The 72,089-nt window shown below is 47.0% G+C and overlaps 1 protein-coding gene and 3 long non-coding RNA genes across 6 annotated transcripts; all 4 read left to right on the top strand.

Moving 5' to 3' along the window:
* The first annotated feature begins 19,372 nt into the window (after positions 1-19,372).
* On the top strand, positions 19,373-25,133 carry LOC123141445 (uncharacterized). Of its 3 annotated transcripts, none has more exons than XM_044560585.1 (7): positions 19,373-19,709; positions 20,767-20,847; positions 21,066-23,299; positions 23,381-23,701; positions 23,774-23,879; positions 23,945-24,630; positions 24,740-25,133. In XM_044560585.1, the coding sequence occupies exon 3, from the start codon at positions 21,516-21,518 to the stop codon at positions 22,944-22,946; it is 1,431 nt and encodes a 476-aa protein (XP_044416520.1). In that variant the 5' UTR covers positions 19,373-19,709; positions 20,767-20,847; positions 21,066-21,515; the 3' UTR covers positions 22,947-23,299; positions 23,381-23,701; positions 23,774-23,879; positions 23,945-24,630; positions 24,740-25,133. The 3 variants fall into 2 exon arrangements, with proteins under 3 accessions (XP_044416519.1, XP_044416520.1, XP_044416521.1); XM_044560584.1 differs by having other exon boundaries at positions 21,066-22,018.
* Positions 25,134-28,450: 3,317 nt separating this feature from the next.
* On the top strand, positions 28,451-29,857 carry LOC123141444 (uncharacterized). The gene is made up of 3 exons (XR_006470294.1): positions 28,451-28,710; positions 28,799-29,371; positions 29,452-29,857. It is a non-coding gene; the product is annotated as an uncharacterized lncRNA (long non-coding RNA).
* A 277-nt stretch (positions 29,858-30,134) lies between these two features.
* LOC123141443 (uncharacterized) lies at positions 30,135-31,020 on the top strand. The gene is made up of 3 exons (XR_006470293.1): positions 30,135-30,202; positions 30,328-30,393; positions 30,971-31,020. It is a non-coding gene; the product is annotated as an uncharacterized lncRNA (long non-coding RNA).
* Positions 31,021-31,593: 573 nt separating this feature from the next.
* LOC123142948 (uncharacterized) lies at positions 31,594-32,327 on the top strand. Its single transcript, XR_006470647.1, has 3 exons — positions 31,594-31,870; positions 31,967-32,014; positions 32,099-32,327. It is a non-coding gene; the product is annotated as an uncharacterized lncRNA (long non-coding RNA).
* Positions 32,328-72,089: the final 39,762 nt, after the last annotated feature.

The following is a 72,089-nucleotide window of genomic DNA, read 5'->3' as shown; positions in this document are numbered from 1 at the left end:
GCCACTCCTTGTTCCAAAATCCATCAAATCTTTACCCAAAAACTTGAAAACTTCACAACTGTCGGTGTACAAAAATAGCGGCACGCTTTTGTACCCCTTTACATGTGCACAGGCAGTCGGAGCCGCGCCCACGACCACACCAGGAAGAACAGGGGAGGTGAGCCAAGGTGAGACCGAAGCCCAAGACAATCAAAGCAACGCCAAGGCCAAGACCACAAAGAGCAGAGGGACGAAGCAGGTTCCCCCGGGAAGACCCTTGCCGGGCGGCCTCAGTGGCCCTGGCAAGACCCTTGCCGGGACAGCTTGCCCCACACCAACAGAGCGAGCCACCCTTGAGCCCACGGCCCCCAACGCCATCATCAACATGGGGCCAGGGCTCGGGAAGGCACCTCTGTGGTGGCATGCAGATCTTTATGAAGACATATCCAAGATCAGATGAGGATCAGAAGACGACGATTCTCGGCAAGATCCCTGCCGAGGAAGGCCACCAGACCCCCGGCAAGGTCCTTGCCGGGGACGACAGCACGCCACGGCAAGACCCTTGCCGGGCCACCCGGCAAGGCCCTCGCCAAGGACACCAGCGGGACCACCGCCAAACTTGCGCTGAACAAGCTTCCACCACCGTTCACATGCAGCTGCCAGCCCAACCAGCTAGGCAGGCACCTGCGTGGCAACATGCAGCTCCCAGGCCAACTCATCGCACGCCTGCGTGGCGGCATGCAGATCTTCGTGAAGGCTCCGCCACCGCGCCACCTCAGCTGCCTGACTGCCTACATGGCACCACGCACCTCACTGGCCAGGGCGCATGTCAAGGTGAGGAGGAGCGGCGACGGACGGGACGGGCCTCACCCCCGTCCCCAATAAAGCAAGGGGACACCTAAGCTATGCATTAAATGCGTCTTGTCCTGTAATACGAGCGATAAGCTCAGGGCACTGTACGCCTTTCCACCTCCTGTGTGTCACTGTGGCAGCCCCTTTCAACTATAAAAGGAGGCCCATGGCATACTGGAGGGGGATTCGGCTCTTTCGAACCACACGCTGACCACAGCTAGTTCGAGAGCTCAAGAACTCTCGGAAATACAGCCACCAAAGCAGGACTAGGGTTTTACGCATCCTCGCGGCCCGAACCTGGGTAAACGATCCTTGTGCTGTCTACTAGCCCTGCTCTCCTCGCAACCCTGCGCCCCGGCAACCGTAGTAGGGATTCTTGTGATCCCATAGGTGTCGTTCCACACCGACATCTTTGGCGCGCCAGGTAGGGGGGGCGCAATTGTGAGAATCTGGTCTGGTAGTTAGCCTAGCAGTTCTTCGTCGCCATGGCCCCTAAGAAGAAGACGGCCACGGGGGTCGGCTCGTTGGGAGCCGAACGGCCCGTGCCGGTGCGGACGAGCAGCGGACCAGTCGCAGACAGGACCCGGGCCGCGGCCCGCGAGCACCAGCATCGCCCAGGCAGTCGGAGCCTGGCGAGTAGCATCGTTCGCGCGCCAGACGACCGGCTACACGTCGCTGGATCCAAGGACGGAGCTGGGCCCCCCGCAGGTGGCGGGGGCCCTCCAGGGGCGTCGTTGTGCCGACTCCGGGCGGCGCGGCGACCTCCAGGACGCCTAGACCGGCGACCACCGCGCGTTCTTCCCATGGTGTGCACGCCGGGCAGCGTCACCACGTTGGTGACCCTGGGCACCGTCGTGGGAAGAGCCCTGTGCGTTATCGGCAAGATAAAGGGGTTCAGCATGCTCGCCGAAGCGCTGGTGGAAATGGCACGTAGCCGCTGGGTCATGACGGAGCTCCTTCTAACATAGTTAGAAGTCGAAGCGCGCGGCGATCCACGCAGCTGTCGCCGCCGCCCACACCAGCGGAAGCTTTGGCGCGCGCGCAGCTGTTCCTCGATTTCCCTCCTACTGCTGAGAAGCTCGACGAGTGGAGGGCCACCATCCGGAGCCTCGTCACCGTCGCCAACAAAGACGATCCGCGACCAGCGTGGCCCTCGGGTCGGCGCCCCATCGAGCCACCACATGCTGGCGCTGGGAGGACCGAGGAAGTTGCGGCCACGGTGCACTCTCCTCCTCCTCGCCAACCGCCGCGGGCGTCGGCCTGTCGTGACGATGCTTGTGATAACATCTCCATAGCGTCGTCCGACCCGCGGACCCTCCGCGACCAGCGCCAGGTCCTTCGGGAACGAGCTCACGAAGACGCTCGAACCACCGTCGAGCATCGGCGCGAAACGCGCCGCCAGTCGGACAAGCGGGCAGGACCCGCTATGGACCGCCCGGCACCGGGGGGCTCCGGCAGCCTACCTTACGAGGTGGGCTGCCCGGCCTTTATCCGTGAGCTGTGGCAGTTCCAGTGGCCGTCCCACCGCACGTTCAAGCCCGACGTCGGCGAGAAGTACACTGGCAAAACCCATCCGCCCGAGTTCCTCAGCATCTACACCATCGCGATGTAGGCTACTGGGGCTCGCGATGACAAGGTGCTTGCCAACTATTTCCCGCTGGCGCTCAAGCCCAATGTGATGTCTTGGTTGATGCACTTGCCGGTGGATTCCATTTCTTCTTGGTCGGATCTGTGCCATGAGTTCGTTGGCGCCTTTACAGGAGGCCACCAAGCTCATGGCCAGGCCAGTGATCTGCACATCATTCCCCAGAAGGAAGGGGAGACCCTGCGCAAGTACAACCAGAGGTTCAGCCGGGTGCAGTACAACATCCCCGACGTTCATCCCGCCGCTGTGATTAGCGTGTTCCACCAGAACGTGCGCAATCGCAAGATGCGCGAAGAGCTGGCGATGACCAAAGTTAAGGATGTGGTCAAGCTCTACGTTCTGGCCGATAGGTGAGCCCGTGCTGAAGAGGGAAGGAAGTACCCCGGCGAAGACGCCGGCACGGAAACCGACTCTACCGATGAAGACGCCGCTACCTCGATGAGGAAGGGTTGACGTCGCAACAGGAAACGCAAATGCAAGGCCGTGCTTGCCGTTGAGGGATCTGACGAAACCGGTGCCGGCAAGAAGGTCAAAGCAGACGCCCCCGGCAAGGAGATTGCCGGGTGCGCCGCCTGCCGGGCCTTGGCGGCTACCGACAAGCCAGGAAGCTCCGGCAAGCAATACTGCAAGATCCACCGCACCAAGGGCCATGACCTCCAGAACTGCCAGCAAGTCGAGCTGCTTGCTGAGAAGCAAAAGGCTGAGTACAAGAGGCGGGACAAGGAGAAGGACCAGGACGGTGCGGAGGGGTCCGACAAGAAGCGTGGCGGCCAAGGAGGCCGCCCCGGCAAGGACAACCAGCAAGAGAGGCCCGCCCGGGGCCGCGACAAGAAACAAGAAGACGATGATCACGACGAGGACGACGAGTCTGGTGAGCAAGGGTTCCAGAAGGCTACGGAGGCCATGTGCGTCGATGACGGCGCCTCGCTGCATACCTCTCATCGCCAGCTCAAGCAGTGGGCGCGTGAGATTACAACAGCAGAGCCGTCGTTCGATGCCCAGAAGCCGCTGAAGTGGTCCAGCACGCCCCTCATCTTTGACGCCGAGGACCACCCTGACCACACTACCGCGGTCGGGTGTTTGCCATTGTTGGTCTCACCAACGATACGCAACCTCAGAGTGAACAAGATGTTGGTTGACGGCGGGGCTGAACCTGATCTCGCCCGTCGTGATCAAAAAGTTGCAAATCCCCGATGGAGACCTCGAGGAAACGGGCACGTTTCAAGGGGTCAATCCGGGGAGGAGCCAGCCGAAGGGAAAGGTCACACTGCCCGTGACGTTTGGAGGAGAGTTGAACTACAGGACGGAGAGGATCGTCTTCGACGTAGCCGAGATCCCCTTGCCCTGCAACGGGATCCTCGGCCGCCCAGCACTAGCCAAGTTCATGGCAGCGTCACACTACGCCTACAACATGCTAAAGATGCCTGGGCCGTTGACCATCATCTCCGTCCCCTCCGACAAGAAGGACGCGTTGATCTGCGCCGACCAGCTCTACCGAGAAGCAGTTGCAGCGGCTGCCGCCAAGGCACTTGCTCCTGCCGCTGAAGCCCCGGGAGGGAAGAAGAAGCCCGGCGAGACCTCTCGCACCCACTCTGGCAAGCGCACCTCCTCGGAGTGTTGTGCTACCGTCGAGGACGTGCCAGAGAACTCTATCAACAAGAGCAAGAGACCCAGGGCCGAGCCGCCGCAGACCAAGAAGGTGCCCGTCAGGGAGGATGGCATGGGAGGGGCCTTCACCATAGGCTCCACCCTCGACAGCAAAAGGAAGGCGCGCTCGTCACCTTCCTGCAGGCGAATGTCGACGTGTTTGCATGGCAAGCATCCGACATCCCCGGTGTTCCCAGGGAGGTGATTGAGCACCACCTACCTGTCTGCCCCCACGCGCGGCCCGTCAAGCAGAAGGTCAAAAAGCAGGCTCTGGAGAGGCAGGAGTTCATCACAGAGGAGATCAGGAAATTGGAAGCGGCAGGTTTGGTGAGAGGAGTGCTCCACCCGACGTGGTTGGCCAATCCGGTAGTGGTGCGCAAGGCGAATGGGAAGTGGAGACTATGTATTGATTACACAGATATCAATAAGGCTTGCCCTAAGGACCCCTTCCCGTTGCCGCGCATCGACCAGATTGTTGACTCCACGGCCGGGTGCGATCTACTATCATTCCTCGATGCCTACTCAGGCTACCACCAGATCTTCATGACGAAAGAGGATGAAGAGAAGACATCACTCATCACCCCATGTGGTACGTATTGCTTTTTACGGATGCCTTTCGGGTTGAAGAGTGCTGGCTCAACGTTCGCAAGAGCAGTCCAAATTGGTTTTGAACCTCAGCTCCATAGAAATAGGGAGGCCTACATGGATGACATAGTGGTCAAAACCAAGGACGGTCCAACTCTTGTGCAAGATCTGGAAGAGACATGTGCTAACCTGCGCAAGATCAACCTCAACCTGAACCCTGAGAAGTGTGTCTTCGGCGTTTCGTCCGCCAAGCTTCTTGGGTTCTTTGTGTCACAGCGCGGGATCGAGGCAAACCCGGACAAGATCAAGGCTATTGAGCAGATCGAGGCACCCAAGCGGATCAAGGATGTGCGTCGGCTCACCGGCTGTGTTGCCGCCATGAGCCGATTCATCTCCAAGTCCGCCGAGCGCGCCCTTTCCTTCTTCAAAATCTTGAAGAAGGCATGCCCAATAGAGTGGACCCCAGAAGCCGAGGCAGCACTGCAGGATCTGAAGAAATACCTTTCCTCCACGCCAATACTGGTTGCGCCTAAACCACAAGAGCCGTTGTTGCTCTATCTGGCAGCGACGAATCAAGTGGTTAGCGCCGCACTTGTGGCACAAAGGGAGGTCGACGAGGAGGCAGCAATGGCGGCAGAACCAGCGGATGGCAAGCCAAAGATTCCCCCGGCAGGGCCTGGTGCCGACGAGGCGTGGCCCCCGGCAGAGTCTGATGCCACCAAGGCAGTGCTCGCGCAGTCGAGTGAGGTGGTGCCGAAGAAGAAGATGATGCAGCACCCGGTTTACTTTGTCAGCTCCCTCTTGCAGGGGGCTAGGTCGAGGTATTTCGGCGTGCAAAAATTGCTCTTCGGCCTCCTATGGCCTCGAGGAAGCTGCGTCACTACTTCCAAGCCCACGAGATCACTGTCGTCACCCGCCTCCCGTTGCAACGGATACTGCACAACCCAGACGCAACCAGAAGGAATGTGGAATGGGCCTTGGAGCTGTCAAGCTTCGGTTTAAAGTTTGAAAGTACCTCGACAATTTAGAGCAGAGTCTTGGCGGAGTTCATCGCAGAATGGACCTCGACGCCTGACGAAGAAATCCAGGAGACCACTCTCCCCGGCAAGGAAGCAGACCACGACTGGATCATGTACTTTGATGGGGCTTTCTCGCTGCAAGGCGCCGGTGCCGGTGTGCTGCTCGTCGCACCCACCGGAGAACACCTCAAGTACGTGATCCAGATGCACTTCCCCAGGGAGATGTCCACCAACAACACTGCTGAGTACGAGGGATTGCTTGCCGGTCTCAGGATCGCGGCAGACCTCGGGGTTAAGAAGCTCATCGTCAGGGGTGACTCGCAGCTCGTTGTCAGGCAGGTCAACAAGGATTATCAGAGCCCATTGATGGAAGCTTACGTAGATGAGGTGAGGAAGCTGGAGGAACACTTTGACGGTATCCAGGCGGAGCACGTCCCCCGAGCGGAGAACGACATCGCCGATTACCTGTCAAAGCGTGCCGCATTCAAGCTACCTGTGGAACCAGGTACCTTTTTGCTCCTGTTAACTCAACCATCCGTCGAACCATCAGCAGGGTAGAACAAGCGGAGGAAATCAGGTCCCGGCAAGTACTTTCCTACCGAGCCCTCTAGGGCTGCCGGCAAGGGTGCTGCCGCGGACGCTGAGCCTGCCCAAGAGCAACTGGCTCCGGCAGGGCATCAAGCCCTGGCTGTAGAGACAGCCGCTCCCATGGCGGAAGAGATGCCTTTGGTCCTTGCCGTCGAGCCCTAGGCTCCGGCATGTGCGCAGCATACTGTCCAATTCCTCCAAACAGGGGAGCTTCCTAAGGAGCAGGAAGAAGCGGAGAAAGTAGCCCGTCGGTCCGCCCTATACCAGTTCATCGATGACGTCCTGTACCAGAGAAGGCCGAACGGTGTGAAACTCAAGTGCATCCCCTGGGAGGAAGGGCTGGAGCTGTTGGCAGAGATACATGGAGGCATATGTGGCTCCCACATAGGGTCGAGGGCCCATCTCTGGTGAGAGAACTCCCCTCAGATAGCGAAGGGTTGGGGAGGTCGCGAGCAGGGCTGAAAGACACACAATGTAATATGTTATATTAAAAACATAGAGGACCAAAGACATATAATAAATCCTTTGATACTTACGATTCGGCCTGGGGCTTCACCCTGGGAAGCCTCTTGGGGATGGGTTCGGCCTTCGAATCCGAAACATCCGAGAGGGCCATCTTCCCCCTCTTGGGCTCCTCCTCCTCCGGGTCTGTGGATGCTACCCTCTTCTTCTTCCCCTCCCTAAGAGGGGAGTCGCTTTCCGCTTCCTCCTCCTCTTCTTCCTCATCTCCCTTGTGGGAGGAGGGGACTTCGGTCTCTCTAGACACTGCGTCCTAAGTACCCTTGTGACGGAGGCCGCCCTTGGCCTCCTTGTTGTTCTTCTTCTTCTTGGCCTTCTTCTCCGGCGCCTGATAGGGCGCCGGGACCTGCATCTTTGTTAGCTGGGGCATGGCCGAATCTTCAGGCAGCGGTGCCGGACACTTAATCCGCTCTTCCTTTGCTATCCAGCCCTGTACAAAGGATAATAAATTCATTATGTCTAAGAAACTTATTGGTCGAATACATATTCGGGAAAATCATACTTACCGGTGTGGCTGGATTCTTGCTGTCAAGACCAATGTCTTCGGTCTTCTTCGGCCATGCTTTTTAGGCCTTGAACAACAGCTTCCAGATGTCTTCGTGCGTTATGCCAAAGATGTGCTTCAGGGTCCGTGGATCTTCCGGATTGAACTCCCACATGTGAGAGGGCCAAAGTTGGTAGGGAAGAATCCGGCGGAAGAGCATCACCTGAATCATGTTAGTGAGACTTGTGTTCTTGTCTATCATGTTTGTGATGCCCTTTTGCAGCATCAACGCTTCCGCTGTGGATCCCCAGTCCAGACCCTTAGTGGTCCATGAGGTGAGCCGCATAGGGGGTCCGGATCTGAACTCAGGAGTGGCCACCCACTGGGCGTCACGGGGTTCGATGATGTAGAACCACTCCTGCAGCCACACCTTGACAGTCTCCACGAAGGCCCCCTTTGGCCAAACAGCGTTTGGGAGCTTGCTCACCATGGCGGCGCCGCAGTCCGCATGCTTCCCGTTGACCACCTTCAGCTTCAGATTGAAGACCTTGAGCCATAGGCCGAAGTGTGGGGGGATGTGGAGCAGCGCCTCATACACGAGGATGGACGCCGAGATGTGGAGGAAAGAATTCAGAGCTAGATCATGGAAATCTAGCCCATAGTAGAACATAAGGCCCCGGACGATGGGGTGGAGGGGAAACCCTAGCCCACGGAGGAAGTGGGGATGAAGACAACCCTTTCGTCGGGCTCCGGAGTGGGGATGACTTGATCCTTGGCAGGGAGCCTGTGCCAGATGTCCGCAGACAGGTATCCCACCTCCCGGAGCTCCTTGACGTCCTTCTCGGTGACAGAGGAGGCCTCCCACTTGCCCTTTGAACCAGATCCTGACATGGCTGGGGAGGCTGGTGGCAGTGGGAAAGATTGAAGTTTGGGCGCTGGAGCTTGAAGATGGGAAAGCAGGAGAAAGAAGAAGGCGTGGGGGAAAACAGGGATCTTTATCCTCTTATATAGGCAGTGAATATCAAACCCCCCTCAAGCCTTAAAACTCGCCTATTCCCAAGGGGTCGTGCGAATGGCACAGGTGGATTACCCAAAACCATATTGATGAGGATCCCGTAATGGGCGGACATGATCTCTGTTTTGACAAGACGTGCCAATAGAGGCCGTGCCTCCAAACGAGAAGCAAGGGGCGTAAAAACAGTTCGAAATGTTAAGAGGCCAGATGTGACGTTTCACCGGAAAAAGTTGTCAGTTGACAGACACTATTTTGATTGATATCTTGCCTTCATAGCTAAGGGTTGCAACAATTATACAGAGCCGGATACAATTCTTTTATTCAGAAGATTGCTTTGAAGTATTCAGGAGGAGGAACCCGCCTTGCAATGCCGAAGACAATCCGCGTGCCGAACATATCGTCATTGAAGACTGGTTCAGGAGCTACTGAGGGAGTCCTGGATTCAGGGGTCCTTGGGTGTCCGGGCTATTTGGTATGGGCCGGACTGATGGGCCGTGAAGATATAAAGCGAAAGACTTTCCCCCGTGTCTGGGTAGGACTCCCCATGCGTGGATGGCAAGATTGGTGTCCGGATATGTAATTTCCTTCCTCTGCAAACCGACTCTGTACAACCCTAGGCCCCTCCGGTGTGTATATAAACCGGAGGGTTTAGTCCGTAGAGGCCATCAGAATTCATAGAGGCTAGACAACTAAGGTTTAGCCATTATGATCTCGAGGTAGATCAACTCTTGTAACCCCTACACTCATCAAATACAATCAAGCAGGACGTAGGGTTTTACCTCCATTAAGAGGGCCCGAACCTAGGTAAACATCGTGTTCCCTTTGTCCCCTGTTACCTTCGATCGTCAAACGCACAGTTCGGGACCCCCTACCCGAGATCGGCCGGTTTTGACACCGACACACGCCGCGTCCACGTGCAAGACGAGCGTGACGTGACATCGAGCAGTGTTGTTGTGCTCCACAGCAGCGCCCGCACGGCAAGACGCCTGTTGACCAGGTCTAGGATCTCTAGGCATGACTGCCACCTCGTGAACCTGCTGCCGCTCTCACAGTTCGGTGACAAGGTCGTAACAACGCTCCTGTTGGCTCTACCAGGAGTCGAGCGATGTCACATTCTTCGCGCTCCATCATGCCCCCTACAACAATAGAATCGATGGCGCGAGCTCAGATGCTGTTGTACTTCCCTCTAGTAGCTGACAAGATGGACGAGTGGAGAGCCACTACCCGGAGCTTGATCGAGTTTGCCGACGCAAATAGATCCCAGTTGGCGGAACCCTCACGGCACCCACCAACTGCACCCATAGCTCAAACTAATGGCCGTGTGGAAAGCGGTGCTCTAACAGTGAAATCACCTCCACGACAACAAACCCAGCAGCAACACAGGCAATCACAGCGATCTCAACGAGATGCATAGCTCGACGACGTGTTGATGGCCTCCTCAGATCCTCGGATGCAGCACGATCAACGGCAAGTGCTCCTGGAGAGGCCGGTGGAAGATGCTCGCACCACCATTCAACGACGCTGGGAGGCGCGCCGTCAATCAAACAAGCGCAATGGCCCAACCATCGATGAGCCAGCACCCCTTGTTGGCGGGTACCTGCCTTACAAGGATGGGTGATGTGCCTTCACACGTGAGCTGCAACAAGTCTGTTGGTCGTCCATCCGCATTCAAGCCCGAAGTACCGGAAAAGTATGACGACAAGTTGAACCCAGCAGAAATCTTGGGCATTTACACAATCATTGTCCATGCTGTCAGGGGAAGGGATAAAATGATTTTAGCCAACTACTTCCCATTGGTACTCAAGCCCAATGTGCAAGCTTGGCTGATGAACTTGCCGGAGAACTGCATTTCCTCGTGGTCAGATCTTTGCAACGAATTTGTTGACGCTTTTACCGGAGGCTAGAAGGGCCCCGGGTTGCCCAGTGACTTGTAAGTTATCCGACAGAAGGAAGGGGAATATCTACATAGATATATTGAGAGGTTTAGTCGTGTACACCGCAGCATCCCGGATGTGCACCCCGCAGCTGTGATTGCTGCACTCCACACGAACGTGCACAATCGTAAGATGCGGGAGAAAATGCACGTACGGTTGCCAAAGACCATCAACGAGCTTTATACGTTGGCGGACAAGTGTACGCGGGCTGAGGTAGGTAGAAGAATTCCCAGGGAGGATGCTGGCGTTGAAGTTGACTTTGACGACGACGCCGCCGCCACCCCGGGGAAGAAAGGTCGAAGGCGCAACAGAAAGCGCAAAGGAAAAACAGTTATGGCTGTAGAAGGATCCGACAACTCCAGCCCCGCCAAGAAAACCAAGGCGGAAGGCACTGGCAAGGAAGCAGCTGCATGCGCTGATTGTCAGGTTGTTGCGGCAAGAGAGAAGACCGGCAAATCTGATGGGCCGTACTGAAAGATTCACCGTACCAAGGGTCACGACCTCTAGGAGTGCCATCAAGTTGAACAGCTAGTTGAGAAACAGAAGGCTGAGTATGAGAAGCGGGACAAGGAGAAGGGCCAGGATGGTGCAAGTGGATCCGGTAAGAAGGGTCGTGGCGGTCGAGATGGACGCCGCGACAATGCTAACCAGAAGAAAGAGAAGCCCGCCAGGAGCAGAGAGAAGAGAGAAGAGGAGGAGAGAATGAGGATTAGGATGATGACGAGTCAAGTGAACCTGAATTCCAGAAGGCAAATGAAGCCATGTGCATTAACGGGGGTGCATCTTTGCACTCCTCTCACCGCCAGCTTAAGCAGTGGGCGCGTGAGGTTAACGCGAAGGAACCGACAGCGGAGGCACAAAGGCCCCTCAAGTGGTCTCACACACCTATTATTTTCGATGCTGAGGACCAGCCTGACTGCACAACGGCAGTCGGGTGTTTGCCGTTGTTGGTCTCACCGACAATACACAACCTCAAAGTCACGAAAATACTAGTTGACGGTGGGGCTAACTTGAACTTGATCTCCCCCTAGGTGATCGAGAGGCTGCAAATTCCATAGGAAGAGCTCAGAAAGACCAGGACATTTCAGGGAATCAACCCAGGAAGGAGCCAGCTGAAGGGAAAGATCATGCTACCGATGACGTTTGGCGGGGAGCTGAATTACAGGACCGAGAAGATTGTTTTCGATGTTGTCAAGATCCCCTTGCCATTCAATGGAATTCTTGGTCGCCCAGCCTTGGCCTAATCCATGGTGGCATCAAACTATGCCTACAATACCCTGAAGATGCCAGGGCCCATGGGTGTCATCACCATCAACTCCGAAAAGAAAGATGCAGTTATATGTGTGGACAAGCTCTACAGAGAAGTGGTGGCAGCAGAGTCCGTCAAGACCAGAGCTCCCGCCAAGGAAAGGAAAAGCCAAAAACCCGGCAAGACATCCAGCAAGAATTTCGGGAAGCGCACCTCCAAGGAGTGCCGCACACCCATTGAGGACTTGCCGGAAAGCTCTACCAGCAAGAAGCCCAAGGCCACTCCACCTATGACGAAGTGTATCACCCAAGATGCGACCCTATCCTATAGGAACTCGAAGGTCCCACCAAGGATAGAAGCGCATATTGGAGACGCTTTTGCAAGGTGGATATCATTACATCATACCATTACATAATAGTTGGGGATACATACAAGGCATACAAATGCCACATGAATACATCAAACATCGTACATGAGAACAACATCCGACTACGGATGGATCACAAACAGAAACTCAAACAACATCCACCCTGCTAGCCCAGGTTGCCGACCAGGATCCTAACCCAAGGACGACGAAGAAGAAGAACTCCAAAACAAGTAAACATCGCTCTCACGTCGGATCATCGCATAACCTGTACCTGCAGCTGTTGTTGTAGTAATCTGTGAGCCACGAGGACTCAACAATCCCATTACCATGGGTATCAAGACTAGCAAAGCTTAATGAGTAAGGATTGGATAAGCGGCGAGGTTGCAGCAGCGGCTAAGCAATGTATGGTGGCTAACTTACGAGTACAAGAGTAAGATGAGAAACTACGCAACCGGTCGGAAACTAGTAATGATCAATAAGTGATCTTGAACTACTTACGTTCAAACATACCACAACCATGTTCTCCTGTCGAACTTCCCCGAAAAGAGACAATCATGGTTACGCACGCAGTTGGTGTATTTTAATTGAGTTTACTTCAAGTTCACTACAACCGGATATTAACAAATTCTCATGTGCCACATAACCGCGGGCACGTCTCTCGAAAGTGTAAACCCTGCAGGGTTGTTCCAACTTAGCCCATCACAAGCTCACAATCCGCGGAGACAATCCTCCATCACGGGACCCTCCGACTAGACTCGGAATCCCGGTGCACAAGACATTTCGACAATGGTAAAATAAGTCGAGCAAGACCTCCCGGCGTGCCGACACCCTGATAGTAGCTGCGCGAATCTCGTCTCAGGCCACGACTGGATAAGCTAAGCGTACAGGATCCAGATACCACAAGTTTCCTAGGCGCGGTCCCGCACGATGCTCTAGTTTGGGACCAACACCATCAGCACTGGCCCCCCTGTATGTAGAAAAGAATCCTCGGGTTCATGACGCCCTATGCCGATTAATTATTTAGTTCAGTATTATTATGACAAATGTTAAAACCAATGTTGGACCTTACTGGAAGAGTTTTATTCAAAGCAAACTGTCAAGAGGGGCCCATAAACCCTCAGGGTGTTAGGGACGCAAAATCAAGGAACATAACACCGGTATGACGGAAACTAGGGCGGTAGGAGTGGAACAAAACACCAGGCAAAAGGCCGAGCCTTCCACCCTTTACCAAGTATATAGATGCATTAATTAAATATGAGATATTGTGATATCCCATGATATCCATGATATCCATGTCCCAACATGGACCAACCTGCAACTAGCAACGCTACAAGAGGGGCTGAGCAAAGCGGTAACATAGCCAAATAACAGTTTGCAAGGATGGTGGAAACGGTTAGAGGCTATCATGGCAATTTGGGAGGCTTGATAAACAAGTGGTAGGTAGCGCGACATAGCGATAGCATCGAGACTACTACCATAGCAATGATAGTAGTGAGATCCAAGGTGATGGTCATCTTGCCTGAGATCCCGGTAGGAAGAAGAGCGAGTCCATGAAGAAGACGAAGCCACGTAGACGAACCAAGCGTAGTCGAACGAATCCTCACGATCGCAACGAAACAGGAACTAACGAGAAGAAGCACAACCGAAAAAAGCAAACAACATGGTAAACACAGAACACATAAACATGACATGATGCTCAACCAAGTATATGCATTTCAAGTCTAAATGATGCTACTCATGGCAATAAATGATGCATACAAGAACAACACATCAAAACAAGTTTAAATGAGGCAGAAAACAACACATAACAATTCCGAAAAGTCCCCATATGCAAATTTCGAAATTGGTAATGATCTGAATAAACATTAAGTTAGAGTTGTTAAACAGTAAGTTAAAGTGCACCAAGGTGATCTACGCGTCTTTCTAGTCAAGTTACATATAAAGTTCATTTAATTCGGAGGTACGACCTAGAAGATATGAGCAAAACAAGTTAAACATGGCATTGATGCAAATGCAAGCAAAACAACATCACAAACACTCCAAAACAAGGATGCAACAAGGTAACATGAAACTACATGCAAAACGAAACAAGTTTCATGTATATCATGCTCCAAACGGAGCCACGGTTCAACACATACACTCAATACAAGTTTCAAACATAATCTGCCCAAAACAGCAACTAAGCACTTTGCAATCAAGGAAACAACATGCTACAAGAATCATATGGACACAAACTTGCTATTCACTCAAAGGACAGATTACATGCTTCCAATATCATTAAGGTTCAGGTTCATAGGCATCGAGATTAATCCAACATGATCAAAACAAAAGGCAACTTAATAACACAAATTATGACAGTGAAAAACAGGGCATACATGTGAGCAGAAATAACATGTTGACATGTTTGAGGCATGAAACAATGATGCTACAGTGCAAGATCAAGGTAAACAAAAGCATGGCATTAAAGTAAAGATTAAACACAGCAAAACATGGTTACTAAAAATCTCCATATAACATCTAGATCAATGGCAATCATCAAGACAAGATTGCAAGTCATAATAGATTCTCAGACAGTGAAAAGCAGAGCAAGGCTGAATGCAGATTCATGATGCATACTTTGAGACAACAAAAGTATATGCTACAGCAATATTTCATGGCATCAAAGGCCATGGAAAGGATGTACAGGTAGAGCACTACAAATCATGATCACTAATCTACTGCTAGAAAGCAATAGCACATGCTCAAAACATCATGGCAAGAATGCAAATGATAACAGATTCACAGGCTTGGTGAAATAAACTGAACATAGTAGAAACAACGACAAGTAGACATGTTTGCAAGCTTGGAACAGAGGTCATATGAAGTCCAAATTATAAACTTTGCATGTGGACAAATTAATCATAGCATACTTCAATTCATGTAATTGGCGCATCTCCAAAAGAGGCATAGATTAATTAATAACAAGCTCACAACATGGCATCACGAAGTTAACAAAAAGCTGGAACATCATTTAGGCATGTTCAGGGCAATTAAAACATATGTTACATGATATATATATGAGACATCAAATGGCACGGTATGATAGAGCATAACATGAGCATCAAAACATGTCAAGTAGGCATCTCCAGATTACGCATGGATACGATGGTAGCATCAAGTTAACATGGCAACATAATTTAACAGTTACAGACAACATATTTTACAAGCAAACATCAAGTGGCACACTTTGCAAGCTTGATGCACTCACCACAAGGCACATAAAAATATAGGGATTGCACCACTGTAAAGATGGGATGAATATGCTCCTAAAACATATTGACATGACGCTCAAAAGATAAACACACAAAACGCTATGAAAAAGAAAAACCAACAAGTTATGATAACTTCCAGTAGATTATAACATCTAGCACTTTTGCAATGAGGATTAAGGCATCAATACGAAAAGTAACATGCATGCAAACTACACCCCCATGTAGAGCATTCTGAGATGAACATTTCAATATATAATACACTCAAAACTAAGCCACATGCACAAAGTTATGTGAAGTCAAACAAGTGCACATGAGATGAAAATTCTGGGACTTGGTGGAAAACTACCAGCGCGAAAACGGGATCTAGATCGGGCCAGCTCCATTCCTTGTACACGTCGGCTCCTGCGGAAGTCAACGGCGACGGTGGGGCGGCGTGGGACTCCGGCAGGCGTCGGGGAGGCCGGGAATGGGTAGATCCGGTCGTGGGCGGCCGGATCCGGGCAAGGGCGGCGGTGGACAGAGCTCGGGGCGGCGCTGGCTGGACTTGGAGCTTGGGGCGACCATCCATGGCGGCCTTCTGCGTCATGGGAGAGAGAGAGAGATGAGCACGGGGGGAGAGGAAGGAGAGGGAGTAGGGGGGAGCAGGGCGACCTGGAGGTCCGGCGACTCGCCGGATGCGGCGGCGCTCGCCAGTGCGGCTGCCAGGGCGAGGAGCGACGAAGGCGAGGCGGCGGGAGGAGCTCGGCCACGGGACCCGCGGGATCGGGCGCACGGCAGCACGCGGGCGCTCGCGGGCCGACAGCGAAGTGGGCGCGGGGGTGACACGTGGCGGCCCCTGAGTGGGTGCGGTCGGCGGCCCGGACGTGTCCGGCGTCGGGCGAACGTGTCCGGCGGCGCGAGGAGGAGGGAGCTAGGGTTTGCGCGGAAATTTGGACGGGGAAGGCATTTTTATAGGTAGAGGGAGCTTGCAGAGGGCTATTGGGGTGTGGTTTTCACCCACACGATCGTGATCCAACGAAGGAGAGCATGCAGGTGGTTTAGATGGGCTAGTGGGCTGTTGTGGAGGGGGTGTTGGGCTGCAAAGAGAGAGGGGTCCGGCTGTTAACACGGTTAACCGTTGGGGCATCAAACAACCTCTAAATGGAACGAAATTTTATAGGCGGCCTACCGGTGATATACCAAGGCCACTCGACAAATCTCGGCCCATTCCGAGAACGTTTTTCTCCCACTCACGACACAAGAACTGGGAGGTGCGACGGGGACGTGTGTGAGTGTCTGGGCTCAGAACGGACAACAGAAGGAACTGGGAGACCCGAACGGATGCAAGTTTTGGAAAACATGCAGATGAAATGCACATGATGACATGGCAAGATGCAACACGCAAGCGAATGACATGGCAACGATGGTGAATGACTGGAAGACACCTGGCACATCAGACTCGAGGCGTTACAACTCTCCTCCACTAACAAGAGTCCCGAGATCTTAGGAACGAGACGGAAGAGAAGAGGATGAGGTGAAACAAGAACGCAAGAGAGAAGGTGAACAAAGTCGAGAGCACTCAGGTAGAAAAGAGGAACGACGATTATGACGAGCATCAAAAGCTCAAGGACAAGATAGACCCTGAGACCACTCCGGTTAGAACAAGATAGAAAAGGAATAAGAAAGAAAGAATTAGGGCAGCACTCCGGCTGAACATGGAATGGAATAGAACATGAACTTGACAAGATGAGACGATACTTGACGAGAGGGACAACACAAGGCCTCTAGAAGAATTGAAAGAGTGGAATGAAAAGAACGAAGGAGAAAATGACATCTTCTACCACAATTGAGTTTGAAAACACCCTTGCAAGGAAGGATTGAACAGAGTTGTTGAGAACATCAACAACAAAAGAATAAGCTTGTTGTGGACTTATTGAAAAACATCTCAAAACTTGAGGTGAAATTATGCCACAAACAAAAGCTTGAATAGCTGAGAAGAACGAAGAAATGCAAAACTCCACTTCAAAAGAATACGGAGAATTAATTGCACTTCGGGACTCAAGAGGAAAAGATACTTGCGCTCCTCCAACAAGAATCTTGATGAACACTTGAAGAATGAATTAAGTCCTGCTGAACCACCATGAAGAACTCCGGTGACAAAAGGATGATGTGATAGAATTCAAGGATGAAAAGAATAAGATTAAAGCCTTGCGATGATTTAGATGGAGCTTCGCGACGAGACAAGCTAGAAAAAACTTGGAACTCCGGAAAAGAAAAGATGAACAACTTAGAACCAAGAGATTATTCATCATGAAAAATCTCCGAAGGAAGGAATTACTTGACCACGATGAAATGAGAATAAGAATTATGTTATGCATATCCTCCACCAATTACATTGATGAGAAGCAATGGATTGCATACAAATTATTCGTGTTGGAAAAGATTAAGGGAGATATAGCACGAACATGGGAGAGTATTCATGAACCACCGGTAGGATTTGGAAAGAACGAATTAATTGATATGTTAAGAACGGAAGTGAAAATCTTACACGAACCATCGTGGCAATGAAAACGAACGAAGAGAAGAGAATGGATCGCCGGAAAGAATTAGAAAGCGAACGAAGATACTTGAGTGAATCAAGATGCAAGAGAACGAAGAGATCGCGAACTGATTAAAGAATGCTTGAACGAAGCACCGGTACAAATATGGGAAAGAACGAAGCTGGAAACTTGGAACGAAGGAATCTTCTTAAATGATGGCCTCCGGATGATCGAAACGGAAGACAACCCCTGAAATACTCCGGATGGGTAAGAAAAGAATTCTTGACAATCGGAACAAAATAAGAGGATAGCAACAAGCTAGCACCACGAATCTATGAGAGAACAGACAAGATTTAGGGGAAAACTCTTCTTCGGTCTTCAAATGTTGAGAATGACGACGAGGAGCACCTTCAAAATTGTTGAGATACTCCGGGAGTATGAAAAGAGGAAAGGTTGAACTGAACATGAAAGAATTTGAAAGCGATCTTGGAGAAGGCGTATGACTGATGGAATCCATACTTACGTCAAACTTTGAAATTAATTTGAGAATAGCTCTGGGAAAATTAGAAGAGTCAGGTAAGATCCTGGGAAAAGACCTGTGGGTTAGGGCCCACTGAAAAGAAACACCGTTGGAAAGGATTGTTTGGAAGAGAGATTGCACCGGTTGAATTTGAATGACTTGAATGAGATGACAATCACGAAATAGCTTGAAAGGATTAAGAATGGAAACTCGAATCTTCTGAGATATCTCCAGTACTCCGGAACAATTAAATGGCGAGAGGCAAATGAGCAGGGGAAAACATTCCAGTCAAGGAAAACAATACAATCAACACTGAAAAACTTGAATTGAATCCACCGGAAAGAAAACGAGACGAATAATGATTAACTAGACGAGAATTCATCAGTTGAGACAATTGAGGAAAGACTTAAGAGGCTCCGCACGAATGAAATTGATGCCTGAATAGAGGCTCAGACTCTAGGAAAGAAAAGGGGTTGGAGGGCGGGAAAAACAAAGGCAACTTGGAACGGGGAATCGACGAATAACTTGGAGAGAAAAACACTGGTTGAAATAATTGAGGAAAGAATGCAAAGGCTTCGCACGAGTAGGATGGATACTCGATTACGGACTCCGGATCCAAGAAGAAAAAGGGTGGGCGGGTGGGAAAAAGAAAGACAACTTCGGACATGGAAACAACACCGTTGATAAAAGAACTGAGAGTTGATCTCGTAAAAGACAACGAGAGTCGAATGACTCAAAAGAAGTGCGCCGGATGAAAAGGGAATTGAGAACACAACGATCAAAAGAAGCGTGCGTGATCCTAAAAAAATTTGAAGCGGAAGACACTACAACAAGAACTCTAACAATGCATAGTTTGCAATGCTTCGATAATGCGTTGGAAATGTATCATCGCTACAACGCAAATATACGTTGGAAGGACATCCGTTGCTTCTGTACGGACAACAACGAATACCATGTGTTGTAGGTATGCGTAGCTATGTGTTAACGGACGGGAGGAACTCATAATCAGATCGTCTTCCCATCTAGAATTCTGACTCGTGGCCCCCAAAATAATTAATGCTTTCTGTTTATTTAGTTTTTATATTCTTTTCTTTTCCAATAAGCCACTTTATAATAATGTATAAGAACCAAGTCAAAAAAAATGTATAAGAACCGAATACCTAGAATTGCCTGAATCTGAATCTCCCTGCCGTGAGAATACGCCGCCGCCGAGCAATCCCACCTCCCGCCGTCGCCCCAAGCACCCAAGATCCACCTCAATACCGACGCGTCGTCCCCCATATTGCACGGCCGGACGCCTAACTCCCCTCCACCGCCACCCTCCCAGGCTGCGTCACCTTGCTGCGCCGCCACCGAGCCATCTCACCATCCGCCGCCGGCCCCAAACAGCCAAGCTGCACTTCAGCCCCCCCGCAATACTGCATGCCCGACCGTCCAAACCCCCTCCCGATCCCTGCACCTAGCAGTGCCGCCAACCAGTGGTATGCCAATCGCCCGCCTCACCTGAAGTTGTACGAGCAAAGCGCCCCTGCATAGGTGACCTTCCCTCACCCTCTTCATCTCTTTTCTGAAACTGTCATTTTTTCCTCTGGTTTGGTAAATGTGGAGAGCAGTACAGATCGATTCTTGTACCCAATAGAAAACTAACACCTGAACTGAACTCGATGCAACTGAAGTCAATTAAGTATATCTATCTAGCATAATCATGTGCATCTGCTATTCAAGAAAAATAGCTTATATGTAATTTCGTATTTTTGCTTACTATATAACGATGATCAATGTTATAAGAAGCTGAAACTGTGATATAAAACTTGTTGTTCTGCTACAGTCAGATTTCAGTATATAACAGAGTATACACATGTTTTCTTGTATGCTGTAAACCATTAAATTTCAAGTAACTTTGCTACTTAACTATTATTTCGATAAAATGGGAAACCATTATATGGTTCTGCAAGCCAAGGAAAATGTGTATGGTTAGAAATGGTCTAAATGTCTGAATATCACTGGCTACACAACGTATTTAATGTACAGGGGACAGAACCTGAAGAAAAGAAAAAGATAGGTGTATTCTTGCCTATGGTATTGTTTACTAGTACATGGCATTAGTCGATGATGCTTTTTCATCAGATGCATCAGTATGTTATGCAGCTGAAACTAAGTGTATGTGTACAATATAGCTGATATATTGAGTTGAGTGTTCTTGAAAAAAAATATTGAGTTGAGATGATAGGGGTGTATAATATATCCAAGACCAGCCGCCAGTGTAGAGTATTCATTTTAACATCGGAATGTTGTTCAAAGTGGATGAAACCTTCCAGTTTATCTCTCTACTATACATCTTTTTAGATCCTGCATGTTCAGTTTCATTAGCTTGTAGTTTTCAAAAAGATTATTGTAGTGTACTGTTGTTCATCATGTAGTCCTATTAGTATGGAATATATTCTTCTATTGGCGAGCTGATCATGCCTGTTGGGAAATATATGGATGATATACATGTCCTTGTTGGTTGAGAGAAAATTTGATTCTTAGGGTAGTACGATCATGCTGTAATGACTCTGAGAATCATGATGCTATTTTGTTCTTCTCTTTTCAGAATTTCTGTCACATCTGTACCGCCGTCCAGCTGTCTGACAATTGCCGCCTACACCAACACCAAAGACACGCCCCTGCATAGGTAAGCTTCTCGCCCTTTTCGTCTCTTGTATGATCTTGTCTGCTTAATCTTTGGAAATTGTTTATGTCAATGATGATGCAGTTTGGTAGACAAAGTCTAAGTTCGATATTTTTGTGGTCTGCTTATGCTTGTTAGACATAACTCGTCTTTATCAGTAAAGGGAAAATTGGATTAAGTAGGATTCAACCTTGCAATGACAATTGAACTCTTTATTGCAGAGTGGGTATGGATGTACAAATCAGCAAGGTACTTTTGTGTTATCCTAGAGGAAGTAGCAGGTACTTGGCTGGCGTAGATGGATTTTTGGAATTTGCATATAAAGATAAGACAGAAGATACCACGATCCTTTGTCCATGTGAAGAATGCGTGCACACTTCTGTGCTGTCAAAGGATGAATTCTGTGATCATTTGATCTATAATGGAATTCTTCAGAGTTATGACAAATGGGTTTTTCATGGCGAATATTCAGATGAGCACAATAATGATCAGCAACCACAACCTCACAATGAAGAAATGCTTGCTGACATGCATGGGTTGATTAATGATGCCTTCAGGAATATGTATGATGATGTGCCAATGAGTGAGAGTCCAGATCCACCGAATCAACATGGACCAAATTTAGAAGCCGAGGAATTTTACAAACTGATCAATGATTCGAAGAAGCCTTTATGGCCGGGAAGTGGATTATCACAGCTATCATTACTTGTGATTTGTTTAATACAAAATCCATGAACAAATGGTCTGACAAGTCATTTGGAGATCTACTTGATACTCTACGCATGGCAATTCCAGACGGAAATGAGCTGCCCCAGAATTTCTATGAGGCTAAGAAGATTGTTTCAAAATTTGGCCTAGATTATAAAAAAATTCATGCTTGTCCAAATAATTGCCAGCTGTTCTGGAAAGACAAGGAAAATGATGATTTTTGCTCAATCTGCAAGGCCTCTAGGTGGAAAGATAAAGAACCGGAAACAAAGTTAACAAAGAAGGAAAGAAAAAAAGCAACACCAAGCAAAGTTTTACGTTACTTTCCAATCAAGGATAGGTTGAAAAGATTGTTCATGTGCAAAGAGACAGCACCTCTTTTGCGATGGCATCATGAAGAGCGCATTAAGGATGGCGCACTACAACATCCAGCCGATTCCCCAGCATGGAAGGTTTTAGATGAAAGGTACTCAAAAATTGCATCTGATTGCCGTAATATAAGGTTTGGCTTGGGTACTGATGGATTTAATCCTTACGGAATGCTGAGTTCTAGTTATAGTTGTTGGCCAGTTGTTTTGACAATATATAATCTTCCTCCATGGTTGTGCATGAAAGAATCATATCTTTTTCTATCTTTGATAATTCCTGGGTCCAAAAGTCCAGGAGATAATATTCATGTCTTTCTCCAGCCACTTTTGGATGACTTGAAAGACTTATTTCTGAATGGAATGCTCACATATGATGTGTCTAAAAATGAAACCTTCACTTTGCGAGCAGTTGTGTTATGGACTATAAATGACTTGCCAGCTTTAGGAATGGTTTCTTCACATAAGGTGCATGGAGAATTTGCATGTCCACCATGCGGTGCAGATGCATGGTCCAAGCGATTGAAGCATGGAAAGAAATCATGCTTTATGGGTCACCGCCGATTTCTGCCTCCTGGTCATAAGTTTCGTTTTGATGAAAAGTCTTTTGATGGAACGGTGGAGCATAGAGCAGAGCCTCGAACTTACTATGGACGTCAGGCTGAAGAAGAAATAAAGGCTCTTGGTGATTTTAAGCAGTCAAAAACTTACAAGGGATTAAGTAGTCTATTTACACTACCCTATTGGGACTATAATCTCGTTCGACATAATCTGGACGTGATGCATATAGAGAAGAATGTGTGTGATAATATTTTGGGCACACTTTTAGGTTTAGATGGGAAGTCAAAAGATAATCTTTCTGCTCGTCTAGATCTTAAAGAAATGAATATTAGAGAGGACCTACATCCAGAGAAACAACCTTCGGGCAAGTTTTACTTACCACCCGCATTATTTACCATGTACAGAAGTGAGATAAAATTGTTCCTTGAAGTTCTTGAGTCTATAATGGTTCCCGATGGCTATTGTTGAAATATACCTAATTGTGTGAAGCCTGCTGAAGGAAAAATTTCTAGGCTAAAAATGCATGACTGCCATGTCCTACTGCAACAATTCATGCCTATCGCTTTGACGGGTATTCTTCCAGACCGTGTCACAACAGTACTATTTGAATTATCTGCTTACTTCCGAGGAATATGTTCAAAAGTTCTCCATGTAAATGAGCTTGACCGTTTAGAAGAATCAATTAGAATCACACTTTGTAAAATGGAGATGATATTCCCGCCTGGGTTTTTCACCGTCATGGTTCATTTAGTTGTCCATTTAGCAACTGAATGTAAACTTGCTGGACCAGTTTGCTATCGATGGATGTACTTTATTGAAAGGTAACAATCTGATGCTAAGAAAAGTGCAATATTGGCATAAGTGACAATGACCTGAGAATTTATGTTTTGACATGTGTGTAGGTACCTTGGTAAATTGAAGTCATATGTTCGCAACAAAGCTCGCCCTGAGGGTTCAATTGCCGAATCATATTTGGCGGATGAGTGTATGGCCTTTTGTTCAAGACACTTAGAGGGTTTCTCTACTAAGCACAACCAACCATCAAGGAAAAATGACAAACCAAATGAGAACGAATCTGCCATGTATGCAAATGAATCCACATTATTTCCTCCAGTAGGGAATCCATTGGGAAAACCACGCACCTACACCTTGAATGATATGGAGTCCTTACAAGCCCATAGATTTGTGCTCTACAACTGTGATGTTGTCACTCCATATCTCATGTAAATGTCTTCCCTTAATTTGTTAGCATGTTGACTTTTTTTGATCTAAAATTGTGTTTATATGTGTTGTAGAGCACATGGTGCTGAACTAAAAAGGAAAAACCGCAACAAGCGCCTAGCACTAAAAACCATTGAGCGCATGCAGCATGCAAACTTCCCTGATTGGTTTAGAGATCATGTAAGTTCCCTGTTATTAGTTCTCTGATTTTGAGTTTATGTTATCTAAGTTCTGTGTTGGTGTAGGTAATGCAGCTAGAGCAGCAAAGGGGTACTGACAGCATTGATGATGATATTAGATGGTTGGCTCGTGGTCCAATTGAGGTTGCACGAAGATACATAGGCTTCTGTACCCGTGGATATAGATTTAGACCCAAGCGTTATGATAAGAAGACTCAAAACAACGGAGTTGTTTTGACCGCAAAAACATCAAGTTATGCTTCTGCAGGTGATACTAACCCTATACTTGGAGATGTCATGTACTATGGGAAGATACTTGACATAATTGAGTTGGATTATTATAGAAAATTTTCGGTGGTGCTATTCAAATGTGAATGGCTTAATAGTACTAAAGAAAAAGAAGTAAAAAAGGATAGATTTGGTCGTACGCTTGTGAATTTTTCACAAGTCCATAGTGGTGACAAGATAGAGGATGAGCCTTTTGTCTTTGCCAATCAAGTTGACCAGGTTTTCTATAAGAAAGACCATACAAATCCTGGATGGTCATTTGTGACGAAGGTGACTCCTTGAGACAATTTTGACATGGGTGAAGAATGGAATGATATAGAAAGTGAACCTTATCATGTCAGTAATCTAGGTGAGCTTTTTGATACTGCGCATGGGAATGAAATGTGGACTAGAAGAGATATAGAAGGCACAACTATAGATCCTATTACAAGTTCTGATCCTGAAGCTTCGGAACTAAATGAAAGGTTTGCTTCTAATGTCTTGTGTTTTCACTGCTAGGTTTGCAAATTCTAGCTTATCTTTACAATACTGTAAGATCTGCAATTTTGTTAATGAAACATAATATTTCTGTAGCTGATGCTGCGGTGAAGTTATTTTGAGAGTAATGCCAATGTTGCTGAACAATCATTGAAAGGAGATGCCATTGAAACGTTGCGTTGAAGCATGTTCCTGAACTTCAATCTATCAGATACAAGTAGCCAAGGAAATACCTCAGTTTGTTAGCACACCTACTTGTCCAAGTCCAGATGAGGGGCATGCATCCTTTTTTAGTATTTACCACCATTTCTGCTACCTGTTAAGGTTCACTGCCCCATGTAAATTTCTCCTTGCTCAGTTGCAGTTAGGATTCAGTGGTAAATTATCAGATGTGGCAGTTGTTCATTCAATGTTGAATATACTGGATTTTTTGATTTCTCAGGAATTTGAACACGGTTTGTTTTCTCATGAATTTGAACAAAGTTTTTTCCCTTTTGTTTTGTATCTAACATCTCATATATTTTTTGGATGCCTAGTTTGACATATGGGTGAACAGTAAAATCCTTTCAATTTAAATTATATTTAATTCTAGGTATGTCGAGTTGAAATCCAACGAGCTTCGCTTGACCAAGCGTCCTTCATTTCTTGACGGAGTTACAGAAACACACATATACTTGTATTATTTTGTAATTCGATCCCGAGTTCAGTTAATATTCAACTAAAATTTGAGCGACTCATATATTTTTTCTTTAATTTTCATGTATTTTTGTTTCAAGCTCTTCTACTAACTTTACAAAATGGAAGGGAAAATGTGAGTGAAAAACAAACTTTCTCATGTTAATAACCGTGATCGGCCGGAACTGGCGGTTCTCCGAGGCTCCAAGCACCTTGGGATTTAGAGTTATTATCCCGTAGTTGAGCCGGGCGAGGTCACAAGACCCTGCGTCATGTATGTGTTCCAAAATGTTTGAAAGAATTGTCATGTATGTGTTCCAAAATGTATGGAAGAACTTCACCGAGAAGCCACCTAGGTCAGGAGCAAGGCTGGGTTATGTCTTTGATCGCCGCCCACGCGTCCGCGGCCGAGAAGTTGGTCGTGAGGGATGCAATTGCGGAGCCTTCGACCATTGGAGATTGCCGGGAAGTAAGCCGTATTCGCATCGCCCTAGAGTACCCAGCGTTGGGTACCCCTCTGGTGCCAGTAAGCCTCCACGTCTCGACGTTATGCACCAAGCGTTAAGTCGCATGCGAGGATCGAGGGGTTGCATGCCAATTACCATGCGCGTATGCACGACCATCGGGACTGGGGAAGAAGACCCAATCGATTTCTTGGTCTGCAACAAACCCATGTTGCGCTTGCGTCTCTTGCAATAAGGGCGGTGTTGCAAACCAGTGTATGGGTACGATTGTTGTGCACCACATGGTCAAATTCTGATCGCACAATCGTAGAAGCGGTTGACACACACTTAGTTATCAACCATGTGAGGCCAAAGAGTTTTCGTATTTTTAGACTTATAATATTTGCCCACATGCAAAAAAATACTCCCAACTTATTATGAGACTTTTTTGACATTGTCATAGTCTTATATTAAGTACGAAGGTAGTAAAGTACTCCCTCCGTCCCATAATGTAAGACATTTTTGACTCTAGTGTAGTGTCAAAAAAGGTCTTATATTATGGGACGGAGGGAGTAGTATATATTACTTCATCTGTTCCCAAATATTTGTCTTTCTAGAGATTTCAACGAGTGACTATATACGAAGCAAAATGAGTTAATCTACACTCTAAAATATGTTTATATACATCCGTATATTGTACCCATTTGAAATGTTTAGAAAGACAGATATTTGGGAACGGAGGGAGTATTTAATAATCTCTTTTTATTTTAATTGATTTATTCATACATAAAAAAGAGTTTGAGAGCCCAAAAAAAAGGAGTTTGAGAGTAATGTCAGACGAAATGCTAGTGCAGGTCGACACTATTTCAGCTCCCTCCAGTTTTCTATTTCCCTCGGTTGCTTCCCTCCATTTTTTCCATTTCCCTCCAAAATAAGCAACTGCCCAAAAATCCTCCGCACCTCTCCCCATCTATCTCAACAGCACAAGTCGTGCTGAACACAAGTCGTGGGTTTCTCTTCCCCAACACCTCTGCCGGCTGGCGGCGGTAGGCGATTCTCCGCCATCTCTTCGATTGCAGGTCAGTGCCTCCTTCGCATGGCCTCTCTATTGCATTCGACCTCCTACTGGGCTGATCAGTCCGGCCACCGCGTTCACGCACCTGTAATCGCCCTGCCATAGCGCGCCCGGCGCCGGGTCCTCTGTTCCGGGGTCTTCAACCGGATCAAGCCATCGAGGGCAGCCGCGGCACCCAGCAGCTGGGGAACCCGAAGCGTTGGGCTGGGTCGTCGAGGCAACGCAGGCGTTCGCTCGCTGCTGCCATGTTTCCCATTCATTGCCTCTCCTTCATACAAATCGGGTTGACTAGAATCAAGGCATGAAATCAGGCAACTAATTAATTAGTTAACCCACCATACCACGCTTCGTCTATTCGGGCCGTGTTCCGCCTGTTGATTTTGTCAGTTAACAGCTGCTGAAGTAGTTCTTCAGTTTCGCCAGTTTCGGTGTCGTTTTTCCCTTTCCGTCAGTTTCGTCAGTAGCAAGTTTCTTCAGTTAGCAGAAAATAAGCTGAGCTGCGACTCGGCGTAGTTTGTTAGCACTTTCCGCGGCCCTGACCTGATCGTGGGATGGCACGAAGGAGACGATCATGGCCGCATCGCGGGGAGCGCTGGGATGACAGCGCTCACGACCCGGACGTGCCTTGTTTCTTGTTTTTCAGTTGGTCTCTCTAATCGCTGAAAAAGAAGGAATAGAGAGCAGAAAAGTTGTGAGGTTGAACGCGGCACAAAACTCCATTGTCTCCCTCGTGTGAGCTCGAGCGCTAGGTCTGACAGATTTGCTGGTCTAAGGAGTAGTTAATTGCAAGTCTAACTAGCACGTGACAATCTGCATTAGCTTGTGGGTCAATGTTGTGAAATGTATTACTACTTGATCAGTGGTATATGTAGACCAATGCTCAACTACATGCTAGTTTGACTAAATTTACAATGTTTTTAACTTTATGTTTTGGTTTTCTCATGGAGCAGATATGACGCGAAGTAAACTTCATGTTGTTGAATGCAATGATGAATACATGGCGGAGGAACATATTGAACATGAGAATGCCATGCGTAAAGATGCTGATTCATCTCATGTTCAACCATCATCTTGTAATGGTGAAGAAGGCTTGACTGATAGTGAAGATGAAGAGGACCAGGATGACAGTGCTGCTAATGAACAAGGTAATTACCTTTTGATACTCTGCTAGATATTCTGAAAAATAGAATCAACAATTGCACCGCCATCTTCTACAGAACAGAACAGAACAGAATGGTAACTTTTTAGTTTTGATGGTGTGTAGTGTGGCTGTAAGGACCATGATCATCAGAACAACTAAAACTAAACCATGTACTATATGGAATAAAAGCATTGCACTTCCTACTATTTACTTGGCTAGCTACACTAACTGTTGGGCAAAAGGCTTCGGCAAGCAACAATACACTGCATCCTGTCTTTGCACTGCTGTAAGATTCACTTCTTTTATATTAGTGCTGATTTTTCCATTGTGTTATCAATTTAATGCTCTGTAAACTGGTGAATAACACTATCAGTTGTTCCTCAAGACTACAAACCAAAAGATTGTTCACACAGTTGTTTATGTGTGATTAACTACAAGTGTTTTGGTAATTTATCCATGATTAGATGAAAATGGAGAAACAACCAAGCGTGGCAGGACAAGGCTAAAAGAAATATGGAATCTTCCAAAAGGGCAGAGAATTGTGGTCTAGTGCAATGAACTAAACCAGCCAATTGGAAAAGAAGCTGGACGTCTTGCGAATTTTCTTGGCACGATTGCTAGGAATGGAAAATTGTGTAGTTTGAGCTACAAGGACTGGAGAAAACTAATAGGAGAGAGAGAAAAAAAGACCAATGAACAAAGAAACAAAAGGGATATACTAGTGCAAGTAAAGGTACACCTCGAATACATTAAATCTCTTTTGCTAACATCATTATGCTTTATGTGGCGCTATCATAACCATAGTTTTGTTTGAAATGTAGATGAGGTTTCTTTACCCTTCTCGTTTGGAAAAGTATATATTAAAAAAATTGGAGATAGATGGAGGGAACATAAGTCAGATCTGAAAGCATTGTATTTTGATGCAAACAAGAACATGGAAGTGAATAACACCAATGTTCCAAAGGGTGTGATTAAGGATCAGTGGATTACTCTGGTCAGTAATTGGATGACCCCAAAGGCACAGGTACATACACTTGCCAGATTTGTTATGTACATGTTGCTCAGTCATGGTATGAAATTATGAAAAATATATGTGCATACATTATACAATTGTTTGACAGGGGATAAGTGAGACAAATAGGAACAATTGTGCGATGAGGAAGTCTAAACACACGGCTAGAACTAAGAGTTTTCCACGAGTTAGAGAAGAGCTAGTCAGTTTATAAGAACTCGAACTATATGCATGTACATCCCATTTGTACTGCAGGTCTTTAATAAATTAACTGTTTGACCAATAGAGACTAAAGGATCCGGAAAAGAAGTACCCACACAGGGCTGTCTTATACATGCATACACATAAGCACAAAAGCGACAAGAAAATGAATGAACAAGTGGTATGATATTGACTCTCTTTTATCTAAAATTATAATGTTGTTTACCACATTGTTCTGACATACAATATTCATGTATATAGGTTGATTTGAAGAAACGTATAGCGGCGAATCCAAATTTAGTAGATACTAGTAGAGGAAAGACAGCATGGAAAGGAGATGTTTTGAATGCAGTACTTGGCCCAGACAAGCCTGGACATGTACATGGCCTCGGACTAGTTCCGAATCCAAATCAAGTCTTTGATGTGTCAACTTCACGCCACTTTCAGAATATACACCTTAGTTCATTGGAGGATACATCGAATGAAGATCTTTTGGCTGTCAGACTTAAGATGGAGAAGTTGGAGAAAAGAGTGGAAAACCAAGATGCCAAAATTCTGGAACTAAAAGGGAAGACAAAAAACTCTGAAGGACAGGTAAATTCGAAGAATTTCTCCATTATTCAATACATGTACTAATTTTTAGGTTTTAGTTACAGGGTTCTTTGGATCAGATATCTAAATCTCGAGATGTTCCTTCTATTGCTAAGACAATTTCAAAGAGAAAAGTATGTGTCTTTACAAAGGTTTAACAATTTTTTTGATGCCATTTTACAAGTATGTTCTTAGTCTTGTTTGGTTTCAATCAACAAAGAATTTATGGCGGCGGTCAGAGTCAACTACTTGGTACTGTTGGGCAACAGAATAATGTGAAGGTATTGTATGGATGCATTAGTATATTTCTGTTTGCTTTTTATAGAAATTAATCATCTCTTGCTATTCATTACAGAGCAAGGAAACATTTCTCGATGACAGGGAGATGCAACCATCATACAAACGTCCTGCTGTGGATAAGGTATGCTCATTTATATGTTGTTTGGAATCGAGCATGGTTGAGTAGCAATTAGAATTACTCGCACATTTTGTAGTATGAATGCTTATTATTTTCCTTGGCAATCTTGTAATATATCTTTGTCACAGAACAATGAGTCTTTCATCCACGATGAAAATGTGCAACAAGAGAAGGAAAACACCAGTGCAGATAAGGTTAGTAACTCCTTCCTTTTCTCAACTTATTAGCAATATCAAGAATCATGAGAAGATTACCATAAGAACTTTCATGCTAATACACCAATGAAATCAAATCTAAAACAACAGATACTCCTTGCGTAGCTGTTGTTGCTTCTTTTCAACAGATACTCCTTGCGCACCTCATCTTCTATATGCTTATTTATTCACAGCTCTGAATCCATTTCAAAACTAGCAAAATATATTTATCTTTAGAATGCTCTTCATTATTCAATACATGTACTAATTGTTAGGTTCTCGTTACAGGGTTCTTTGAGTGAGGAGTCTACATCTCAAGATGCTCTTTGTGTTAGCAAGACAAATTCAAAACAAAAAGTATTTATCTATAGAATGTTCTAGTAATATGTTGAAGTCATTTAAATAAATATGATCATTTTCCTTTTTGGTTTCAATCAACAGAGAGTATATAGCAATAGTCGTAGTCAACAACTTGGCACAGTTGGGTGGCAAAATAATGTGATGGTAGTGTATGGATACATCAATATGTTTCTGTTTGCTTTTAGAGAAATTAATCATCTTTTGCCATTCATTACAGAGCAAGGAAAACTTTCTCTATGACATGGAGATGCAACCATCAAACAAACGTCCTTCTAAGGATAAGGTATGCTCATTTATATACGGTTCGGTGTCCAATATGGTTGAGCAACAATTAATTGTTACTTCCTCTTCTCATGGTAGGAATGTTTAGTATAGTTCTTTCGAATCTTATATAAATCTTCTGTCACAGAATAAAGATACTTCTATCCATGATGAACATGTGCAACAAGAGAAAGAAAACACTAGTGCAGATAAGGTTAGTGCACTCCGTATCTTTTAAACTTCTAAAGCTTCTTTTCACTATGCAACTCTGCTCTCTTGCTCCAAGAAATTTATTGCACATTTCCAGCGCATACTCATGCTAGAAATGAAGTCTGACATAAATAACAGTTTCAATGTTGAGTAGAAATATCTCAGATATGAATCTAAGAGATAAAATTGAGTTAGTTTCACCAAGTTGAAAAATCTCCGCACATTGCTATTTTAGCCTTTCATTTGCATAATGTTGCAGACCTTGTACATGAAAAGCCAATTATTAAACTGCTGTGTAGATTTTCTAAAAAATACATTGCTAGCCGCAGTAGTTCTTAACATAACAGAGTGTATATGTGGCATTATAGATGTAGTCTTCTTGCACAACAATCTAGTGCACAATATGACATGCCAATATTTACTCAAAAATATGCTTGCCCTATTAAATTGATCTCCAACTTAACAACACACGTCAATGGGTTAGAGAATACTCTGGGTATATGGCAGCTTTTGATTCATCATCTGTACATCTATATTCAGTTTTTCCTTCTGAAGTTGGTTTGATTATTTTGCATCTTGACATTAGCTTCGTTGCCAGAACACTAGTAAGATCTCAAGAGGAGCTAATGCAACAAAGCATGCCAATGTATGACATAAATTTTCTCAATCTTATTCTTCTCTGTTTCAGTTCTTAAGCTTCAATTATATTGCATACTAACATTGCACAAAATATATTCTACAGAAACAACAATGCAGTACAACAAATTGCCTGGGTGCTGACTCGATAGATGTATGGCTATTAAGTTTATGTTATGCATGATTATTTGCAAGTTTTAAATTGCTTATATTAGAAATTGTTTTCTCGTACAAATAGGTTGGCACTGTAGTATTTTTGAAGAGCTTGGGAAATCCAAACAGGAATGTTGCTCTTGGTACGCTCCAAAGCATTGAACCAGAATATAAAGTTGAGGGTGTTCATCTTGGTAACTGAAAGCACAAGTGCTCCCTGTGTGATTTTGGTAATTAATGTCAACATATCTCTTGTTGGACTAATGCTTCTACCTAGTATGTTTCAGATAAGTTCAACAATGGAGTGACATGGACAAGAGGATGTGGAACCCCTTCAAGATGCTAAGGACAAAGGATTGGCTCAAGCTCGAAGCACAAGACTCTACATTTTCTATTTTAGTGATCCAAGATCACATTGAGTCTATAGGAAAAGCCAATACTATTAAGGGATGAGGTGTTGCTTAATGGCTTACTTGCTCAAAATGCTTAGTGATATGCTCCAAAGTCCTCAACCACTTTCTCACTTCCACATATGTCCTAATTCAAAAAATCAAACTCGGCCCCACCGAAATTGCATATTCGGAGCCACTGCCAGAAACCCTAATCAATTCGGTCGCACCGATGGGATCTCAGTCTCATCGAGATGGGCTTGCAAACTCTCTGTTGTTTGTTGCAATAATTTCGGTCCCACCGAGATTTACAATCGGCCCCACCGAGTTTGCTTGGCCAACATTCTGTTTCACTTATTACCCAAATCGGTCCCACCGAGTTTGAGTAATCGGTCAAATCGAGTTTTGGATTTACCATAACCCTAGCACATTGATCCCACCGAGTTGATCCAGTCGGTCCCACCGAAATGCCTAACGGTCACATTATGAACCAAATCGGTCCGACCGAGTTCTCTGAATCGGTCCCACCGAGTTTGGTGATTTGTGTGTAACGGTTAGATTTTGTGTGGAGGCTATATATACCCCTCCACCCACTCTTCATTCGTGGAGAGAGCCATCAGAACATGCCTACACTTCCAATACATATTTTCTGAGAGAGAACCACCTACACTTGTGTTGAGGTCAAGATATTCCATTCCAACCACATGAATCTTGATCTCTAGCCTTCCCCAAGTTGCTTTCCACTCAAATCTTCTTTCTACCAAATCCAATCCTATGAGAGAGAGTTGAGTGTTGGGGAGACTATCATTTGAAGCACAAGAGCAAGGAGTTCATCATCAACACACCATTTGTTACTTCTTGGAGAGTGGTGTCTCCTAGATTGGCTAGGTGTCACTTGGGAGCCTCCGTCAAGATTGTGGAGTTGAACCAAGGAGTTTGTAAGGGCAAGGAGATCGCCTACTTCGTGAAGATCTACCCGAGTGAGGCAAGTCCTTCGTGGGCGACGGCCATGGTGGGATAGACAAGGTTGCTTCTTCGTGGACCCTTCGTGGGTGGAGCCCTCCGTGGACTCGCGCAACCGTTACCCTTCGTGGGTTGAAGTCTCCATCAACGTGGATGTACGATAGCACCACCTATCGGAACCACGGATAAAAAATCTCCGTGTCTCCAAATTGCGTTTGCACACTCCAATCCCTTCTCTTTACATTCTTGCAACTTGCATGCCTTACTTTCCGCTGCTCATATACTCTTTGTATGCTTGCATGCTTGCTTGATATGTATTGTGAATGTTTAAACTTGTGCTAATACTCCACTTCAACTCAAGAGATTAAAAACTGCAACTTTTCTTGATTAGAGTCTATTCACCCCCCCTCTAGACACCTCTTCTCGATCCTTTCAATTGGTATCAGAGCATTGGTCTCCATTGCCTTGGTTTAAACACCTTTGGAGGAAGATGGATGTGTCTACTTTGGGGAGTCTTAGACGTAGAGTGCCTATTCTTGATGGAGAATATTTTCATGAGTGGAAAAATGAAATGCTTGAGATTTTCAATGAATATCATTTGAACAAGTACATTACTAGCCCTTGTGCACCTCATATTGATCCTTTGCATCCCACACCCGAAGAGGATCTTGACATGATTCGCAATCTTAGAACTATCAATCTTATCATAAGAGGATTGCCCAAAAATTTGATTGCTAGTTTGCCTACTCTTGATTGTGCCTATACTATATGGAGATTTCTTGAGGAACGATTTCCAGATTATTCCTTGAAAAATTTAGACAAAATTCTCCATAAGTCTATTGCCTTGAGTAAGATGAATTCTAGTGATCCTAGCTTTGGTGATTGTCTATTTGAGCTTACAAATCTCATGCGTGCCATAGGAGATGTTGGGATCATTAGCAATATCATTTCCGAAGCTATTAGAATCCATAAAGATAACCATAGAAGTGATCATTTATCTAATGAATTACCCTCTCTAGGAATTGATCAATCACAAGATGATGTTGAACATGGATACTATGATGAGGATGATGATAGTGACTAGGATCTTGATAATGCAATGAGACACTTTGGTCTTATGGCAAATCTTCATGGCTACATGGCTGGAGGAAAGGAATGGGTCCTTGATAGTGGATGTACTGATCATATGACCGAGATAAAGATATGTTCCGTGAGCTTGCTGTAAACGACGGCCCTCGAAAATATGTCACTTTTGGTGATAATTCAAAGGGTAAGGTGGTTGGCCTCGGTACGGTGGCCATCTCACATGATAGCTCCATACAAAATGTCATGCTCGTTGAATCTCTTGGCTACAATTTACTTTCAGTTTCTAGACTTGCTAATTTTGGTTTCAATGTCCTATTCACTGAAGTAGATTGCCAAGTGTTTCGTAGAGACAATCGTAAAATGGTCTTTACCAGTATACGTAGAGGTGATCTTTACATTGTTGATTTCACTAAAAAGGCTCAACCTAGAACTTGCTTAATTGCTAAATCTTCTAAGGGTTGGTTGTGGCATAGAAGGCTAGGTCATGTGGGTATGCGAAATCTTGATAAGCTTATTAAAGGTGATCATATCCTTGGAGTAAAAGATGTCATATTTGACAAGGATAGACTTTGTAGTGCTTGTCAGGCAGGGAAACAAGTTGGAGGAAGTCATCGCGCGAAGAACATCATGACCACGAGAAGACCACTCGAGCTACTTCACATGGATCTCTTTGGTCCAAATGCCTACAAGAGTCTCGGTGGTAACTCGTTTGGACTAGTCATAGTTGATGATTTTTCAAGATTTACGTGGGTGTTCTTTCTTGATGACAAATCGCAGGTCCAAAAGATCTTCAAAAACTTCGCTAGGAAGGCCCAAAATCAATTTGACGTGAAGATCAAGAAGGTTCGGAGCGACAACGGAACGGAGTTCAAGAACGCAAATGTGGATACCTTTCTTGACGAAGAGGGGATTTCACATGAGTTCTCGGCTACGTACACACCTCAACAAAATGGAGTCGTTGAGAGGAAGAACCGGACTCTTATTGAGATGGCAAGAACGATGCTTGATGAGTACAAGACTCCAAAACACTTTTGGGCGGAAGCGGTTGAGACAGCTTGTCATGCAACAAATCGCTTGTATCTTCACAAGCTACTCGGCAAGACGGCATACGAGCTCCTCACCGGTAACAAACCCCAAGTTGGATACTTTCGAGTATTTGGCTCAAAATGCTACATTCTTGATAAGCATCGTCGTTCTAAATTTGCTCCTAAATCTCATGAAGGTTTCCTACTTGGTTATGGCTCAAACTCTCACACTTACCGTGTCTACAACAATTTCACCCGAAAGGTTGAAGAGACGGTAGATGTGAAGTTTGATGAATCTAACGGCTCGCAAGTAGAGCAATTGCCAATTGATGTAGGAGACAAAGACCCTTCGGAAGCAATCCAAGACTTGTCTATTGGCAAGATTCGTCCAACGGAGGTGAAGGAGAGTACCTCGTCCGTCCAAGTGGAAGCTTCTACCTCACGACAAGGTGAACCAAGAATTGATACGGAAGCATCCACAAGTGGGACACACCAAGACGAAGAAAACGAGGAAGCACACCAAGATGAACATCAACAACCTCCTTCTCCACCACGACAAGAGAATGACAACGTCAACAATGAAGAAGGCCAAGAAGAAGAACAAGATGAAGAAGATGTTCCACCCCGAGCCAAGCCAAAGCTCCCACGAGTTCGAGCAAGAATCGCCAAAGATCATCCCGTCGAGCAAATCTACAATGATATCCAAACCGGGAGAATAACTCGCTCTAAAACTCGTTTGGCTAATTTTTGTGAACATTACTCATTCATCTCTAGCATTGAACCTATGAAGGTTGAAGAAGCATTGGAAGATCCGGATTGGATAAACGCTATGCATGAAGAGCTACACAACTTTGAGAGAAATCAAGTATGGACATTGGTCGAGAAGCCCGACAACAACCACAACATCATTGGTACCAAATGGGTGTTTCGCAACAAGCAAGATGAAGATGGTCAAGTCGTCCGCAACAAAGCACACCTAGTCGCCCAAGGCTACACTCAAGTCGAAGGTATGGACTATGGTGAGACATATGCTCCCGTTGCTAGACTTGAGTCCATTCGCATCTTACTTGCTTATGCTAATCACCATGATATCACCTTGTACCAAATGGACATTAAAAGTGCTTTTCTAAATGGTGAAATTGAGGAGGAAGTTTATGTTAAGCAACCTCCCGGCTTTGTCAATCCTAAGAAACCTAATCATGTCTACAAACTTCACAAAGACCTTTATGGTCTTAAACAAGCCCCTAAGCGTGGTATAAATGCTTGACCAAGTTCCTTATTGAAAAAGGCTTTGAAATTGGTAAAATTGATTCTACTCTTTTTACTAAAAGGGTTAATGGAGAACTATTTGTGTGCCAAATTTATGTTGATGATATTATATTTGGTTCGACTAACCCTCATTTTAGTGAGAAGTTTGGAAAGCTAATGTCGGAGAAGTTTGAGATGTCTATGATGAGTGAACTCAAATTCTTTCTCGGTTTGCAAATCAAGCAAACTAAGGAAGGTACCTTTGTCTCTCAAACAAAGTACACCAAGGACTTATTCAAGAAGTTCAATATGCAAGAATGCAAAGGTATGACTACACCCATGCCTACTAGTGGACATCTTGATTTGACCAAAGATGGTGATCCCGTGGATCAAAAAGTTTACCGCTCTATGATTGGTTCATTGTTATATCTATGTGCCTCTCGTCCCGATATTATGCTAAGTGTGTGCATGTGTGCACGATATCAAGCGGCACCTAAAGAATGTCATCTTAAGGCTGTGAAAAGGATAGTGAGATACTTAATACATACACCAAATTTTGGCATTTGGTATCCTAAGAGGTCTTCCATTGATCTTGTTGGCTACTCCGATTCGGACTATGCCGGAGACAAGGTTGATAGAAAGTCCACTTCGGGTACTTGTCAATTTCTTGGTAGATCTCTTCTGTCTTGGTCCTCCAAGAAACAAAACTCGGTATCCTTATCCACCGCCGAAGCGGAATACATTGCCGCTGGTTCATGTTGTGCTCAATTACTTTGGATGACCCAAACTCTTAAAGATTATGGGATATATGTGAAACATGTTCCATTGCTGTGTGACAATGAAAGTGCTATTAAGATTGCTCACAATCCCGTGCAACATTCTCGAACTAAACATATTGAAGTTCGTCATCATTTCATTCGAGACCATGTTGCCAAAGGGGACATTAATCTTAAGCATGTTCGCACCGATAAGCAATTAGCGGATATATTTACCAAACCGCTTGATGAGAAAGTCTTTTGCCGTTTGAGAGGTGAATTGAACATCATTGATGCTTCAAACTTGGAGTAGGAACTCCATTTGGATACATGCAAGGCATGAACCTTTGACTAATCCTTGATATTTCTTTCATGATGCTATCTATATGTCTTGGATACTTTTGCACCCTTGCATGCTATCTAACCCTTGTAGGTACTTGGATGAATCTAAATCCATGAGATTGCAACTCACTCACATCTTGAGCAACCTCTACATCACCAAGTCTCTACACAATGGTGGTTGAAGTCAAGGAAGCACAAAACTCCTCAAATATATCCTTTGACTCTTTCTATGTTAAATTTTATGATTGTCATTTTGGATACACAAGTGCTCTTCCTTGCAAAGCTAACCCATGTAGGAAGATGAACTCAAACTTCAAGTGGTGCTCCCATCTCTTGATGAGCTACATCAACCTTGAGCAACCCACACAAGTTCGACTACATGATCTAGATCAACACCACCACCCAAGGTATGCTATTCCATCTTAGAGAAGCTTTACTCCAAGTCATGGGATAAAGCAACTCAACAAGATGTGAATACATCAAGAAGCTTAAACGAGAAATGGTAACCCCATTTTGAGCTTAAACAATGAGTATGACCAAAGATCAAGTGATCTCACTTGACTCCTAAGTCAATATACTCTAACATAGGTGACTTTGTCACCGCCCAATTCTAGATGAAGTTCTCTTGTGTTTCCTCTTGCATTTGTCTCATGCATTTGTGTTTCCTCTTTCAAAAAAAAACTTCATCTAGATCTTTTCTTCTCTTTTCTGTTCTCCATTTTCTGCATCCAATTCATTGCAAATCTTTCAGCTAATTCCTTACAAATCCTTGTGAGATCTTAAAGTGCCTAGTGAGCTGAGGTGACAAGTGTTTTACTGTGATGAACTCGGTCACACCGGTCTGTTTTCTTCGGCCCAACCGAATTCTCTCGGTGCCACCGAAGCAGACAACTCGGTGCTACCGATTTCACTACAGAAAAGACAACTTGCCACTTATTTCTGCAGTCTTTTTGCTCCAGCTCCACTCAATGACTCTTGTTCTCTACCAGCATCACAGTCGCTTTGCTTTGTGACTCAAGGACCAAACCCTTTTGCAATAAAACAAAAATCCAGAAGAGCCCTTCTTGGAAATTGATGTCAAAGGGGGAGAGAGGGATCACATCAAAGCTCTATGATTAATCATTTCTATAGGGGGAGAGGATACTTAGGGGGAGTGTGTGTAAGAAACCTCAGACCTCAGATGCTTGGTGTTCAAGAGGAGAGAAATTACATGTCTTTAAGAGGGGAAAGACATGTTCATATTTGATCATATTTGATTGCTTGCATTATTATGTTGTTTTTCTTTTGCTCTGATTTTCTGCTCCCTATCTTCTCCCAATATCCCATGCAAGATTCAGGGGGAGCAAGATATCTAAGGGAAGGAAATCTCTGATTTTATTGCATATCTTTACCTTTGGGGACATGTCTATACCCAATGGGGTACTTAGTACTCACTCTATACATGTCATCCCAGTCTTGGTTCTCTTGTGGTTTCTTTTGTTTGCTCTGGCTAGTAGGTGTATCTGTGTTGTCTAACCTTGTGTTACTCAGGTGCATTCCTTCCTAAGCCAACTCAAGACCACAAGGTAAGTATATGCATCACAGTCATGTGTATGAGGATTTCTTGCTGATGTACATACTGTTTGCAAGGAGGACTCATGGGCATGAAGGTACATTTCCTATATTCACAACATTTGCTCTGATGCATATAGCCAAGATACATGTAACACATGGCTTACTCTGTCATGCTTATGCATTCACATGTTCCTATGTTTCATATTTACATGATTGCATACATAAAGGGGGAGCCTACGCATGTTACATGTGTTTCCAAAGCTTTGCTTATTGCTCTCTATATCTTTACCTAAAGCTTTGATGTATGTTGTCATCAATTACCAAAAAGGGGGAGATTGAAAGCACAAGTGCTCCCTGGGTAATTTTGGTAATTAATGTCAACATATCTTTTGTTGGACTAATGCTTCTACCTAGTATGTTTCAGATAAGTTCAACAATGGAGTGGCATGGACAAGAGGATGTGGAACCCCTTCAAGATGCTAAGGACAAAGGATTGACTCAAGCTCAAAGCACAAGACTCTACATTTTCTATTTTAGTGATCCAAGATTACATTGAGTCTATAGGAAAAGCCAATACTATTAAGAAGGGATGAGGTGTTGCTTAATGGCTTACTTGCTCAAAATGCTTAGTGATATGCTCCAAAGCCCTCAACCACTTTCTCACTTCCACGTATGTCCTAATCCAAAAAGTCAAACTCGGCCCCACCGAAATTGCATATCCGGAGCCACCGAGTTCAGTTGTCATAGCCACTGCCAGAAACCCTAATCAATTCGGTCTCACCGATGGGATCTCGGTCTCACCGATGGGATCTCGGTCTCACCGAGATGGGCTTGCAAACTCTCTGTTGTCTGTTGCAATAATTTTGGTCCCACCGAGATTTACAACCGGCCCCACCGAGTTTGCTTGGCCAACATTCTGTTTCACTTATTACCCAAATCGGTCCCACCGAGTTTGAGTAATCGGTCAAACCGAGTTTTGGATTTACCATAACCCTAGCACATCGGTCCCACCGAGTTGATCTAATCGGTCCCACCGAAATGCCTAACGGTCACATTATGAACCAAATCGGTCCGACCGAGTTTCGTGATTCGGTCCCACCGAGTTTGGTGATTTGTGTGTAACGGTTAGATTTTGTGTGGAGGCTATATATACCCCTCCACCCACTCTTCATTCGTGGTGAGAGCCATCAGAACATGCCTACACTTCCAACACATATTTTCTGAGAGAGAACCACCTACACTTGTGTTGAGGTCAAGATATTCCATTCCAACCACATGAATCTTGATCTCTAGCCTTCTCAAGTTGCTATCCATTCAAATCTTCTTTCTACCAAATCCAATCCTATGAGAGAGAGTTGAGTGTTGGGGAGACTATCATTTGAAGCACAAGAGCAAGGAGTTCATCATCAACACACCATTTGTTACTTCTTGGAGAGTGGTGTCTCCTAGATTGGCTAGGTGTCACTTGGGAGCCTCCGTCAAGATTGTGGAGTTGAACCAAGGAGTTTGTAAGGGCAAGGAGATCGCCTACTTCGTGAAGATCTACCCGAGTGAGGCAAGTCCTTCGTGGGCGACGGCCATGGTGGGATAGACAAGGTTGCTTCTTCGTGGACCCTTTGTGGGTGGAGCCCTCCGTGGACTCGCACAACCGTTACCCTTCGTGTGTTGAAGTCTCCATCAACGTGGATGTATGATAGCACCACCTATCGGAACCACGGATAAAAAATCTCCGTGTCTCCAAATTGCGTTTGCACACTCCAATCCCTTCTCTTTACATTCTTGCAACTTGCATGCCTTACTTTCCGCTGCTCATATACTCTTTGTATGCTTGCATGCTTCTATTGTGAATGTTTAAACTTGTGCTAATACTCCACTTCAACTCAAGAGATTAAAAACTGCAACTTTTCTTGATTAGAGTCTATTCACCCCCCTCTAGACACCTCTTCTCGATCCTTTCAGTAACCAATTCTGGGCAGTGCGAGTGGATGCTACATTAGCAAAATCTGATCAGTTGATACGACCACTAAAAAAGGTCAACATTATTGGTCATGCAGCAGGATTAATTATCGCATGGCCTTCAACCTTTGTATGTTTCTCCTCCTTTAATTTTGCTGCTCTTAACCATATTTTCTCTACAATATGGTTACTGATCTTATTCCTTTATTTTTGTAGATCGCTAAGATAAATTGATGATGTATGGCCCAGATGTTGACTGCAAGGTGGACAATGGGGCTGCTATTTGTTAGTCTTGTGTAGTGTTTTAGGATGTCATTTCTAGTGTCAATGTTTCAAACCTTATGTTTTAGAGTGGTTGTGGCGTTGATTGAAACGTCCAGACTTAGGCTACTATGTAGTATCACTTATTGTAACCTTGGGATCATGTTATTTGTAATGCAGCAAAGTCAATTTAATATATGAGACCTTTATGTTTATTATATTGTGGCTCCATGCATTGTCAGCTTTGCCAATGTTATTGTAGATCACAATATATGAAATACCATTAGTAGTTCATGACAGAGCAATGCTTCTATACGTTGCAAAGTTCTATTTGTCTATTTGAATATCATTTGTACAGTGTGCAGCAACACATATCAACTGTTGCTATGGTCTAGTTCTATACGTTGCTAACCTGCAATGCTTTTTCACACTGTTTACCAACGCATTTATATACGTTGTTGTAGACTCTTCCAACGATGTCTACGGCAACGCATATTAATCCGTTGGCAAAGCCCATAGCAACACATATATGGGCATATAACAACGCATCGATGCGTTGCTATAGGGGGTTCTTCTTTTAGAGAGAGAAGCAAGTCAAAACACCTACGTCAAGATTTCTCACCAGAGCGACGAAGGGGCTGAGGAGTAAAAAGAATTCCTACTCTCCGATATAACTAGACTCAGAAATCCGCTTTCTTCTAGACTCGACAACGGCCAACTACGATCAATCAAGGGGGCTCCCTATGGTCGGTCGAGGCTCTGATACCAACTTGTAGCACCCAAGATGTGACCCTATCCTAAAGGAACTCGAAGCTCCCACCAACGATAGAAGCGCATATTGGAGACGCTTTTGCAAGGTGGATATCATTACATCGTACCATTACATAATAGTTGGGGATACATACAAGGCATACAAATGCCACATAAATACATCAAACATCGTACATGAGAACAACATCCGACTACAGATGAATCACAAACAGAAACTCAAACAGCATCCACCCTACTAGCCCAGGCTGCTGACCAGGATCCTAAACCAAGATTGATGAAGAAGAAGAACTCCAAAATAAGTAAACATCGCTCTCACGTTGGATCATCGCATAACCTGTACCTGCAACTGTTGTTATAGTAATCTGTGAGCCACGAGGACTCAAAAATCGCATTACCATGGGTATCAAGACTAGGAAAGCTTAATGGGTAAGGACTGGAAAAGTGGTGAGGTTGCAGCAGCGGCTAAGCAATGTATGGTGGCTAACTTACGAGTACAAGAGTAAGATGAGAAACTACGCAAACGGTCGCAAACTAGTAATGATCAATAAGTGATCCTGAACTACTTACGTTCAAACATAACACAACCGTGTTCTCCTCTCGAACTTCCCCGAAAAGAGACAGTCACGGTTACGCACACGGTTGGTGTATTTTAATTGAGTTTACTTCAAGTTCACTACAATCGGATATTAACAAATTCCCATCTGCCACATAACCGCGGGCACGGCTCTCGGAAGTTTAAACCCTGCAGGGGTGTCCCAACTTAGCCCATGACAAGCTCACGATCCGCGGAGACAATCCTCCATCGCGGGACCCTCCGATCAAACTCAGAATCCTGGTGCACAAGACATTTCGACAATGGTAAAACAAGTCGAGCAAGACCTCCCGGCGTGCCGACACCCTGATAGTAGCCGCGCGTATCTCATCTCAGGCCACGACCGGATAAGCTAAGCATACAAGATCCAGATACCCCAAGTTGCCTAGGGGCAGTCCCGCACGGTGCTCTAGTTTGGGACCAACACCATCAGCACTGGCCCCCCTGTATGTAGAAAGAATCCTCGGGTTCATGACTTGTTGGGGATATTACTACTAGGTATAAATCGGCCAGGAGAGGCCGGGTTATCCCCATAATGAGTTATTTATATTTGAAGCCCATGAAGACAAGGAGTGTGGCGCTTTACGCAGGCCCAGGGCCCAGGGGCAGATTAAGGCCTGTAGACATAAACCGCCATTGATATGTAAACTTGTGTTGTAAGATAGGAAAGGGTAGAAACCGAGCTGGAAACGTTTATGAGCCGGCCTCGGGATTCTGTAAACCGGCGAGCGTCAACCTATGTATATAAAGGGACGACCCGATGGCGGTTTAGGGACAACAAACAACAACTCGAGAGCCAGGCATAGCGGATTTGCTCCTTGGTCATCGAAACCCTAGCAATTCCACAACAACTGGATTAGGCCTTTACCTTCACCGCAATGGGCCGAACCAGTATAAACTCCCTGCGTCCTTTGTCCGCTTTAACCCCTTTAAGCTAACCCGCCGTGATGGCTCCACGACTAAGTCCTTCCACTAGGACATCTGCCGTGACAAAACCATGACAGTTGGCGCCCACCGTGGGGCTATCACACGATGGTTTCGAGTTCTTAGAGGGCAGCTTCGAAGGGCTCAAGTTACGCTGTGGGCCGGATGACTAAGAGTCGTCGTGGCAAACTCTATATCGACGACGCAGGCTGGGGCCCCGAGACCGGCTCAATCCAGTACGGGTACCGGGTCCCCTTCGGTGGCATTCACGTTTTCATTGGTAAGATCGGCGAACTGGGCCCTGAGCCGGACATCTGCACCGACATCGTCGAAACGGCTCAGCGTGACCCGCCCGGGTTCAGCCTTCCATAAAGCGTGCCTTCGTGGGAGTTATCCATGGAGCAGAATCTGAAGTTAGATCGGCATCTGGTGGTGAGACCGTTGCTTATTCTGATGACGAGTCATCAACCAGAGAGACCGAGTCATTGTACCAGTTGCAAGATGGCCGAATTGGGGGCTGTTCCGACGGTGACAGTATTCCGGACCCCTTTGATCCACCGAGCCGGGTTGCGATCTTCATGGCCGGTACATAGCCTGCGCAACATTCTTCGACTGCAGCGGCAATGATTTCCGGATCAGTGGCGGCGACAGCAGCCGGGGCAGGAGGCCCTGCGCGACCGCCGGCTCAGGTTTTATCCGATTTATTTGATGCTTTGGCAGCGCTACTGGCGGAAGTTAACCCGGCGAACCAGGATGAGCATAACGTGGAGATCGCGAAGGTGAAGGATCAGATAACTCAGGCCAAGGCAGACCTAGCAGCCGAGGATACCAGGATGGCCGCAGAGCGGGCCGAGTTGGAGGCACGGGCTTACCGGCTAATGTTGGATCAGAGCGCGTCAAACGATGTCATGAGGAGAAGGTACCGGTCTCACCTGCCTCCGGTTTATGAGGCAAGGAATCTCTTTAATACCCCAGGAGCAGGAACCAGTAATCAGCCAGTGGTAAACCGGGTGGAGGCACCTGGAACGGGGGCGCCGGTTCAGCCACGTCCAATAGATCCGCCTTGTCAGAACAACGTCCTCTCACAGCACGTCCCAACACCACCGGGTCATTACTCTAACCCGTTGGATAACATTGTTGCCGCCGCTTCATGATTGGCAGCTCTCCCGATCGAAGGCGAGTCCCCAGTAGCGGTCGAGACACGACGGGATAGAGAGCTCCTTCAAACAGCCTTGACTTAGCAGCAGGCTTATTCATACAGCCGCGAGAGGATTCATTCTACTCCCCGCCTAAGCCGGAGTTACAGCAGGCATATGGATGAACCAACCGTGTCGAGCAGTGCACGGAATCGTAATCCGCCTCGTGGCCATAACCCGGTGGGTGGCGGTGATGATGCTCAGAACATGGTGGACCGTGCTAGGGCACGTCGAGAAGCCGAGTAAGCGGCGCAGTATGCGGCCCGTCAGCTTACTCCGGTTCGTCCAACAACTTCGGTGGAACCAGGGGTTACCTCCAGTTCTTTGGGGGTGCCGTGTCTCGTCCCGGCGCTACGCAATGTACGGCTACCCAAGGATTTCAAGGGCCCACGTAAAGTGCCGAATTACACTGCCGATTTATCCCCCGATTCATGGGTCAAAAGTTATGAGATGGCAATGGAGATGCTGGACACGGATGATGCGGCATGTGCTAAATACTTCACCATGATGCTGGAAAGAACAACCCGCACTTGGCTGAAGAACTTGCCAGCTAACTCCATTGGGTCATGGGCCGAGTTAAGGAGCCGGTTTATTCAGAATTTCAAAAACACATGCAAACAACCCATGTCATTGTGGACTTAGCTGCCTGTGTCCAGGAGGAAGGAGAGTCAACAACCCATTGGGTGCGCCGGGTTTCAAAAAATTTGCATTCATCTGACCGCATCAACACTGATACAACAGTTTTAACGTTGGAAGGCAATTGCCGGTTTGCACCTCTGAAGTTAAAGTTGGGACGGCTCAAACGTCACTGCAATGACATGGGGATGCTTATGGCAGCTCTGGTGAAGTATGCCGACTCTGATAGTACCAAGGACCCTAAGTCTGACAATGATAAGACAGGAAAGGGAAAGAAGAGCGGCAACACCAAAGGGCAACAGCATAACCCGGCGGTCATGGAAACAGCGGTAAGCGTAAAGCGGATAACAGTTTAGATTTTGTGGCTAATACCAACACACAGGATAATGGTCAGTGTCGTAAGGGTAAGCCGCCCCTGCGTGGTGGAGGATCAGGTCCCAATCCTGAGCGCCTATCTCACCTGTTAAGCCAGCCTTGCTCGAAGCACAGGTCGCGGGAAAAGCCAGCCACGCACCTCTGGAAGGATTGTTATATTATGCGGGAGTTCAAAAATTCAGATTTTTTCGGTATGATCATGGACCGGCCGGCGGTTCGGGCCCCGGATCTCATGGTCCGGGTTATGGTGGAGGCAGTTCCGGTTTAGGATTTCACGGTAATCAAAGCAGACATGGCAATCAAGGCAATCAGGGTAACCAGGGTGGTTACAATCATCAGGGGAATCAGCAGCAACAACAGCAGTCGGGTTACCAAAGCAACCCGAAGCAGTTGAATAGTGGGCAGTACCATGTCTTCACCACGAGCCTGTGCAAGCACGATCAGAAGCTTCATAAAGGGGCAGTAAACTCCGTTGAACCGACAGTGCCCCGTTACTTGCGCTGGTCTGAACAACCCATCGTGTGGAGTCGAGAGGATCATCCACCCCGGGTTGATAATTCGGGTCATCTGGCATTGGTGGTGGCGCCTCAGGTTGGAGGGTATAAGTTCACCAGGGTACTCATGGATGGAGGGAGTAGTATCAATATCCTTTATTATGAAACCTTCCGTCGCATGGGGTTAACAGATAAAAATCTTAAACCATCAAACACCATTTTTCATGGTGTGGTGCCTGGTAAATCGGTGTATCTAGTTGGTATGATAGCTCTGGAGGTTGCTTTTGGAGATGAGCATGACTCGAGATTAGAAACATTGACTTTTGAAGTGGTGAAGATCAAGAGCCCATATCATGCCCTGTTCGGACGGCTGGCTTATGCCAAGTTCATGGCAAGGCCCTGTTATGTTTATCTGCAGCTCAAGATGCCGGGCCATAAGGGGACCATCATAGTACATGGGAGTCGTAAGATCGCTTTAGAATGTGAATAAGGTGATGCGGCCTATGCTGAGTCGGTTTGTGTGACAGAAGAGTTGAAGTTCTATAAAGACAATGCTGATCCGGCGGATATGACTTCTTTGAAAAAGCCAACTACAGAGCATCATCCGGCCTTGAAGTTTAAATCCACTGATGAGACTAAGCTAGTTGATTTCGTTCCTGGCGATTCATCCAAGCAGTTTAGCATCAGCGCTAACTTGGATCCGAAATAGGAAAGCGCGCTCATCGAGTTCATCTGTGAGAACCGGGACATCTTTGCATGGAAACCTTCTGACATGCCAGGTGTACCGAGGGAACTCGCTGAGCACACTCTTAATGTTGATCCCAAGTTTAAACCGGTCAAGCAGTTTCTCCGCCGCTTCAATGAAGAAAGGCGCAAGGCTATTCGTGAGGAGGTAGCCAGGCTCTTAGCGGCTGGGTTTATCATTGAAGTATTTCATCCTGAGTGGTTGGCTAATCCGGTGCTAGTACTTAAGAAGAATGGCACTTGGCGTATGTGTGTGGATTACACAGATTTGAACAAGGCTTGTCTAGCAGATCCTTTTGCTCTCCCTCGTATTGATCAGATCATTGATGCTACGGCGGGTTGTGAGCGTTTGAGTTTTCTGGATGCATATTCTGGTTACCATCAGATCAAAATGGCAGTTAAGGACCAGGAGAAGACAACTTTTATAACTCCCTTTGGAGCCTTCTGCTATGTGTCTATGCCTTTTGGGCTCAAGAGTGCCCAGGCGACTTATCAGTGCTGTGTGCAGAATTGTCTTCATAACCAGATCGGCCGCAATGTTCATGCTTATGCGGATGATATTGTGGTAAAATCCAGAAAGGAGGAGACATTGATAGATGACTTGAAGGAGACCTTTGATAACCTCCGGGTTTATAAAATGATGCTTAATCCGGCCAAGTGTGTCTTTGGTGTACCGACAGGCAAGCTCTTGGGCTTTCTGGTGTCTAACAGGGGCATTGAAGCTAATCCGGAGAAAATCAAGGCTATAACTTCTTTGGCTAAACCGAAGTGTATCAATGATGTTCAACGCCTGGCAGGCCGGATTGCAGCCTTGAGCCGGTTTATCAGTCGCCTTGGGGAGAAGGCTATCCCTTTATATCAGATGCTGAATAAGATGGATGACTTCGTCTGGAGTGACGCCTCCAATGAAGCGTTTGAGGACTTAAAGCAGCACCTACCCGAGCCGCCTGTCCTTGTTGCTCCTGTTGATAAAGAGCCCTTGTTGTTATATGTGGCTGCTAATGCCCGAGCTGTTAGCATGGCTATTGTGGTGGAGTGCAAGGAGGCCGGAAAGGAGTATCCGGTTCAACGGCTGGTTTATTATACCAGTGAGGTACTTATTGAGTCCAAACAGAGGTACCCACTGATGAGGACATAGACCTGGGGTAGGGTAATAGGCCTCACCTATACGCCCTACCTAAGGTCCTTGTCCTAGAAGCAAAGAAGTTCAAGAGCAAATAGAGAGGGCTCAACAAAGGTGTCGAGTGCAATCCACTCGACCTACAATTCACTCGGAGATCCCGCCTTATTTAGGTCACTCGACCACTCAACCACCCGACGTGCAGAAGACCTAAAGCCACTCCACGCAGCAACGGTCGGGCGTTTACTCATAGACTTAATGATCATTTATAGCACTTTATTATTGTACCTGTAACGCTCCCGCTTTATGTACATTGAATCCTGTGTAACGGAGGGGAGCTGGGGTCCTGGCGCACTCTATATAAGCCACCCCCTCCTCTGAGACAAGGGTTCGCACCCCCTATAACACACACGCATATAATCCAGTCGACCGCCTCTGGGCTCCGAGACGTAGGGCTGTTACTTCCTCCGAGAAGGGACTGAACTCGTAAAACTCGTGCGTACAGCTTCTCCATAGCTAGGATTTTGCCTCTACATCCCTACCCCCATTCTACTGTCAGACTTAGAACCACGACAGTTGGCGCCCACCATGGGGCAGGTGTCTTAGGGATTTGTTGGAGAAGTTGCAATTTTTCCGATCCCCATCAGCATGGTTTCAGGCGGAGGATTGACCGAGGGCCGCGAGATCCGTCTCGGCGCGCTCGTGTTCGTCGCCGACGACTCCGCTTGGCTCCAAGAAGCTCCACTCGACGCCAAGGCGCTCCCCGTCTGCGGGGCAACGCACTTTCGCGCGTGCGTCCGCGGCGTCCTCCTGCGGCAGCCGTTGACTCAGTATCGGTCGGCTCCAGTGGCGTCTTCACTCCCTGCTGCCCGCCGGCACAAGCGTTCCGGTCGGTCGAGGCTCCAACGGTGGGTGAGGCACACGGTGGCTCGCCAATCGGCCACCCCCCAAGTCGCGGCAATCGAGCCCGACGAAACTCTCTACGGCCTATTCGACTGGCTCCGTTGAGACTGCGTCCGAGTGCGACAGCAGTGACCCTGCGGCGGAAGTCCTGATGGTCAATGGACCGCGCAGTCCTCCTGGCTTCCCCCGCGAGGATGGTGGCGACAACAGAGGCGATCCGTCACGTGCCCACGAGGAGTACCGCCCCGAGCCCCTCTCTTCGCAGCAGAGGGAAGAGCTTCGCTGCCGCAACATGGATGCACTTCACACTCCTATCGTTGGAGAAACCCCCGAGGCCCGGGCCTTGGAGGAGGTGCGCCTGGTCAATTTGGCTGAGCGCACTCGACTGGAGAATCTCCAGCACGCACTCGACGAGCGTGCTCGGCAGCGGATTCCTGAGTCCAGTCGACGACAACCTTTTCCGCCTCCAACTCAGGTATACCGAACTCCGATTCAGAATCTCACAGCTGCAGCCCGAATAGTAGAGTCGATTCAGCCCTCCCAGTCAGAAGCTGGCAGAGGTTTGATGCAGATCAGGGCTTTACTCCGGGCAGCAGGGGAAGAAAACACAGCAGTATCTCAGTCGCGGAATAGGATCCATAGTAGATCCGTGGTAGCAGACATAGTCCAGTCGGCTCACAGTCCAAGATCGCCCCCGAGGCGTGAGGGACGTGGAGACCGACGAGATCAGTACAGAAACCGTGAGCAGTATGATCACCGACTCGACCACGATGATCGTCGTCGAGTGCCCACGCCTCCCCCAAGGAGTGGGTCATACGTGCCTCGGCAACACGATGACAAATGCCCTCACAGTGGTGGGTGAAGGATTCTAGTCGACCCCTGAGATCCGGGCTTTGATGCGAGATCTATTCCCGTTCAAGGTCTGGTTGACAGGAACAGAGCGCACAGAGAAGGCCACGACAGAGATTACCCGATTGGCAGCAGAGTGCATGTTTCAGGTCCCGAGTGTTTCAGCAAAGCCATCAGGGCTGTAGTGATTCCTCCCAACTTCAGGTTGGCGACTAGAGTCAGCAAGTTCACTGGTGAGTCCAAGCCTGACACTTGGCTTGAAGACTACCGAGTGGCTGTGCAGATTGGTGGTGGCAATGATGAAGTGGCCATGAAGCACCTTCCTCTGATGTTAGAGGGCTCGGCCAGAGCGTGGTTGAATCAGTTAGCACCGGGCAGTATTTATAGCTGGGAAGAGCTTGCCTAAGTGTTTGTCAGAACATTTGAAGGTACATGCAAACGGCCAGCAGGGCTAACAGAGCTACAGTCTTGTGTGCAGAAGTCGAATGAAACTTTGAGAGATTATATCCAGAGGTGGATCACGTTGCACCACACGGTGGAGAATGTGTCTGATCACCAAGCAGTTTGTGCCTTCAAGGAAGGCGTCAAGTATCGAGAATGGAATCTGAAGTTCGGTCAGACCGGAGATATGTCTCTGAGTCGAATGATGGAAATTGCTACCAAGTATGCTAACGGAGAAGAGGAGGATCGGCTCCGGAGTGGCAAGCACAAAGCAGTCGCCCACGAAACCGGGGGAGGGAACTCCAGCCGGAAGTAGAAGCGCAAAGCCGAGCCAGCTGCTCCCGGAGAAGCCTTAGCCGTGACTCAAGGAAAGTTCAAGGGGAAGCCCAAAGGGCCATGGAACCCCAAGAAAGTAAAAGACCAAGATGGAAATGATGTGTTGGATTTACCATGCCACATTCACACCAAAAAAGATGAGGAGGGTAATCTCATTTACCCGAAACAAACCACTCGACAATGTCGGCTCCTAATCTAGTAGTTCCGAGAGAAACAACCCAAAGAAAAGGAGAAAGAATCGGACAAAGTTGAGGATAAGGAAGAGGACGATGATGGTTACCCCCACGTCAATTCCACTCTGATGATTTTTGCCGATGTTGAGAGCAAGAGTCGGCTAAAAGTCATCAACAGAGAAGTGAACATGGTCGCTCCGGCGACGCCCAGTTATTTAAAGTGGTCCCAGACTGCCATTACATTCGGCCTGTCTGACCACCCGACACACATAGCCACCCTGGGGAGGCAAGCATTGGTGGTCGACCCAGTCGTCGAAGGCACTCGGTTGACTAAGGTTCTGATGGATGGTGGCAGTGGCCTGAATATACTGTATGCGGAAACCTTGAAAGGAATGGGCATTCCGATGTCCAGACTCAGTGAAAGCAATATGAGTTTCCATGGGGTTATTCCTGGCAAGAAGGCTGAGTCACTCGGCCAGATCGCCCTCGATGTGGTTTTCGATGATTCCAAGAATTACCGCAAAGAAAAGTTGACGTTTGAAGTCGTCGATTTCCAGAGTGCTTATCATGCTATTCTGGGCAGGCCGGCTTATGCGCGTTTCATGGCGCGACCATGTTACGTTTACCTCAAATTGAAGATGCCTGGTCCTAAAGGAGTGATCACTACCACTGGCAATCGAAAGAAGGCAGAAGAGTGCTTCCAGAAGGGCTCAAAGATCGCCGATGCACAAATGGCAGTTGTGGAATTACAGGAGTATCAAAAAAATGCAGATCCGAGTGATTTATTGCGAGCTAAGAAGCCTGCCACGGATTTAGCATTTCAGTCGTCTGGTGAAACAAAGCCGATTCATATTCACCCGACCGATCCCAATTCTGCTCCGACTCACATTTCGACAACACTCGACTCCAAATAGGAGGAAGCGCTCATCCAGTTCCTCCATGAGAACCGGGACATCTTTGCATGGAAACCTTCTGACATGCCGGGTGTTCCCAGGGGGCTGGCTGAGCACCGTTTGCGAGTCGACCCAAAAGTGAAACCGGTCAAAGAACATCTTCGGCGGTCCGCTGTGTAGAAGAGAAAAGCAATCGGTGAAGAAGTGGCTCGGCTCCTAGCAGCTGAGTTTATCCGGGAGATTTACCACTCCGAGTGGCTAGCCAATGTTGTCATGGTCCCCAAGAAGGACGACTCACTTCGCATGTGCATTGACTTCAAGCATATCAATCGGGCCTGCCCGAAAGATCACTTTCCTCTCCCCCGCATTGATCAAATAGTCGACTCGACTGCAGGGTGTGAGCGCTTGTCCTTTTTGGACGCTTATTCTGGGTATCATCAGATCCGATTGTATGGACCCGATGAGATAAAAATAGCTTTCATCACTCCATTTGGGTGCTTCTGTTATGTCACCATGCCATTCGGCCTGAAGAATGCTGGAGCCACATTCATGAGGATGATTCAGAGGTGTTTACTCACTCAAATCAGTCGGAATGTGGAAGCATACATGGATGACATTGTGGTCAGGTCACGTAAAGGTTCCAACCTGTTGGCTGACCTTGCTGAAACTTTTGCCAACCTCAGAAGGTATGATATCAAGATTAATCCATCAAAGTGCACATTCGGAGTTCTGGGCGGAAAATTACTCGATTTCCTCGTTTCCGAACGAGGGATCGACGCTAACCCAGAGAAAGTTGGTGCCATTCTCCGAATGGAACACCCTGTGCGTGTGCACGATGTCCAGAAGCTTACAGGTTGTTTGGCCGCCTTGAGTTGATTCATTTCTCGCCTCGGTGAAAAGGCATTGCCTCTTTACCGACTAATGAAGAAGTCTGATAAGTTTGAGTGGAATCCTGAAGCTGATGCAGCATTTGCAGAGCTCAAAGCCCTGCTTTCCACCCAGCCGGTGCTTGCTGCCCCAATCAGCAAAGAGCCTTTACTGCTTTACATTGCAGCCACTGGACAAGTTGTCAGTACGGTACTTACAGTCGAGCGGGAAGAGGAAGGAAAAGCCTATAAAGTTCAGCGCCCAGTATATTATGTTTCTGAAGTTTTGACTCCATCAAAGCAAAGATATCCACATTATCAGAAGCTTGTTTATGGGATTTATATGACCACGAAGAAGGTTGCACATTATTTCTCTAACCACTCCATTACAGTCGTCAGCGACGCTCCATTATCAGAGATTCTGAACAACAGAGATGCAACTGGTCGAGTGGCAAAGTGGGCGATTGAACTCCTTCCCTTGGATATTAAGTTTGAGGCAAAGAAAGCTATCAAGTCCCAAGCAATAGCAGATTTCCTCGCCGAGTGGATTGAACAGCAACTGCCGACTCAAATCCACTCGGAGCACTGGACCATGTTCTTTGATGGTTCCAAGATGCTGAATTGTTCTGGTGCTGGGGTGGTACTGGTATCCCCCCGAGGAGACAAGCTCAGATATGTTCTCCAGATTCACTTTGATTCCTCCAATAACGAAGCAGAATATGAAGCACTCTTATATGGGTTACGTATGACCATCTCACTCGGCGTCCGTCGCCTCATGGTCTACGGTGACTCAGATTTGGTAGTCAATCAAGTGATGAAGGAGTGGGACGTCAGAAGCCCAGCTATGACTGGTTATTGCAATGCGGTGAGGAAGTTGGAAAAGAAGTTTGAGGGGTTAGAGCTCCATCATATACCCCGACTGAAAAATCAAGCAACCGATGATTTGGCAAAGATAGGTTCCAAGAGGGAAGCCATTCCCAGCAACGTGTTTTTAGAACACATTCATACACCTTCAGTTCAAGAAGATCCTTTCACTGAAGAGCCCCCACAGCCTAAGAGTGCCACAGATCTGACTGAAGTCGAAGTCCCAGCTGTGGTCGACCTGATCATGGAGGTTTTGGTCATCACTCCCGACTGGACAGTGCCATACATTGCGTATATCCTTAGGAAGGAACTCCCAGAGGATGAAGAAGAGGCTCGACAGATCGTCCGTCGATCCAAAGCCTTCACTGTGATAAGAGGACAACTGTTCAGAGAAAGCGTAACTGGAGTCAGCCAGAAATGCATAACACCAGAAGAAGGTCGAATGATCCTCAACGACATCCACTCGGGGACCTGTGGTCACCATGCGTCCTCTCGGACCATTGTGGCCAAAGCATACCGAGCTGGATTTTATTGGCCACGAGCAAATGAAACGGCGAAAGATATAGTCGACAAATGTGAAGGCTGCCAGTTTTACTCCAATATGTCCCACAAGCCCGCGTCAGCCCTGAAGACTATTCCACTCGTCTGGCCCTTTGCTGTTTGGGGATTGGATATGGTTGGAGCCCTGAGGACTGGTAGGAGCGGCTTCACTCATGTGCTTCTAGCAGTCGACAAGTTTACCAAATGGATTGAAGCCAAGCCTATCAAGAATCTTGAGGCCAGTACTGCCGTCAGTTTCATCAGAGAATTGACATTCAGATATGAAGTTCCGCACAGCATCATCACTGACAACGGGTCAAACTTCAATTCTGATGAGTTCAGAGCCTTCTGTGCTTTCCAAGGCACACGAGTCGACTATGCTTCGGTCGCCCACCCCCAGTCGAATGGACAAGCAGAGAGAGCAAATGGCTTGATTCTCAAAGGACTGAAACCCCGACTGATGCGTGATCTCAAGCACGCAGCAGGCGCCTGGGTCGATGAACTTCCATCAGTTCTTTGGGGATTGAGGACAACTCCCAATCGGTCGACTGGCCGAACTCCATTCTTCTTGGTTTATGGAGCAGAAGCTGTTCTACCGAGTGACTTGCTTCACAATGCACCCCGAGTCGAGCTCTTCTCCGAAGATGAAGCAGAACAGGCCCGGCAGGACGCAGTCAATCTCCTGGAGGAGGAAAGAGAGATGGCCTTAATTTGGTCGACCATTTATCAGCAAGACTTGCGTCGATCCATGCCAGAAACGTGAGGGGCCGAGCCTTTCAAGAGGGAGACTTGGTTCTTCGAGTGGATCAGCAGAAACCACACAAGCTCGCCCCTGCTTGGGAAGGTCCCTTCATTATCACCAGAGTTCTCCACAATGGAGCATACCACCTTTACAATGTCGAGCATCAGAAAGACGAGCCACGGGCTTGGAACGCAGAGCTACTCCGCCCCTTTTATACTTAAGTACTCATTCGGATGAGATGTAATAAGAAATACCTTTGTAGTTTGTTTATCAAAGACAAGAGCTTTACAGTCTTCCTAAATGGTTGTTGTTACTTTTGTTTGCGTCTAAAATCCCCCAGTGGGTGACTTTGCCGCGAATCTGTTTCGCCTAAAGTTTGAAATATCCTACCGAGTGATACGCAAGCCTCTCACTCGGGGGCTTAGCCGCAAATCCGTTTCGCCTAAGTTTGAAAAAATCCTACCGAGTGATGAGCAAGCCTCTCACTCGGGGGCTTAGCTGCAGTCCAGTACTCGCCTAAGTTTGAAAAATCCTACCGAGTGGTGAGCAACCCTCCCATTCGGGGGCTTAGCTGCAGTCCAGTACTCGCCTAAGTTTGAAAAATCCTACCGAGTGGTGAGCAACCCTCCCACTCGGGGGCTTAGCTGCAGTCCAGTACTCGCCTAAGTTTGAAAAATCCTACCGAGTGGTGAGCAACCCTCCCACTCGGGGGCTTAGCTGCAGTCCAGTACTCGCCTAAGAGTGAAAAATCCTACCGAGTGGTGAGCAACCCTCCCACTCGGGGGCTTAGCTGCAGTCCAGTACTCGCCTAAGTTTGAAAAATCCTACCGAGTGGTGAGCAACCCTCCCACTCGGGGGCTTAGCTGCAGTCCAGTACTCGCCTAAGTTTGAAAAATCCTACCGAGTGGTGAGCAACCCTCCCACTCGGGGGCTTAGCTGCAGTCTAGTACTCGCCTAAGTTCGAAGTCCATCCCCATTTGCAAGGACGACGAGGTACATGTCGACTGTAACCTTCTCCTTCGGAGCTGCACCACAAGTACAACGTGCGCTCCATCCCTATCCGCAAGGACGACGAGGTACAGGTCGACTGTAACCTTCTCCTTCGGAGCTGCGCCACAAGTACAACGTGCGCTCCATCCCGATCCGCAGGGACGACGAGGTACATGTCGACTGTAACCTTCTCCTTCGGAGCTACGCCACAAGTACAATGTGCGCTCCATCCCTATCTGCAAGGACGACGAGGTACAGGTCGACTGTAACCTTCTCCTTCGGAGCTGCGCCACAAGTACAATGTGTGCTCCCTCCCTACCCGCAAGGACGATGAGGTGCAGGTCGACTGCGACCTTCTCCTTCGGAGCTGCGCCACAAGTACAACGTACGCCCCATCCTCATCTGCAAGGACGGCGTGGTGCAGGTCGACTGCAAACTTCTCCTCGGAGCTGCGCCATAAGTACAATAGCTGCATCTCAAGTACAAAGATTATTTCAATTGAAGAGCAAATTCCACTCGAAGGCAAACACAAGCATATTCAGAGATAAACCAAGTTCAGATAAATCCTAAAGTTCCGGACGACGGATCAAAAGTATTCGAGCATCAAGCCCGAAGAAGTTTAACGATTACACAATCACTCGGCATTCTGAGGCAAATAAAGGTGGGGCATAATGTTTCTCGGTCACGCGTCGGGAGAAGGACTGGCTGGGTCGCAGAAACTGTCAAGGTCTATGTTGTCTGCAATACGAGTGGCGGCGTCAAGGAAAGTGTCCATGAAGGATTGGAAGGTGTGCCTCTTTGTGTTAGCAACCTTGAGCTCCGCCGCTTGTCTTCTTTGACGTCTTTGCAGTGCACTCGGACCAAGGACAACGCGACATCAGCGCCACAACAAGCAGATGACTTCTTCCATTGTTGCACTCGGTCAGTTATTTGATTCAGTCGAGCCATCAGAGACTCGACGTCTTGAGACAGTTCCGCCTGAGGCCAGAGTTCAGTATCAACCCGGGTCATTGCTGCCTTCAGGCGGGCAAGATAAGCAACCGCGCTGTCCATGCGAGATTCCAGCCGCAGCACATTCATCGCAACATCATCCTTGACTGGACAATTTATGGGATCGAGACCCGTCTCGACCCGCCCAGTTTCCGCTTCAAAGTCTTGGCAAAGCTCTGCACAGTTGAATAAATAGTGAGTCGACGATACGATCAGGCTTGACAGTCGACCATAATAAGTCAGCCAATCATCAGTACCTTCAAGTTTTAGGACCAGCTTTGCAGCAAGCTGGCCCAGATAAGACTCCAACTCGCCCTTCTTGGCCTTGAGGCTCCCAAGCTCGTCAGTCAGCTTGTCCTTGTCTTTCTTCAGTCGCTTGACCTCCCGATTGGCGTCAGAAACAGCAGTCTTCAGTTTGGAATTCTCTTCTTCTAACTTGCCGACTGAAGCAAGCTTCTTGTCAGCAAGCGCCGTCTTCTCTCGTGCTTCCTTTTGTGCAGCAGCAAGATCCAGATCCTTCTTCTCCAAAGCCTGCTTCATTTTCTCTAAAGAAATAACATTCTTCAGACGGGCTTGAAGTTGACGGTTTTCACTACATACATCTGCTTGAGTGGAGTCACTCGGTTCAAAAAATAGAAAGGAAAGGTGCCGGCAGTGAGATAGACAGTTGACGATTGGTTACCTCCCATGGCGGCTACTTCATCACGAGCAGTCTTAAGATTCTTCTTGGCCATTTCCAGATCAAGGTTGAGGCTGAGTTGGTGCTTGTTCATTGCAGAAAGCTGAGCCCCAAGATCACAAGATTTCTGCAGTATAAGCCATATCAGTTGACTGAGATAAAAAGACATCACAGTGATAGCTACTCTAAGACTACCACCGAATCAAACATTCAACGGCAGTCTCGGGGACTACACCCAGTGGGTGCACTTAGCGTGCCCCCACTGGTTCGAATAAACACTCGACATGGCCTGCCCAGCGTGAGAGTAAAAAAAAGTAGTTCTCAGACCATAGTCGACTGCCTGCAGTCAACCACGGTCTCGGGGACTACACCCAGTGGGTGCACTTAGCATGCCCCCACTGGTTCTGGTTTCATTCGACCTGGTCCGTCCAGACGGAGTGACAAAACTCAGATTCTCAGACCACAGTCGACTGCCCGCAGTCAACTATGGTCTCAGGGACTACACCCAGTGGGTGCACTGAGAGTGCCCCCACTAGTTCAAAGATTCAATTCAAGACGACTCAATTTGACTCGTACAACTTCAAAACAGTCACACCCCAGTGGGTGATCGGATGAGAAGTATGATCAATCAAGAATCAACTAACCTGGACATTGGTCTGTAGAGCTGCTCCAGCGTTGAAGGCCACCTGACTGGCCTCATGCAGCACTTTCATTTGCCCCATCACAAGGTTCAACTGAAGAAGAGCTTCTTTGGCGGCAGCCGGTGGGTCGTCCGGGGTTTGATACGCAGTGAAAAGCGATGATGGCAGAGCAGTCGGAGCAACCACTTGGTCTGATGCGTGGAGTTGTATTGGCACAGCAGAAGTCTGAGCAGCTGATCCTGGGGCAATCAGTCGATAGCGGGATAGCGAAAGTGACGTTGCTACGTGCCGGATGTGTCGATCGCTCGACTGCCGTCCCAGGCATCTCAGTCGACTGAGGAACCTGGGCCTCAGGCGCTTTCCCGCTCAGTTCCTTGTCCCTCCTCCTCCTTCCCCTCAGCGGTACTTCTTCTTCATCATCCGGGAGCACAACAACATCTCGTGGTGCTGCAACAAACAGAGAAAGTCAAAGAGATAGCTGACAAACAATCTAGTCGTCCAAATAAATTCGAGTCGGGCAGACTTACTGGATTTGGAGGTAGCTGCATCGGCGGTTTCCTCGTCGTCTGGGGTCTTGTCCATATCCATATCAGTCGCAGCCGAGGCCGGGCTGTAAAGGTTCATCATCCACTCGGCCAGTACAAGAGAATCGGTCAGAACAAGAAAATACGGGGAGAACATTTACCCAGAAGCAACAGGAACGTCCATCTTGATTCTAGGCAAGGTCTTCCGAGCCTTCGAAGGATTGATCTTGGGCTGCTTGGTGACCTTCTCAGCCAATTCTGGAGTCGAAGACCGAGCGCGCTTTTGAGATGGAGCGCTCGAGGCCACAGCCTTGCCGGGCCTACCTGCGGGATCATGGTGCTGCTTGGATCGATGTTCGGAATGAGGTGGTGAGTCGGCCACCTCCTCGTCATCCGACTCATCGCTCTCATCTTCATCATCGTCGGCTGGTGACTCCCACTCGACGCTCTCCTCCGCGCTGTCCTCGCCTTCATGGTCCTGCACCAGAGCTTGCTCGCCATTGGGCATTGAGTACATCTCTGTATAAATCTACAAAACAAGGAGCCGAGTGGAAATCAGTCGGATCAACAAACAGTCAGAAAACACATCCAAATTTAATCAGTTGTAGTGGCTAAACCTTGTCTGGCTGGTTGCTGTCGCTGAAAGGTTTGACTCTCCTGGCGCCCCTGGGGTTATCCTTGTTCCCGGTGATACCCCTTAGCCACTCGGCCACTGTTTTGGCCTCCACCTCCTCCGGATGAACCCGAGCGGTATCACCAGCCCCGGAGTACATCCACATGGAGTTGTTACGAGCTTGGAGTGGTTGAATGCGTCGACTAAGGAACACCTCCAGCAGATCCATGCCGATGACACCTTGGTTGATCAGTTGAACTACTCTCTCGACCAGCATGCCCGTCTCCGCCTTCTCCGCGGTGGTCACTTTCAACGAAGATGGAGTTTGAACACGATCAAAAGAAAAAGGGGGAAGTCCAGTCGATTGGCCTGGGGTCACGATATCCTGGCAATAGAACCAGGTCGACTGCCAGCCCCTGACCGACTCAGGAAGAGTCATCGAAGGGAAGGAACTCCTCTTCCTCTTCTGAATACCCAGACCCCCACACATCTGGATAACATGGGTTTTCTCGTCGTTCGAGTTCGCTTTCTTCACTGTTTGGGAGCGGATGGTGAAAATGTGCTTGAAAAGACCCCAGTGCGGTCGACACCCCAGAAAATTCTCGCACATGGACACAAATGCGGCAAGGTATGTGATGGTGTTGGGAGTGAAATGATGGAGTTGAGCCCCGAAGAAATTCAAGAAACCTCGAAAGAAGGGGTGCGTAGGAAGCGAGAAACCGCGGTCGACATGAGTGGCAAGCAGAACACACTCACCCGGTCGCGGCTGTGGCTCTGTTTCCCCCTCCAGCAGTCGCGCAGACTCATGGACGATCAGCCCTAACTCGACCATATCATCCAAGTCTTCCTGCTGAAGCGAGGATCGGATCCAATCTCCCTGGATCCAACCCCGCGGCAGCCCCGAGCGCGATGAAGATCCCCGATTCGTCTTCTTGCCTTTCGCTGCCCCCGTCGCCTTCTTCGCGCGTTCCAGCGCTGCCGTTTTCTCCTTCCCCATGGCGGCGGAGCGGAGGCGTCGGGAGTGGAGAAGCCGGATGAGGTGAAGGAGCAAGAGGAAGAAGAAGGAGAATAGGCATGCACAGTGCGGACGCCTCGGCCTCGCCGCTTTTAAAGGCCCACTTCCGAGTGGCTGACGCATGGGTCCGGGCAATCCTGTCAAATCCCGCAACAGTCGCACACGGGATACGTGGCAAAAAGGTGGCACAGAAATCGAAACATCCTGTTTATCCACTCCGCTTACCACGGCACGCTCCGCCTGGCGCGCTTCCACCGAAATTTCGAATCCCGCGAAATCCGGGATCCTCTGCAACCGATCACGCCAAAGATTTCGCGTCAAAGACAACACTCGACGGGTGACGTTATAAAAACCAATCGGCAATTTCTGAATCGATCAAGGCGACTGAAACGAAGCCGAAGTTCCAGCACTAGCCTCCGTTCAGAGATGAATTCTTGAGAAAGGCAAGAGTCAAAGCAAGATCAACTTCAACCTTCTTTTCACTCGGACCTCAATCCATTCGGGGGCTAATGATGAGGACATAGACCTGGGGTAGGGTAATAGGCCTGACCTATACGCCCTACCTAAGGTCCTTGTCCTAGAAGCAAAGAAGTTCAAGAGCAAATAGAGAGGGCTAAACAAAGGTGTCGAGTGCAATCCACTCGACCTACAATGCACTCGGAGATCCCGCCTTATTTAGGTCACTCGACCACTCAACCACCCGACGTGCAGAAGACCTAAAGCCACTCTGCGCAGCAACGGTCGGGCGTTTACTCATAGACTTAATGATCATTTATAGCACTTTATTATTGGCGTTACCTGTAACGCTCTCGCTTTCTGTACATTGAATCCTGTGTAACGGAGGGGAGCTGGGGTCCTGGCGCACTCTATATAAGCCACCCCCCTCCTTTGAGACAAGGGTTCGCACCCCCTGTAACACACACGCATATAACCCAGTCGACGCCTCCAGGCTCCGAGACGTAGGGCTGTTACTTCCTCCGAGAAGGGCCTGAACTCGTAAAACTCGTGCGTACAGCTTCTCCATAGCTAGGATCTTGCCTCTACATCCCTACCCCCCATTCTACTGTCAGACTTAGAACCACGCCACCCACATTAGCAGAAGCTGGTGTATGGAGTTTTTATGGCGAGCCGAAAGCTTAAGCAATATTTCCAGGGTCATCCCATCACTGTGGTCAGTTCTACTCCTTTGGGGGATATAATCCAGAACAGGGAAGCAACTGGCCGGGTTGCCAAGTGGGCCATTGAGCTTGGTCCTCATGGGTTAAAGTATATGCCTCGGACGGCAATCAAGTCCCAAGCGTTGGTGGATTTCATCAATGACTAGACAGAGTTGCAGGCGCCAGAAGAGAAGCCGGATCATACTTATTGGACTATTCATTTTGATGGGTCCAGACAATTGGAGGGCTCGGGGGCTGGAGTCGTGTTAACTTCCCCACGAGGTGATAAGTTTTGTTATGTTCTCCGTTTAATGTTCCCTTGCACTAACAATGCAGTTGAATATGAGGCTTTACTCCACGGTCTTCGGATGGCCAAGGAGATGAATTTAAGCCGGGTTAAGTGCTTCGGTGACTCGGACCTGGTGGCTCAACAAGTGTCTGGTACTTGGGATTCCAAGGACCCGCTCATGGCAGCATATCATCGAGAGGTGGATATTGTTGCAGGTCATTTCAAAGGTTATCAGGTTGACCATGTGGACCGGCGGAAGAACGAAGCGGCGGACGCTTTAAGTCGTTTGGGTTCCCAATGTAAACCGGTTCCACCTAACGTCTTTCTGGATGTGCTACATAATCCGTCGGTCAAGCTCCCCACAGAGGAGGATCTGGCTGTTCCTGATCCGGAGGCTCAGTTGGTGGCGGCTCTTCATGTCATCCCGGATTGGACGGTCCCGTATTTGGCGTATATGAACCGGGGCGAGTTACCGGAGGATGAAACTTTGGCCAGGCAGATAATCCGGCGGTCCAAGTCCATGACTATTGTCAATGGGGAGTTACATCATTGCAGTGTGACAGGGGCGTTTCAGCGTTGCGTGTCTCCTGAAGAAGGCCGTGAGATTCTGCGTGAGATCCACGAAGGAGATTGTGGTCACCACGCCGGTTCAAAGTCTCTGGTAGCCAAGGCTTTTCGTCACAGTTTCTATTGGCTAACGGCTCATGCCGATGCTGAGGACTTGATAAAAAAGTGTGATGGCTGTCAAAAATTCTCACGGCACGCTCATGTACCGGCTCTAGAGTTGAGGATGATTCCAATCACTTGGCCGTTTGCGACTTGGGGGTTGGATATGGTTGGGCCCTTTAAGAGATCTAAGGATAAGAAGACCCACCTTCTCGTGGCAGTTGATAAGTTCACTAAGTGGGTGGAGGCAGAGCCAGTTAGTAAGTGTGACACAGCTACGTCGGTTCAATTCATTAAGAAGGTGATTTTCCGGTTTGGCTTTCCACACAACATTATAACTGATAATGGCACTAATCTGTCCAAGGGTGCTATGAAAGAATTTTGTCAACGAGAGCACATCCGGCTTGACGTGTCATAAGTGGCCCACCCCCAATCTAATGGTCAAGCGGAGAGAGCCAATCAAGAGATTTTGAGAGGCATCAAGCCCCGGCTTATGGTTCCCCTGCAGAGGACGACGGGTTGTTGGGTAGAAGAGTTACCTTCCGTGTTATGGAGCATTAATACCACCCCAACAGATCTACGGGTTACACACCTTTTTTCATGGTTTACGGAGCAGAGGCAGTTCTCCCTAGTGACATCTGTCATGACTCGCCTCGTGTGGCGGCCTACGTCGAAGCTGACAATGAGAAGGCACGACAGGAAGCACTTGACCTGTTAGATGAGGAGCGTGACATTGCAGCAGCTCGTTCGGCGATTTACCAGCAAGATCTGCGTCGCTATCACAGCCGCTGGGTTAGAACCAGAACTTTTCAGGAAGGCGATCTGGTGCTCCGACTCATCCAGGATCAGACTGATATGCACAAGTTATCCCCGCCTTGGGAAGGACCCTTTCTGGTCAGCAAGAATCTGCATAACGGGTCATACTACCTTATCGATGTTTGAGAGCACAAAGACTCATGTAAATCGGAGGAGGAGACCCACCGGCCGTGGAATATCGCTCATCTTCGACCTTACTATACTTGAGCCACATGCTCTTCTTATGTACATAGTTATGACAATGTATATATTATGATCAATATAATAAACCGGAGCCTCGGATAAAGCGGGGTCTCTGTTGTTTTATTACATCATGTGTGGTTACATGGGGGCTTCTGTTATAAAGCGGAGTCCTGTTTGCTCATTTGATCTGGCTTATAAAGCCATATATGAAGAATCACTTGGGGGCTTGGTCGTATTCGAACCATAGCTACACCTCTTGATCGGCGAAAGGCCACCAGGGAAATCACTTGGGGGCTTGGTCGTATTCGAACCATAGCTACACCTCTTGATCGGCGTAAGGCCAAAAAGAAATTACTTAGGGGCTAAAGAGAGTGTTGCAAAAGCACAACTCAAACATAGGCACCCACTGAGCACAACTCAAAATATTGCTTGGGGGCTCTTTGCTTCTCAAAGAACAAAGAGCCTACACTTGTAATAGGCTATCAAGCCAGGCTTGGAAGCCAGGTGTATTCACCTAAAACCCCGGGTTATCCTGCCTCTTTAAGTAAGCCACTCCGTCCAGGTAATCCTGGTATAACCCGCCGAACGTTTGACAAGTCAATCTCATAGACCCTGAACTTGTCAAAGTTAAAACGACGATTGGTTAATGTGAGGTCCATCTTAAAAGGCTTTGTAAAATGGTTTAACTCAGTGGCCTGGCAGCCCATGAAAAGCCTCGATTTGGGGCCTGGCAGCCCGTGAAAAGCCTCACATGCTCTTTTTTGCTTTATTTGCCAAGTTTTTTCTCCTTTGATGAGGTTTATAATATTTTATGATAGGCCGGCGTTTATTGACCCGGCTTGGCTTTCAACTACAAGTTGTCAGTACATGATTAATTATAATCTGGCATTTATTGACCCGGCTTGGCTTTCAACTACAAGTTGTCAGTACATGATTAATTATAATCCGGCGTTTATTAACCGGTCTGGTTTCGACTACAAGTCGCCAGTATTATATATGGTTAATCCGGTGTTTATCACAACCCGGTACGGTTTTATCATAAACCGGAACAATATGGAAGGAGTTATCAGTACTCAAGATTGGGGTTATCTCCCTTACTACAATAAACTTGGCCAACCAACGATGTGATTCAATGTCACATGTATCATCTATTTCATATTTGATTATTTTCACATACAACCTTGATTATAAACCCTGGCTGTATATTTGGGCATCATGACCCATCCGGCGGTAAATCGCCAGGACACTTTCAACTTCTTGTATGCAGGAACAGTTTGAATAAACCACTATGGATTATGAACATAATATATCCTAAGCATGACGGATTAACAGTGTCAGGAAAAATAAATATGCACGATGGCATAGCAGACCAAGTGTTTGAACTAGCCTATTACAAGGCGCTTTAATGCCCAAAAGGATAATTGTTTTCAGCAAGTGTTGCAGTACGTAGAAAGCTAAACCTGTCTCCGGATCATGACTCATCACCAGGCTGACTTGACGGCTGCGGATCACCTTGCGCCGGTTCATCCTCCTCATCTCTACCCAGTGGCTGGAAGTCAATGGTTGCCCAATCGATCCCAGTTAGGGCTTGGAATACAGCTTCATCGCTTATAAGTGTGGACGGTTCAACGTCAGGGGCATAGGTATGCTTACAGATTGGCGGGATAAGATTTTGAGCGTCTGGAGTTGGTGCATCAACACGTTTGTTGTTGACGTCATAAATCGCATGATAGTATGACAGATCAGTTTCTTCAGCCAATTGGCAAGCCAGTGGACGCACTTCTTTGGTTATGGCTCGGAGGGCATCATTGTCAAAATCTGATCCGTCTTCCTTTAAGCTTGGATACCCTTTCCCCACATCCACCGGATCAAGATCAGGCACCCATGCTTTAGCCCGGGATAGGGCGGTCAGAGCACCTGCCCTTGCAGCCGATCTTTTTAACTTTTCAACCCGGGCAGGCAGCATTGACAACCGTTCTAAGGTTTCCTTCCGCATGTCAGAAGATCCGTTGTGCGCCGGTATATAATTGTTCTATCAGAGTATAGGCAGCCTTCAATTTCTTCCGCATGTCAGCACCCACATGGGTAATGCAAGTTCCTGCATCATTACGAGCATCAGTAAACCGGCGGCTGATAAGTTAATATATGTTAAAAACCTAAAGTGAGGATACTTACCAAACACATCAGTGTTCATAGCATTTATCTGCTGCTTCAAGCCGTTCAGTTCTTCGGTCACCGGTTTAAGGGCTGCTTCTGCATCCTCAGCCCTTTTCTGCAAAGTGGATTTCTCTATATCCCAATCTGCCCGCTCTTTCTTAAAAATTTCCTTCAGCTTCTCCATGGCTGATAAGGCACTGGTCAGCTCATCTTTGGCTTTGGAGGTTTCTGCTTGCTGGGACTTGTGTTTTCTTGAAGATCAGCGGTTTGGGCTTCTTTTTTGCTCAACTCGGCCTATAAGAGACAGACATATCATGAGTTGACAATACATATTTGAAGTACCAAGCACATAACAAGTTATACACTTGATACTTGGGGGCTAATGCTTATTTGCTTCTTATCAGAATTTTTTTACAAAGTCCCAAGCACAATACAAGTATTATTCTTGGCACTTGGGGGCTAATGTATATTTGCTCAAAGTAAACAGTGGTAAAAGTCCCGGTTCAGCTTGGAAAGATAAACCGGCCCTTGGGGACTACACACGCGTAAGTGACAAGATTATTATTTTAAAGTCCCGGTTCATCTTAATAAGTTAAACCGGCCCTTGAGGGCTACGCAAGCAAAGTTGAAGTATTCTAGAAGTCCTGGTTTAGATTGATATCATAAACCGGCCCTTGGGGGCTACTGGAGTTAACATTTGGGACAAAAGAGGAACAGATATGCAGAGTTCATCGGCAGTTACCTCATATCGTTCTTTCATTAAGTTCACTAAGCCGGCTTCATAGTGGCGGCTTGTGTATAGACGGTTCAATTGCCCAATCTTCACGGAGGATTTTCTCTATGTTGAGAATCAACGCCACCTGAAGGGTACGAAGGAAACCCTCGATCCCAACCAACAACGCTGTCGGGTAAAGGATAACTAGTGCAACCTGAGGAGACCGAAGCTAACTATTGCAAATGCAACAACCAGCGACAAGTATTCGCCAACCACACTCTTAGTTCCAATCCACGCAACCACGCACGAAGTTGGAAGCACGAACTGGTCGCCGCCTCAACGGCTGCTATTGTAAAATCACAAAGTGAGTTTACCCTCTCACAAGGCAAGATTACAAGAGCTAAGGAGGAAGTGAACTCTCAAACAATATTCTGGTTGCACTTAGCTAACCTATGCTGAAATCAAATTGCCAAAGAGTTGTGGATGAAGTGGGGGAAGGGGTATTTATACTAGGAACAGCCCTCCTAGTTTAGGTGTGAAACCAGGCCAAAAGAGGGGCTCAAATTCGTGCTAACCAGCTGGTCAAGGGAGCAAACTCATGGAGCCTCGCGCAGCAATTAATGCCCTGGACAACTTGCATTGGAACTCTCATATCCTTTGACTCAGGACTCCAAATGATGCACCGTTTGATTTTCCTGAAATTAGACTTCATATGGTCTCCATTTTGTACTCCCACACATGCTGGATGCTCATATATTTGCGTTGCATGATTCAGCAAGTTCTGGGACGAATTCTGGAACTGCACATGCAACAATAGAGTGTTGAGATGGCTTGCTATTCTTCCTTGCGGTGTAACTAGTTGTCCTTGTCACCAAAACAAGGCTTTCATCAGAGTTGAAACTTGTTCTCTTCAAACTTGTTGTATGGGCTCCAAAACTTGTTTCTTGATGTGCTGAATGTTGTTGGTTGTCCTCAACATTGTACCTAAGTAAAATCAGCACACGAGATTTAGGCAGTATAAAGTTCTCATGGTCATTTGAATTATGATAAGCTAGGAGCGCGTTCACCTCTTGTGATATTTATTTGGCACGGCTCCTTGCCATGGGACCCAAATAGATCTTCTTTGTAGAAGCTTCACTTGATGGCTGAGATTTATCATCAGGAGAAGATGATAAACGAGGTGAACCTGGGATGTCCTCATCATCCCCCCTCTTCAAAAGGAGTCGTCCTCCACTCTTGACCCTCTTGATCGAAGCATGGAGACAAATCAGCAACGTTGAATGTTGGACTCACAGCATAGTGTTTAGGAAGCTCAATCTTGTAAGCATTGTCATTGATCTTGGCCAAGACTTTGAATGGTCCATCTCCACGAGGCATTAGCTTGGATTTGCGCTTCTCTGGGAACCAATCTTTGCGCAAATGTATCCAAATCAGATCTCCGGGCTCAAAAGTCACCTTCTTGCGATTTTTGTTTGCCTTAGCAGCATAGTACTTGGACTTCCTTTCTATCTCTTCTCTGGTCTTCTCATGAATCTTCTTCACATATGCAGCACACTTTGAAGCCTCCATGTTACATCTCTCTTGCAATGGAAGTGGCAGCAAATCAATTGGTGCAAGTGGTTTGAATCCATATACCACCTCAAACGGGCACATGTTTGTGGTAGAGTGAACTGCCCGATTGTAAGCAAACTCCACGTGCGGCAAACACTCTTCCCACTCCTTCAAATTCTTCTTGATCATTGTACGCAGCAAGGCTGAGAGTGTGCGGTTCACTACCTCTGTTTGCCCATCAGTTTGGGGGTGACACGTTGTTGAAAATAGCAACTTGGTTCCTAATTTTGCCCACAATGTTTTCCAAAAGTAGCTCATGAACTTCACATCTCGATCTGAAACAATAGTCCTTGGCATTCCATGCAAGCGAACAACTTCCCTGAAAAACAAATCAGCAACATGTGAAGCATCGTCGTTCTTGTGGCACGGAATGAAGTGTGCCATTTTTGAGAACCTAGCAACCACAACAAAAACTGAATCCCTCCCCCTCTTAGTCCTAGGCAGTCCTAAAACAAAATCCATGCTAATATCTTCCCAAGGAGCATTTGGAACAGGTAGGGGAGTATATAAACCATGGGGGTTCAGTTTAGACTTAGCTTTGTGGCATATGATGCATCGCCGCACAAGTCTCTCAACGTCCTTCCTCATCTTTGGCCAATAAAAGTGATCGGCCAACATCTCATAAGTCTTCTCACGACCAAAGAGTCCATTAATCCTCCTGCATGTTATTCCTGCAACAACAAAGGCCTAACCGACGAATCTGGAACACACAACTTGTTAGCCCTAAAAAGAAACCCATCATGCACATGGTATTTATCCCAACCTTTCCCATCTTTACATTTTGCATATGGTTCTGAAAATATATGATCAGTGCAATACATTTCTTTTAAGCTCTCAAGTCCTGGTACCTTCACTTCTAATTGTGTCAAAAGAACATGCCTACGGGACAAAGCATCAGCAACCATGTTTTCCTTTCCTTTCTTATACTTCACAACATATGGGAAAGTTTCAATGAATTCTACCCATTTAGCATGCCTATGATTCAGTTTAGCTTGGCCTTTCAAATGTTTCAAGGCCTCATGATCAGAATGTACAATAAACTCTTTAGGCCATAAGTAGTGTTGCCAAGTTTCAAGCACTCTAACCAAGGCATACAACTCTTTATCATAAACAGAATAATTCAGTTGTGCACCACTCAGCTTCTCACTAAAATATGCTATTGGTTTTCGTTCTTGCATTAACACACCTCCAATACCTATTCCACTAGCATCACATTCTATCTCAAAAGTTAGTGAAATCAGGTAGAATCAGCAAAGGTGCTTCAGTTAATTGTTTCTTAAGCTCAAGAAATGCTTCTTCTTGTGGCGCACCCCATTTAAAGGGAATTCCTTTCTTTGTCAATTCATTCAAAGGTGCAGCAATTATACTAAAATCTTTCACAAACCTCCAGTAGAAACTAGCAAGGACATGAAAACTTCTCACCTGGCTTACATTCATTGGAGTTGGCCAATTCTTGATTGCTTCCACCTTAGATTCATCCACTTCAATTCCCTGTCCTGAAACGACATAGCCAAGAAAAACAACCTTGTTTGTGCAAAAGGAGCACTTCTCAACGTTAGCATATAGTTTTCTGTCCTTAGCACATTCAGCACTTGTTTTAGATGTTCAATATGTTCCTCAATGGATCTGCTATAGATTAGGATGTCATCAAAGTACACAACAACAAATTTGCCAATGTAAGCTCTCAAAACATGGTTCATCAATCTCATGAATGTATTTGGTGCATTAGTTAATCCAAAAGGCATGACTAACCACTCATACAACCCAAATTTTGTTTTGAAAGCAGTTTTCCATTCATCTCCTTCTTTCATCCTAATCTGATGGTATCCACTCCTCAAATCAATTTTAGAGAAAACAGTAGAGCCACTCAATTCATCAAGCATATAATCTAACCTAGGAATAGGATGACGATACCTAATAGTTATAATATTGATGGGCCTACAATCCATTACCAATCGCCATGTGTCATCTTTCTTGGGCACCAAAATCACAGGTACAACACAAGGACTTAAGCTTTCACGCACATAACCTTTATCTAAAAGTTCTTGTACCTGCCTTTGTATCTCCTTTGTTTCTTTAGGATTGGTGCGGTAGGGAGGTCGATTCGGAAGTGATGCTCCTGGAATGAGGTCAATCTGATGTTCTATGCCATGCAAGGGAGGTAGACCAGCGGGTACTTCCTCCGGAAAACATCCTCGAATTCCTGCAAAACATCACAAACAGCACTAGGGAGACATGTTAAGTCGTTAGCTGAAAGCAAAGCATCTTTGTACACAAGTACAACGACCACTTGATTTGGGTTGAGCCTCACATCTCTCAGTTCTGATTTCGTGGGTAACATTACTAAGTTCTCTCCCTCTCTTTTATTCTTCTCTCCCAGATTTGGCTTGTGGCGCTCAATCACCGATTTGTGGATCTCTCTCTCGCTCTTTTTCTCTCCCTCTTTCTTACTCACTATTTTTACTTCAGAAACTTTCTACAAGTGCTCAGCCATGATTTGTTGGGGTGTCATGGGTCTAAGCACCAAGTCTTTTCCTCTCCACTTGATGGTGTATTGATTGGTTCTGCCACAATGTTGAGCTGAATGATCATATTGCCACGGTCTGCCCAACAGCAAGTGACACACCTTCATTGGCACCACATCACACTCAACGGTGGCATTATAATCTCCAATCTTGAATTGCACCTGTACCATGTGTGTGATCTTAATCTCTCCACATTCACTCAACCATTGTATATGATATGGATGAGGGTGTTGTAGCAGCTTCAGCCCAAGCTTATCACACATTTCTTTGCTTGCAAGATTGTGAGAACTCCCACCATCAACAATTACCTTGCATACCTTGTCTTGCACTTTGGCTCTTGTTTGAAACAGATTGTGTCGTTGTCCATTCTCAGCTTCTTTGATCTGCACACTCAAAACTTTAGTGACAACAAGAGAGGCACCTTGCTCATAATCACAATAGGTTTGCTCATCACCATCTGAACCATCACCATCTTCAGTTTCTTCTTCAGGTTCACTACAAGACTCATATTCTCCATTCTCGGTGATCAGCATGGTACGCTTGTTGGGACAATCCTTCTTCATGTGGCCACGTCCCTTACATGTAAAGCACTCTATCTCACTAGTTTTCCCCGTGGAGCCAATGGAGGATGAACTAGGAGCTGCAAATTTGCTCTTCTCCTTCGAATTTGATGCATCATTTCTGCTCGTGGCTGCACGTGCATGGGGCTGATTTCCACCACCAGAACTAGTCATAATACCTCGACCAACGTTGAATTGAGGTATAAACTTACTCCCACTTGATGTAGCTCGAGCTGTGAAGGACGTAGTTCTGTTTTGCTTCGAGTCTTCTTGCAATTGACGTTCAGCCTTAGAAGCAAGATGTACCAGCTCTAACCACATTACGATATGGCTGCAAATCAACCACTCGTTTAACATTAGGATTCAGCCCATAGAGGAACCTTGCCATGGACTGCTCCTCATCTTCATGTATGTTGGCTCTTATCATTGCCTTCTCCATCTCCTTATGATACTCCTCAACTGATAACTTTCCTTGCCTCAAATTCTGGAGCTTATCAAAGATGTCACGTCTATAATGCCTTGGGACAAATCTTGCCCTCATCTCTCTTTTCATTTCTGTCCATGTAGCAACAGCAGGCTCTCCTTCTTCTTCTCGCTGAATCTGAACTTGCTCCCACCAAATTAGAGCATAGTGTTCAAACTCAAGTGAGGCCATTGCTAATTTCTTCTCTTCAGAGTAGTTGTGCATGCGGAAAATCTTGTCAACCTTCAATTCCCATGTGAGATAACTTTCTGGATCAGATCCACCATTAAACTTGGGCATGGTAAATTTAGCTTTCCAAACCTCTCCTCCTCCTGCCGTCCACGACCATAGTTTCTACGATGATGATGTGACGCCCCCGATTTGACCGTACACTAATCATGCACGCAAACGTGTACGATCAAGATCAGGGACTCACGAGAAGCT

The sequence above is a fragment of the Triticum aestivum genome, chromosome 6D (genome assembly GCF_018294505.1).
Source record: "Triticum aestivum cultivar Chinese Spring chromosome 6D, IWGSC CS RefSeq v2.1, whole genome shotgun sequence".
Taxonomy (NCBI): Eukaryota; Viridiplantae; Streptophyta; class Magnoliopsida; order Poales; family Poaceae; genus Triticum; species Triticum aestivum.
The sequence above is the reverse complement of the archived record's forward strand: the minus strand, read 5'-3'. Positions and strand labels throughout refer to the sequence as shown.

What these genes read in the sequence shown, in the direction of transcription:
- LOC123141445 (XM_044560584.1), top strand. Translation starts at nt 21,516, where the DNA reads ATGGCCGGGAAGTGGATTATCACAGCTATCATTACTTGTGATTTGTTT. An exon ending in TGGAAGGTTTTAGATGAAAG is followed by an intron (nt 22,019 to 23,380) that starts GTACTCAAAAAT and finishes ACATGTGTGTAG; the next exon opens with GTACCTTGGTAAATTGAAGT. An exon ending in CTGATTGGTTTAGAGATCAT is followed by an intron (nt 23,880 to 23,944) that starts GTAAGTTCCCTG and finishes GTGTTGGTGTAG; the next exon opens with GTAATGCAGCTAGAGCAGCA.